Source organism: Nymphaea colorata, chromosome 6 (assembly GCF_008831285.2).
Source record: "Nymphaea colorata isolate Beijing-Zhang1983 chromosome 6, ASM883128v2, whole genome shotgun sequence".
Classification (NCBI taxonomy): Eukaryota; Viridiplantae; Streptophyta; class Magnoliopsida; order Nymphaeales; family Nymphaeaceae; genus Nymphaea; species Nymphaea colorata.
Window position 1 is genome coordinate 17,514,050 of NC_045143.1, and position 68,578 is coordinate 17,582,627.

At 37.4% G+C, this 68,578-nt stretch overlaps 2 protein-coding genes and 1 pseudogene across 2 annotated transcripts; 2 read left to right on the plus strand and 1 right to left on the minus strand.

Annotated features, from left to right (window-relative positions):
* Window positions 1-2,836: 2,836 nt before the first annotated feature.
* On the minus strand, window positions 2,837-3,994 carry LOC116256813 (polygalacturonase inhibitor-like). Its single transcript, XM_031633304.2, has one exon. It carries the CDS (start codon window positions 3,941-3,943, stop codon window positions 2,960-2,962), a length of 984 nt encoding a protein of 327 aa, XP_031489164.1. The 5' UTR covers window positions 3,944-3,994; the 3' UTR covers window positions 2,837-2,959.
* A 5,915-nt stretch (window positions 3,995-9,909) lies between these two features.
* On the plus strand, window positions 9,910-45,108 carry LOC116256603 (polygalacturonase inhibitor 1-like; annotated as a pseudogene).
* Window positions 45,109-52,550: 7,442 nt separating this feature from the next.
* On the plus strand, window positions 52,551-54,146 carry LOC116255380 (polygalacturonase inhibitor-like). Its single transcript, XM_031631171.2, has one exon. The coding sequence runs from the start codon at window positions 52,792-52,794 to the stop codon at window positions 53,842-53,844; it is 1,053 nt and encodes a 350-aa protein (XP_031487031.1). The 5' UTR covers window positions 52,551-52,791; the 3' UTR covers window positions 53,845-54,146.
* Window positions 54,147-68,578: the final 14,432 nt, after the last annotated feature.

Below are 68,578 nucleotides of genomic sequence, written 5' to 3' on the forward strand. Positions count from 1 at the left end.
CAAAGAAAGTGTACTTTAGATCTTCTAAAGGAGACAAAGCACCTGGGTGTCAAAACTGCAGAGCCACCACTTGAACAAAATTGCAAGTTAAGAAAGAATGAAGGAACAGAAGTTAAGAACATCCAAATCTTTCAGAAGCTTGTTGGTAAACTTATATATTCAACAGTGATAAGGCCATACATTACTCATGTTGTAAGTACTATAAGCTAGTATATGCAAAATCAAAGATCCATACATGTCGATGCTGCCAATAAAATACTAAGATACCTAAAGAGCTCCCCAGGAAAGGGTATTCTGATGAAACATGACCAGCCTATTAATGTGGTAGGTTATTCTGATGCTGATTGGGCTGACGACCCAAATGATAGAAGGTCTACTTCTGGTTTTTAAACGCTTGTTGGTGGGACTTTAGTTACATGAAAGGACAAAAAACAATTGGTTGTAGCCCGATCGAGTGCCGAAGTAGAGCATAGAGCTATGGCAGCATGTACTTGTCAATTGATATGGATGAAGGCCATTCTAAAAGACATGAATATTGAAGTAAAAGAGCCAATGAGACTTATGTGCGATGATATGACAGCTATATACATTGGAGAAAATCCTATCTATCATGAACACACAAAGCATATTGAAGTACACTGTCACTTCATTAGAGAGAAAATTCAAGATGGAACAATTCAGATGCCACACTTTAAGAGCGAATATCAATTGGCAGATATATTTACTAAGTCTCTTGGAAAGGAATGATATAGGTATATTGTTAACAAGTTGGGGTAGATTGATATTTGTGCACCAACTTGAGGGGGACATTGTTGGATCCTTCTAGAGAGAAGAGTATGCTGGATTTTTCTAGAGAGGAGGTTACGTTGGATCTTTCTAGAGAAGAGATTACGCTGGAATTTTCTAGAGAGAAGATTACGATAACTCTTCCTAATTTTTTGTGCTTTATCCCTAACTTTTCTCTTCTTCTATCTTGAGCCAATTGTAAACTGTAAATACCTCTTTTGTATCTCCAATTGATTCAAGTTCTCAATAAAAGAACTCCTCTCTTCTCTCATGGATGCAGGCTAATATGTCGAACCACGTAATCTTGGTGTAACAGTCACCAAAAACTCAACAGACTTCCACATCCTGGCAGAGGATTTCAACTGCCACTCCAATTCACCCTAACCCTTCCATGGCCACCTTTCCAGAGTTCATTAGTGCTCATGGTCTTTGCCCCCTTCCTTTATCAAGTGACCCTTTTTCTTGGTCCAACAACAGTTCTTTTCCATCCTTTCGTTTGTTGGACTGGGTTTGCATCATTACTGACGTCTTGGATGTATTCCCCTGTATTTCCACTTCCCTCTCCACCCGCACAATCTCAGACAATAGCCTCATTGTCATTTCGATCAAGTACAAGCCTTCTTATCCTCGGGCATTCACCTTTGAGTAGTGGTGGTTGCCCGACCAGGGCCTCCTTGGCATTCATCATTAGTAGCAAGGTACTTGCCAATAGACTCACCGTTTTTGCCTTCATCATTGGCCCCACCCAATTGGCCTTTACGCGAGGTCGCCAGCTTCAGCACGGATATATTCTGGTGAATGAGATAATTCATTCCTCCAAGGGGCAGCCACAGGTGACCTTTTTCCTCAAAGTTGACTTGACAAAGGCGTATGATTCTGGACGCTGGAGCTCTTTACTGCAGACCATGCTCTTAATCTCTTTAAAATCAAAACACAAATGATTCCCATTAGGTTTAGTATATGTGTGTGTTTGGATGATTCTCATCAACTTAGTTCGTCACGCTGTGTGGTATAATGGAAAACATTGATGGATCATATATATATATATATATATATATATATATATATATATATATATATATATATATATATATATATATATATATATATATATATATATATATAATATGTATATATTACATGCACACATGAATTACAAGGAACTACAGCCAGCCTGGCAAAAGGGCCAAACTGGCGAATAGGAGAAGAAGCTGACAAAAGCCGTATCCCAATTGCGCGAGGTCACTTCAACACATTTAAATATTAATTAATTTGTTTCTGCTTAACCAAGGAAAACGTTCTACGCAGTTTTAAGCGCTATCCAGATATCACTTTGTCGCTTCGTTCCGAGTGTAAACCAAATCAGATTTGAAGACTTCTTATCATTTTTGGTATTCCAGTCATTCTTTTTGGCCAAATATTCGGACATTTTTTTAGAACGAGGTAAGCCATCATATTTGAAAAGTCCAAAGTCATCAAACAATGACCACCCTTTGATTTCCACAACCACCGAAAAAAGACAAGCATTTTCAGTCACTTTGCTTATATAAACGTAGTACACTTTTGTATTGATGAAGTGCATTTGGTATGGCTAGTGATGAGCTTTCCTACATGATGAACTCAAAAGTCAATCGACCTTACTACTTTCACTAGCGCATAAGTAATAGCTTAGTCACCTCTGACGATGATGATGTTGGTGACTGACGAATACACACACATGGTAGTGCTTGCGTGCATGCTAAAGGGCGCATGTGTTTTCCTACTTATACTCTACTGCAGAACTTCTGGCGGTTTTTTTGTCTTCCCCAACAACTTGTTGGTGGTGTTTTTCGTAATGTTGAGTGGATTCTCTCTCTCCCTCTCTCTCTATCTCCTCTTGTTTTGCTCTGTTTCGTTTTGTACTTTTGTTCAGTTCGGCAATACCCTTCTGGTTTATGGATTTTGGTTGAGCTTTTTCTCTGTTTTTCTTCAATCTTGATACTGTAATTTTTGAGATTTTTTTTTTCTTTCTTTCCAAAATTCATGATCATTAATTGTTATGAATTATCTCTTGAAACTCCAATCTGAAATATTATTTATGACTTCCTTCTACGGCAAATACTAGAGCTGCATTTATTTATTTCTTGGGCAAACCTACAGGGTGAGATCGATTACAGATCTGCTGTTCAGATTTTCAGCATTTAGGGGAGAGTGGCGGTCCACAGAGGCAGCGGTTGTGCATATAGGACGAACTATCGAGCTTCTGCATGTTCCCACCTTGCGGGATTTCCCCGCACAGCCTGTTGTAGCTCACATTGAACTGCTGCAGGTTGGGCAGTGCCACAATCTCCGCGGGGATTCTTCCGTATATCATGTTGTGCGAGAAATCCAAGATCCACAAGCCGGGCGGGAAGACGACATCGGTCAGGTCGAAATCGAAGAGATTCCGGGAGAGAACGATGCTGTTCAGTGACTTGGATCGGTTGTTGAAGAGGGGAGACGGATCGCCGACTAGCTGATTCCTGTCTAGATCGATGCTAGCTAAATCTGCTTGGGCAAGAGACTTGGGTATGGCGCCGGAAAGGCTGTTGTGAGAGAGGAAAATCTGCAGGTTGGCAGCACGGAATTGGCCGAAGGACTCGGGTAGTGGGCCGGTCAGCATGTTGCGGTCCAAATGCAGCGATGTGAGCTTTCGAAGATCGGAAAGAGTTGGAGGGATGGAGCCACTGAGTTGGTTGAAGGACAGATCCAAGCTCTCCAGGTTGATCAGTCGATTCAACCAAGTCGGTATGGGCCCGGACACGTTGGTGCCGCTGATGCGCAGGTAGGTGAGCTTGGTGAGGCTAGCGAAGGATGGCGGGATTCCTCCATGAAGATTCGGCATCTTATGGATGATGAGAGACTGCAAGTTGGCGAACTTGGCTATGGCTGTCGGAATCGGGCCATTGAACTGGTCACGGCTGAGGGTGAAGCCCGTCACGCTGCTGGTGTTCGGGTTGCACTGGATCCTGTTGAACAGGTGGCAACAATCAGTGCCGGTGTAGGTCCAGTTGAGGGCTGCGAAGATCTCGGCCACAACTTGCGCGTCTTCGGCAGGGCATTGCCACCTGAAAGCAGAGGTGAGGATGAGGGAGAGGGAGAAGGTGAATGAAAGGAAGACGAAAATTAGGCGAGGCATTTGGAAAATCTGTTGGTGCGGACTGTTTAGCTCGTTCACGAATGATAGATGCGAGAGACTTTCCCCCTTTTATAATCTCACTTTCTCTCCCAGATTCTCTCATCTCTCTCTCGTGCTTAATTGATATTTCTACGCGGAAACCCATTGACTTACGAGCTCACGCGGTTCTCTGTTGAGTGCTTCCATTTATTTTTGCTTCAAATGTAACTCCTCAATGACGTGCGGAAAACAAAAGTGAGTTAAAATGGTAGAACTCTAAACTCTCTCCGTGCACATATTTGTGTTCATTGAGGTTGAGGTAAAACTGGGTAATGAGCTGCGCTGCCGCCGGGTAGCTAGTACCCGGCCTGCCTCGGGCCCAGGCCCGAGCCGGCCCAATAATTATCAGGCCAGTCTGGTCAGCACGATAAGCTTGAGTCGGCCCGACAGTGAGTTTTTAAATTTTTTTTATTAATTTTTATATATATTTATAATATTTTATTATGATTAATTATATTTATATAATTTTTTATTTAAAAATATATTTTTAAATTTAATCGGGCCGGGCCAGCACGCTTACTTGGAAGGCTTCAAATGTTAAAATTTCTTTTGCTTGAGAACTTTGACACTGTGTTATGACTGGCCCGCTGCCTAATCATGCATATTCATGGTTTTCCCCTTTCCAAGGGGCAAACAATATGGTTGAGAAATCTAATCAATCATTGGGCACCCTTCATCATAAGCACTAATTCATTTGAGTAAGTGCCAACAACAGTTGGTTAAGTCGAACTAATGGTCTTACTTCGCAAACCCATGATTGTGTCCATCACTGATAGAAGTTTTTTAGGTCAATTTGCAGGTTTTTGAGGTCTCTTAGATACTGTTTGGTGGTTGCAAGGACAACTGTTCTCAAGACACTTACCTTTACAACAAATGTCCTAAGAACAAAAAATTCTTGTTCATATGGTCAAACTTTAATTTTGTCTAGTGTTTGTTTATAAGGATAAATTTTTCAACTTGTCTTGTCTGCCGTTTGTATTAATGACTAGATAGACAAGTTTAACACATGTTTTATATTTTTCTATATTTATACATTTCTCACTCTCCAAAACACATGATAAAACGAACGAAAAATATATGAACTAATAAAAATATTATTTTCTTTCAATAAAAAATTCACATATTACAAAGGGAAATATTTCAAAAAGCATATTAAAAATACAAACAAAAAAATATTCACTCTCTTTTTCTTTTTCTCTCTCTATACATGAGAAACTTAAACTCAACATATAATGAAAAAGCTAATAAAATATCTAAAAAAAATCTAAGCTAACAAAAATTACTTTCTCTCACTCTTTCTATCCATACAAATACAAGCAACCTAAAATATATTAACCAACAAAATACTCTCTTTGCCTTTTCTCGTTCTAGTTTTCTCTCTTTTTTTATTCTCTCACTCTCTACAAATGTAAATGTCATAAAATCCATATATTATAAAAGAAAACATCAACCAATTATAGGGAATAAAAAGACATAACTGAAGAGTAAACTTTCAATTTGTTAGATACAAACCATAAAAATGTTTAGAAAGTTTCTAAAAACAACTAAATGTATATATCATGATAGTTGTCTAACCCAAAAAAAACTTTCAAAGGACATGACATGGCGATGACAATCCCATTTGATCAAGCGGCTACCAGCATCCATAAAATAATGCTCATTTATTGCATCTTCACCTTGGTCCTTACATTTCAACAACAATTTATGTGAATATTAGTGATAATACAGTGTACACTAATAAAGAAACAGTACACTTGATCTAGTCAATCATGTATAATAGGTAGAAATAAGAATGGTGTTAGCAAGCTTACCAAAACCAAAAAACAAATCTAAATAATTAAAGATAAAGCATTTCAATCAATGGGTTGCCAAAACCAAATTAAACGGTCTATTGTTGAGCTTCCCCATTGAACAAGGACCACACTGCAAAATGGTTGCTACTTTGTGAAATTTTGCAAACCAGGGGTATGTTGATTGAAAGTTTCTTAGTCAAAGTTTACACGGGTAAACTGCCCTTATGAAAGCAAGTCATCCTCTATTACCGATTATTGGTAACAATCTGTCAGCCCAATTACAAGGACCAGTTCACAACATTTAGTCAAGTAATTTATGCGTCACTTCCATTTCCTCCTAGCCATCCTCATTAGTAAGAGTAAAAGAACTGTCAAATGCATGGAATTGGATGGAAGCAACCTCTTTAAGTATATCGAACCTACCGTCGACCATGACTGTAAGTAGAAAATTCTTCAAGTACTTCATGAGCATTCAAAAGTAGTGCAAAAATGATGGGGCATTTAATTTTCTTATGGAACAGAGAATGAATATGGTATAACAGGCATATTGGAACTCTAAATCTGAAAAATGTAGAAGGTAAGCATTGAACTTACCAAGTTTGAAGTAAACTCTCCATCTATTTGCATATATTTATATGATTAAATTTATCAAAAGCAATTTAAAATGTGAAAGTTCATATAATAAAATGCATTCTCCAAAATTGACTAAATTTCCAAAGCCTCACTTGATTGAAAACTCTCAAACTACAAGAAAAGAAGATGAAAGTCGACGATGATAATCCTTAAATTTGACTTTTTTTCTTTGAAGGAAAGAAAATATTATCTCTCTCTTCTCTCTCTCTATATATATATATATGTGTGTGTGTGTGTGTATAGAGAGAGAGAGAGAGAGACTTACACATTGCTGTTCCGTTTCACATCTCAACCTTCTTGGTATTTTTTTTTTCTGTGGGGACATCAAAGTCATTGTTGATATGGTCCTTCACTAATCAAGTGACTCAAGACTTACAAGTGGGCAGTGTCTTCTCCAACATGGGGATAATATCGTGTATGTACTTACCTCCCTATGCTTATCTGTTTCCCTAATTCTGTCTACTGAACACATGAGGAATCCAATTGGGCACTCATGTATACCTCTGTATCCTACAATTGTGTTTAACATGCTTGTTGTATGTCAAGCATGCAGATGGGAGAATTTGTTTCTTATGTGTCACATGGGATAGATACATACAGCATTAGAGAGCCTCTTGGCATTTGTGCAGGGATTTGTATATTCAATTTTCCAGCCATAGAGGGCTGTTCTGATGTTAACTCTTGGTTTCTCTTTACAGATATTTCTAGTGGCTGTGACTTGTGGCAACACATATATTTTGAAGCCATTAGAGAAATATCGAGGTGATATTCTTTCTTTTTTTGGGTTCTTTGTGTTTGAGATTTAACTCTTTCTCATTCATTGAATTTATGCCATGTTATTTTAAAGCCTATGATGATAACAGAACCAACTAGCACACATACATGCCAGATAGAGCATTTTTATGTCTCCTTAATAGGGTTATGGAGAAACCTCTCCATGAATTTCTGCTGAACTTTTTTGCTTGTTGAGTTGGATGAAAATCTATGCATCCATTGGTTGTATGTTTGATGGTCTAGGTTTGGCAGCTGGACATAAATCACTGCTAGAAATGATGATAAAGCTCGATAGATTGTCTGTAATCTCCTTTTTCCTTTATGGTTTGACATATGGTTACCTGATCCTGGAATTTTCTGCATTAAGTGATCTTGTTTAGCTAAAGAGTGTAAATTTTTCATTAGCTTAAGAGTTAATTGTTAATGCTTTCAAACATCTTCAGATTATTTCTACTGGTTGAGCACAGAACATATAGTGGCAACGAGTATCTAAGTTTTTGTTGACTCAGCAATCTGAGGCATATTCTTAGGGTGTTTATTCTTATTTTTTAGAAAAAAAAATGTAGACTTGTCTATTTCGCTTTTTTGTTTGTTTTAAGATAAGGTAGTCTAGAATATAGTTTTCATTTCTGTTTAACAACTAAATGTTACTTGTCATGTTATGATAAATTTTGGTGGCCATACCTTTTTTTGTTAATATTGCAATAAGTCCTTGGCAGAGAATTAGAAATACAGAGGGCTCAAAAACCATGTTTTGAGTTTATTGTGTCTTGCAAACTGCTTGTCAAGAAAAGAACGGTGAAAAAAAGAAGAAATTCGAGGTTGTGGCTACATTTTGTTGTCGTGGTTTGAGGTGCACTTGAGACTTAGACATGAGATCAATGTAGATCCATGTATGTCATTGTACTTGCGACAATCTTTGTAGAGCATTAGCTCTCTATGTGGTTTTGTATATTTTGTGATGTGATCAGACACAATTTTTTTTATATTTTTAATAATAAAATTTTGGTTTAAGTAATTTTTTATATTCTATATATATATCAGGATGCAGGCTGGGATAATAAGTTAGGATTGACCGCTACCGTTGGCAACGGTAGTGGTAAGTCCCCAATGATACTATTGGCAACGGTTGAAGAGCCGTTGCTAATAAAGAAATTGGCAACGGTCCTTCTTCTTGCAGCAAGCCAATGCTACAAAGGCAACGGCTGGCCTAAGCTACTCACTAGGGTGGAGGGCGTTGCCAGTAACATCGTTGCGTATGGCTGGACCTCTTAGCCATCGCTAATAGTACATTTTGTTGTTGTGTTCTTTATAAATTGGCTGGCTTTTAAGTTGAATCGACTGATTAATTAACTCTTATGTATCGACCAAATCCATCCATTGGTGAAAATTTCATAAATTGTTACATGGCTTCCACTAGTTTTTTGAACTTTTAAACTTTTGTTTCGTTTTTTTTTTGTCTATTGAATTTGAAATACTTGTGTTTTACTTTTTATTACTTTTGAAATGCTTAAGGTTTTCTTGAGTTTGTGATCTAATTTTTATTTGAATATATATATCACTATATAGTTCCAATAAATCTGATTAATTAGTAGATGAATTTTTTTTTTCCGATTGAATTCAGCGAATTCATCTAATCATTTTGTCTTTCAATTTAAATAATGAAAATTCTGTTTTTGATAATGTTAGTGGGACCTAATCCTTGAAACTTTCAGGGGAACAAGAAGATCGAGGATTGTAAGGATGACCCACATGAGCAGTGTTTGTGGGTAAAGACCAGATGGAGTGCTAATGAAAGCATCCACCTTGCTGAATTTCCCCACTGAATTGACTGTCAGAAAGAATGTTGACATCTCTCTCTCTCTCTCTCTCGTATATACCTGTTTGGAAATAAAATGAGATGGGAGCTTACTTGGAAAGAACAGAATGGTTGCTGTCTGCATTCCCCTGTACTCTGGACTGAAGGACAATGATTTCACTTGATTGATTTGTACAAAGTAATGGATTCAACATTGTTTTCCTGATTCAGGTAAGATTTTAAATCATGTTTTTCTTTTAATAATAGATTGATCATTTTTTTACTCGAGACACGTGGATGTAAGATGATCATTCCATTTAATTTGTGTATGTAAGACAATCTTAGAGGTAAATGGCTAAGCTTAAGATAGTTCCACGGGTATTGGCATTTACTAAAATAATGAAATGGGCAGTTGATGAACAGTACTGACCAATGGTTGAGATTCCTCACCAGCCATTTTTGTCGTCCCTCTGAAAAGGAAAACCATGAATATGTTGGAAGTCAATGCTCAAAAGCAAAATAAAGCACAAACAAAACAAATCTCAACAGCTGTAGTCCTCTCACGAGTACAAATATGTGCGGTGAGAGAGGGAGAGCACACAGAGATACTATTCCGGCATGCCGTAAGTTCCAAAACCAAATGGAATTGACTGCTCAAAAACATAATGCAAGTCAGTGGGCTTCCACTGAGAAATATCTTTCGATCGATCGAACGAGAGAGAGAGAGAGAATATAAAAGGGAAGTGTCGTGTTCCCATCCACGAACTAGACAATCTTCAACGAGAGATCTTGCAAATGCCTCGCCTTTTCGTCTTCCTCTTACTCCCATCTCCCTCTCCCTTGGCCTTACTTCTGCTTACAGGTTTCAATGCCATCCCAAGGACGCAGAAGCAGTAGGTGAGATCTTCGCGGACCTCAATTGAACCTTGACCGGTGTTGATCATTTCTGCCACCTAACGAGCGTGATCAGGTGTAATCCAAACACCAGCAGTGTGAATAGCTTCATCCTTACCACTGATGATTTCAATGGTGAGATCCCGGCAGCCATCGGCAAGCTCACCAACTTAGTCTCTCTCATCCTCCATAAGATGCCAAACCTTCATGGATCAATACCACCATCCATCACAAACCTCACCAAGCTCGCAACTTAGTCATCTCCTGGACTAATGTGTCCGGGCCAGTACCAACTTGGTTGAATCGACTGAGCAACCTGTATTCCTTGGACCTATCCTTCAACCAGCTCAGTGGCTCCATTCCCCCAACCCTTGGCTATCTTCTGAAGCTCGTATGGCTGCATCTGGACCGCAACAAGCTGACTGGACCCATACCGGAGTCTTTTGGCCACTTAGCCAGCCTGAAGCAGTTGATCCTCTCCCACAATAGCCTTGCCGGTGCCATACCCAAGTCTCTTACCCATGTCGATTTATACGTAATCAATCTGGACAGGAGTAAGCTAGTGGGTGATTGTTGGAATATTACCGAAATTTAACGTGGTTCGGCCATTGGCCTACATCCACCAGAGAAGAAACTCTCACTCACTATTGTATTACTTTCATCAAATACACAAGCCTTATATAAAGATACATGGTAAGGTTCCATTGTGTAAAGATAAACATGTTAACAGCTAATTTCCAGATTGGATGACTCATCCATAACATGGCAAGAAAAACGAACAAGGAAACCTACATAAGGAAAATCTAGATAAAGCAAGATCGCCTTCAACAACTTGCTATAATTTTGGTAGACGTTGGTGAAGATATCCTTTCCTTTCAACACTCCCCCTCAAGTGGGATGTAAAGATTCCAGCAGCCCCACTTGATTTTGATTTCATTAAAATGCTTAATCATGAGTCCCTTGGTAAGGCCATCAGCCAATTGATTGCAGCTCTTGACATAGGGGGTACATATATCTTTCTTTTGCACTTTTTCCCTTACATAATGGCAATCGATTTCCAAATGCTTTGTTCGTTCATGAAATACCGAATTTGCAGCAATGTCGATAGCAGCCTGATTGTCACAAAGCATAGGAATAGGATAATCAACCTTGAAGCCAAGCTCTTGAATGAAATACTTTACCCAAATGAGTTTGCTGGCAGCAGTGGCCATAGATCAGTATTCAGCTTCTGCACTTGACCTTGAAACAGTGTTTTATTTCTTACTTTTTTGTGAAACTAAATTGCCTCCAAGAAATACACAATAGCCTGTGATGGATTTTCTATCCACTCCTCCTGCCGAGTCTGCATCAGAATAGCCCTTCATGTCAATGTTTCCATTTATTTTATACCACAATCCTTGACCGGCAGTTTTCTTTAGATATCTCAAAAATCGATCCACCATTTTAACGTGTCCAGGTTTCAGAGCATGCATATGTTGACTGATCAAACTTACAGCAAAAGAGATATCGGGTCTGGTCACTGTAAGATAAATAAGTTTTCCGACCAATCTTTGATACCTACTTATATCCTCAATGACTTTGCTTTCAGGATCCTCTAGCTTGTAGTAAGGATCTATAAGAGTGTCAATAGTCTCGGACTCGAGTTTTCCAGTCTTCTTAAACCGATCGAGGATATACTTGCATTGAGACAGGTAAATACCTTTCTTTGATCTAGAGATTTCTATGCCCAAGAAGTATTTGAGTCTTCCCAAATCTTTGAACTAAAAGGCTTTGTGGAGAAATTTTTTCGTCTTGAGCATGATATCTAGATCATTTCCAGAGATGATGATATTGTCAATGCATATGAGAACAATTACCACATTTTCTCCAGTTCTCCTGATGAAAACAGAATTGTCTGTATGGCAGCAGGAAAAATGTTTCATTTCAAGAGCTTCACTCAATTTTTGATGCCATGCTCTGGGTGACTGTTTCAGCCCATAGATAGATTTTCTTAGTTGATAGACCAACCGTGGGTTATTTTCTTGAGGATGACCTGGAGGGAGTTGCATGAACACTTCCTCATTCAGATCGCCTTGTAGGAAGACATTTTTTACGTCGAGCTGAAATAATGGCCAGCCAAAATTACACGCCATGGAAAGTAAGATTCGTATGGTATTCATTTTCGCTACTGGTGCGAAAGTTTCCTCATAGTCTAGCCCTTGAGTCTATGTGTATCCTTAGTGACTAGCCTTGCCTTGTGTCTCTCTATGGAACTGTCACTGTTATATTTAGTTTGTATATCCACTTACATCCAACAACCCTCTTGTTCTCAGATAAAATTGTAATATCCCAAGCGTGATTTTTCAATAGAGCATTCAGTTCTTCATTCATCGCTTCAATCCAAATAGATTACTGTTTTGCTTATTGATAAGAGCTGGGGTCATGGTGGCCAGCGATAGAGCTTAAGAACGCAGCATGTCTCTTGGAAAGATGTTGGTAATGAAGTTCCTTATTCATAGGGTACTCACCGGCAGCAAACATTACATAGTCATCAAGATACTTGGGGCGTTGCGTTGTTCTTTCAGATCTTCTACTTCTTGAACTTGACTTAGTTCAGGTTGTGAGATGTTTTCCTCAAGGTGTTCAATAGGTTGAAGCTACTGATCAGCCAAATGACGAGTAGAAATCACAACATCAAACTCCTTGTAGTCGTCTATGCAAGGTTGTGTGGGGCTTCCAACCCCTGCCCAACATAATCAATAGGGTGAAAGAAGGGAGTTTGTTCATGAAACAACACATCACGAGAAATGAACAGACGACTATTCTTAACATCATAGCACTTGTACCCCTTTTTTGAGGATGATGAACCTAGAAAAACACATTTAGTAGCTTTAGGACTTTATACTGTGCACCCAAAAACACACATGTGAGATATGTTTAATTTTCTTTGCACTAACACTTCAAGAGGTGCCCTACCATGTGGCCCTTTTGAGGGAGAGTGATTTATGATATAACATGCCGCAAGTACAGCATCACTCCAAAAACACTTGGGTAAATTCATTTGAAACAAGAGAGATCTTGTTACCTCTAGAGTGTGTCTATTTTTTCATTTGAAGACACCATTTTTCTGGGGCGTTTTAACACAGGAATACTGATGAATAATACCATGTTCCTTCTCAAAGATATCAAATTGGTGATTTTTAAATTCTGTCCCATTGTCAGACCGAAAAGCTTTAACATATGCTCCATACTAGGCTTCAACCAACATGTAGAATTCCTTGAACTTGGAAAACACCTCATCTTTGGACTTTAATAAATAAATCCAAGTGAAATGGAAAAAATCATCAATGGATAACACATAATACTTGAAATTGGAATAAGAATCCATAGGCGCAGGGCAGGGCCCACACATCAAAGTGAATCAGCTCAAAAGGAATATTAGACTTGCTTTCAGAGTGAGAAAAATGTAATCTTGTCATTTTTGCCAGTTTGCATATCCCACAAAGGTTGGAATCAAATTGCATACTAGGAAATAAAATTTTTAAAGGTCTACTTGAAATATGTCCGAGACGTTGGTGCCACACTGAACTATCGTCTTGCACCTTTGCCGAGAGAGCTTGCACTTTATCTTCTAAAATGCAAAGACCACGGTCCATGTGACCTTCACCAATCTTCTTCTTCCTCACTAGGTCCTGAAGTATAACATTAGAGGGTGAAAAAATAACTTCACAATTCAGGTCCCTAGTGATTTTGGAGACAAATAGTAAATTAGAAGACAGATCAGGCATGTATAATAGGACCTTGGAAGTGTAGGAGGAACCAAAGGACCGTAAATTTCCAATACCTTCAACATTTATGTGCGACCCATTGGCTATAGTAACAGTAGTGTACTTTTGTGGAGGAGTAATATCATGTACAACAGAGCTATTCATGGTCATATGTTCGCTGGCCCCTGAATCAACAATCCACTGGTTAGGGATGCGCATACCTTTGTTTTCTGCTGTAGAGTTTAACTTGGTTGAGGCAACAACAGCAGATTGAGTTCCTTTGACACTTTGAAGCAGTTCATTGATTTTTCCTATAATTATAGGGAGATCCAGCATGTTTGATTTTTCATTTGTTGTGGCGACTTTGGCACTTACCATAGCATCCTTAGGTTTGTCATCCCTCTTCCTATCATTAGGTCTCCCATAAATATCCCAGCAATGGTCACAAGTGTGACCATCCTTTTTGCAGTAAGTGCAAAATCATTTGGGTCTGGTTCTGCCTTTAAGATCTTGAGTACTGAAGTTGTTTGTGATGAAGGCAGTCCTTTCGGTTTGTCCTGCTTCACTAGTTCTAGAGGAGGAATTCATCACAAGTTTTCTAGATTCATCACTTAAGAGAAGGGAGCATACCGTAGATATGGGTAAAGGGGTAGGAGACATAAGAATCTGCTTCCTTGTAGATTCATACTTAGGTCCGAGACTGGCCAGAAGCTCAAAATTTTTTTGCTATTCACGGATCTTTTCTTTTGAGCTCAATCTTTCAGACATGGCCATAAGATAGTCCAACTCGTCCCATTTTCCCCATAGTTCCCCCAAATGCTCGCTAAGAGATTGATTTTCCTTTTTTGTGTTGCAGATGCTTTGGGACAGGTGGAGTTGGTTTTTTTCGCCATATGGATCCTTGGATTTCTTCCACATTTGAGACATAGTTTTAGCAAAATAGAATCCTTGGGCAATCTTGGGCTCCATGGAATTGAGGAGCCAAGCATGACAAGATGATTATTGGATCTCCATTCCTTGTAGGATGAGTCGTTCTCGCTGAGCTTGGGAAGATCATCGTTGACATAGTCCAGCTTCGATTTGCCACTGAGCTGGAACATAGCAAACTTGGACCAAGCCAAGTAATTTGAGCAATTTAGCAAAACGGAGGTGATTATGTAGCCAGGATTTGAGTGTTCCTGAACCACGATTTTCTTCATCATCTAGGCCATGGAGAAATGCCTATGACAGCCAGGATGAAGAAAGAACAAACTTGGCTCTCTGATACCATGTTGGAATATTAAGAAGAAAGGAAGACGAAAATTTAACGTGGTTTGGCCACTGGCCTACATCGACGAGAGAAGAAACTCTCACTAACTATTGTATTACTTTCATCAAATACACAAGCCTTATATAAAGATACAAGGTAAGGTTCCATCCTGTAAAGATAAACACGTTAACAGCTAATTTCCAGATTGGATGACTCATCCATAACAGGGCAAGAAAAATGAACAAGGAAATCTAGATAAGGAAATTCTAGATAAGGCAAGATTGCCTTCAACAATTTGCTATAATTTTGGTAGACGTTGGTGAAGATATCCTTTCCTCTCAACAGTGATCCATCTCACCTCTTCAATAACAGATCTAAGTCATTGAAGACCATAATCCTCTCCCACAATCTCTTCCATTTCAACCTGACTGGTGTCGTCTTCCCATCCGACTTGTGGAACTTGGATCTCTCACACAACATGATACACGAAAGCATTCCCATGGAACTTGCAGAACTACTCCATCTGCAGTAGTTTGACGTGAGCTACAATAGGCTCTGTGGGCGAATCCCCCAAGGTAGGAACGTGGTGATGTTTTTAGATAGTTCCTCGTATATGCACAACTGATGCCTCTGTGGACCGCCGCTCTCCACTAAATGCTAAAATCTGTTACCAGCTCTCGTGATCTCAATTGTGGGCTTGTTCATGAAATGAATGTGGCATGTAAGAGAACTAAAGTCTACATGAGGATCGAGCACCATGTGCAAGCAAAGCTGTTACACAAGGATACTGTGCTTGAGGAGGCAAGATCATGCGATGTGTAACCAAAAATGCTTCTGATTTGCACTTTATATTAATGAAGTTTTTTACTTCTTTTCCTAATTTTGATTCTGAGGGCATCAAATCAAGCCTTGAGGTACACTCTCAAGATGAACATATTTGGATTCACAAATGCAACTTCAAAAGATTGGAAATTCAATGCTATCATTTTTTAAAATTGATTCATAAAATCTTATGTCAGTGTAAATCAACTCGATCAACGTGTGGATTTGTAAAATTTGAAGCATTCAAATTGTCACAATATGATCAAATTTTGACAAGAGACTGAACATCGTCATTTAGTCTGTAATAGCTAGTGTAATCTTCATTTCACCTTAATCATATTTAAGCTCGTAGACTAGTTTCTAGTATTAATGAGGACACATGAAGTGAAGTATAGTTGTCTTGATCATACATGATTTAGGCAATCTTCACTTAACTCCATAGATATTCATTATTGCTTCTATAGCTTCTCTTTATCAATTTTTCTCCTTTTACAATAAGGAGACTGCACTTTAAGAATTTCGTGGCACATGAAATCCAGTATGCTATTAAAGAAGCCTTTCTCTGGTGTATTGGACAGGAAGTTAGCAAGTAATTGTGGAATTTGGCTAATAGACACCATGGCTTTTGAGGATGCCAGTGCATATTATGCACTATTGAAGAGGAAGCGTTCCAACAATGGACAACTACTTATTCAAATTTCGGGAAAAGTTCTATCACAAAGCTAATTACTTGCACAATTATTTGAGCTATAAGAGAGGATGTAGAGACTATGCCAAAGAGAAACATAGCTCCGCTCTTGCTCATGTGCATTGATGATGCATATGAGGCACCATCTTTTATTATATTTTCATGCATTCATCCATAAAAAATTAATGTTTCAATATCATGTTTTTGCATTGTTTTAATGTTAAGTTTTGATGTAATTTCAGGGGTAAATGGAAAAAATATCATGATTTTGGTGTTTTAGAGTGAATTCACTGCATAAACGAATCTAGATCCAAATCCAAAAGCCAAAACAAAACAAATCATGGACCCATAGTTGAAGCCAGATCCTCACACACCTCCGCTGAAAATTTTTTAGTTTTATTATAGGTCAAAATGATGCCCTATGTAATATATAAGTATATATAGCTTTTTTGTAGCTGGGTTTTGAACAATTTCTATGAATTTTATGTGGCAGTTTAGAATATGAGGAATTCAATTCCGCATTTTCCTTCTCTTATAGAGATGATTATCCATGGTAAAACCCTACATATCCTTGGTTCCATGCTCTAGAATCCTCCATCTTCTTCACATCTAAGCCACTACAATGGTGATTCTCACGTAATCGTTGTTCAATCCCCCGATGCAGCTGAGGATTCTTGTGGCCGAGAAATGTTTTTCTATCTTCCTCATCTCTCCATCATTGTATTCTTGTGCTTTTCAATACTTACTTTGCTTGTTAGATGTTTGCATTCAGGAATGGGAAGATTCTCAGGTCCATGGAGATTTTTGTGGCCTCTCAACCCTTCATGTGACCGGGGATTCTTGCAGCCAAGGCCATGTTTGGCCCTTTGATTTCCTTCCTCTTCTTGGGACAAGGTTTGCATTTCAAGGGCCCTGTGCAGCAAGGTGTTGCATTGGAGAACCTTTTCTTGGAGCCTCGAATCATAGAGTTTATGTCTTCCTCATCTCTTTCATCGGAGCATCAATCAGTAAAATAAATTGGGTTTGGTACTCTTGAGGCATATATTGAGGTATATTATTAAAACTCGGGCTCGAACTTAGCTTAGGAATCTCTTGTTGCTTTATTTCATTTAATGTATATTGAATTGGCTGTTCATTGTGGATGACAGAAATATTTAATGTTGAACACTTATTTGTGATTAATGAAGTTACATTAGTAAGTATACATGTTTATTCAATCTCTCCATTCCCTGTGGGTTGACTCCTGCAAACTGTATTTGAGGCGAAGGAATTTTTTTTTATTGGTGTGTGTTCTCAAAGGTTCATAACCATAAAATCTATTTTAGAAATGTTTTTCACTCCTAAATCACATCAATAAAATGAAGTTGTTTCTGCGAAATGGTGTGTGGCATGTAGACTTATATACTTAAAATCTAAATTCATTAATGTTTTTATTTTTTATGTTAGAAAGTTGGTTACATGCAGGTGTTCACTTATTATTTTTCTTGCTTCACATTTATTTAATTGAATTATATCTATTGTGATTATGTTCATGGAAGGAGCAATTAGGCAGGTCAGGCCTAAAAAACACAAAAAAAGATGGTTTCTGTTTGGTGTGTTTTTAGTGTACTTTTTTATATTGTTATTATTTATTGACAACATGCTAGTTAATAAAGTGTGATTTCAGTTGAGTCTATCAGATTGTTTTTTATTTTCAGCTTACTGGAGATTAGTTTGCATATTCATCATGAGTTTTATTGCATTTTAGTTGCATGTGAATTAAGTCAGAAAAGATCAAATTTTCAACCTACTGAACTCTATTTTTCAGCAGAATTTAGCCTGTTTTGAAAATTCATTTAAAAATATTGTTCTGGAGTTTTACAATTATATCTAAAACAATCCCTAAAAATGTCAGAATTTTTGAAGCTGTGTTTGCATTGATAAGAAATTTTGAATCCATCCTTGCTTCTAGCTAACAGAAACAGAGTTCTGAAATTTCAAATTTCTGAACCAAATTCCAAGAATTTGCATTTTTCATTCAAAATTGATCTTCATGAGCTTCATCTTCCTTAATTTACATTGTGGTGTTTAGTTTGCATGTCATATTTTTATGTAAGTTTAGAGTTCTTTATCTTCATTGTTTTGATAATGTTTTAAACCTGCTTGATGACTGGATTTTAGGAATTCCAAAACCAAGAGATAGAAAATGCTAACCAATGCACGTGGATTTAGACAACATTGTCACTTTTATTTTGCATACATGGTTAGTAGGATAGCCTGCTAACGTTGTTTGTTTTTGTTGATTTGTGGGTCGTTGGTGACCCATATATCAATTGTGGGACATACACTAGGTCTAACCTAGTGTATGCAAGGTTCGTGATCATTAGAACATCTTTCACCCGTTTCAACCAGAGCTGAAAAGGATCTTGAGAGCTAAGACAAAATGGAGGAGATGTTGAGAACGATGGAATATTAATGGAGTTGAGACCCCTACATAGGCCCAACCCCAAATCTGACTGCTGAAACTTCATGCCCACCCAGTATAACCAAGGCCCAGGAATTAGGAGACCCTAGATCCAAGCACCCACCTTTGAGATCAAGCCTTACTTGATCCAAATGCTACCATTCTTTTATGGCTTGTCTTACGGGGACCCAGATCAGCATCTCGATGATTTCCTCAAGATACGTTCTACAAATAGATGAAGCAATTTTGGAAAGAAAGCTCTTAGGATGATCTTAGTTCCTTAATTGTTTATTTAAGGATAAGGCAAAATATTGGCTGCACTCATTAGATCTAGGGCGCAACGAGATGTGGGAGCAGTTACAAGAGTTTTTAAGTAAGTACTTTCCCAATAGAAAAACAGATCAGTACAAGAAGGTCTTCACTAAATTCTCTACATTGGATGGCAAACAATTTCATAAAACATGGGAAATAATGAAGGAAGCACTTTGAAGATATCCTCATCATCAGCACCTTAGATGGCAATTGTTAAAAGTTTTCATGAAGAGTTGCCTAATAAATTTAGACAGATGATAGATTCGTCATGTGGGGCACCTTCATGTTAAAAAATGAGGAGGTGGCTTGGCAGGTCTTTGATATTTTCGCAGAAAATTTGTTGCCTTGTGATTCTTAGTGTATGTTGTATCTGTTAAGAAGAGCACACTTGGAGCTTTAGAGAAGGGAGGCATATTAGAGGTGAATCCAGCAGATTTGACTAACTCAAAGCTATACCACTTGTCACGAAAATTAGATCAATTCCTAGTTGTTTCTCCATATAAATCTAGTTAGGTGTGTTCTATCTATGCTAGTCCAGCACACCCTGCTCCCAATTGTCCTTTAGCATCCTAGTTTCCTAAGCTTGTAGCTGAGGAGGTTCAGGCTGCTTAGGATTTCTCGAAGCCACATGACCCCGATAGTTAGACATATAACCGAGGTAAGTATTTTGCTTGGGCAGTCAGAGCAATGCTCCAAGGGCAAAGGCATAAGCATTGTGAAATTTGATGATGTATAAAATGTACCATATTTTATTAGATTTTTCATGCATTCATCCATGAAATTAATGCTTAAATATTATGTTTTGCGTTGTTTTAATGCTAAGAGTTGAGGCCTTGAATTGTATACACTTTGGGGTTAAATTGGAGAAATTATCATGTTTTTGGTGTTGTAGATTTACTGTAGAGATGGATCCAGATCCAAATACAAATCCAAAACAAATCAAATCATGGATCAAGCCTTTTTGTAGGATTTTGAGCAATTTTGTGAATTTTATGAGGTGTTTTAAAATAAGAGGAATTCAATTCCAAATTTTCATTCTCATATAGAGATACACCCTATCCATGGTTCCATGCCTTCAAAGGCTCCATCTTCTTCACCTCCAAGCCGCTACAATGGGGATTCTCAGGTAGTTGAGGTTCAACCCTTCGGTGCAGTTGAAGATCCTTGCAGCTAGGTAAGATTGTTCAATCTTTATCATCTCTCCAACTTCATATTATTGTGCTTTTCACTACTTGCTTTGATGGGTTTTTGCAAATTTGCATCAAGAAATGAGAAGATTCTCAGTGCCATGGGGATTCATGCCCCCTCTCAACCCTTGGTGTGATGGGGGATTCTTGCACTCAAGACCACATTTCACCCATCTATTTTCTTCAGCTTTCCGGGACAAGGTTTTCGTCTTCAAGGGCTGGTGCAGCAAGGTATGACATTAGAAAACTTTCTCTTGAAGCCACAGATCATAGAGTTCATGTCTTCCTCATCTCTTCATCAAAGCGCTGATCAGGTTCATGGCTTTACCCATGATCAGTGTTTCAAATATAGCAAAAATCATAAGTTAAATACTAGAGTGGAGTCCCCAACAGTAGTTTTAGGATTTTAATCATTTGTAGTCTAGGATTTACTTTCTTTGATCGGTTGATTATTCCTTGTGTGATATTGGTGATTATTTGTATATGAACATTTATTCAGTCAATTAATAAAGTTGAATTCTTAGTTGAAAATCAAATTTTGAAACCTTGTTCTTCAATGGAGTCACTCGTGCTCACTACTATAGTTGAGTTCGGCAATTCATTATTGGTGCATGTTTTCAACTATCTCACAACAAATTGACATTTATAAAAGGGGTTTTAATGTAAAAACCATTAATTTTATGCATTGTTGCTAGGATTTTTATCTAAGTACTTTCCTACATACAAAACCAATCAGTTTAGACCTGCTATTACAAAGACAAATGGTGAACATTTCCATCAAGCATGGGAACACATAAAGAACATGCTTTGGAAGTGTCCACATCACTTTGTACCCAACTGGCATATAGTCCATAACTTTATCAAGGTCTTTTAGATTATAGTCCATAACTTTATCAAGGTCTAGTGGTGGGGCCTTCATGTTGAATAGCGAGAAAGAGGCATGGCATTTGCTAGATGCCCTTGTATAAAATTCTCTTCATCGAGCATCTTCTTGTGATCATGGGGCTACATAGAGTTCCCTTTGTCCATTAGCAGATGATGTGTGCTTTGTGCACTAGCAAAGCGCATTCTTTTGCTAAGTGCCACTTGTTGTCTTAGTATCCTGAGTATGTTTCTGAGCAAGACTCGGACTACTCAGAGTCTCTCTAGTCTGTCGTTTGGCCCATGTTCTCATATTTATAATCCTAGCTGGAAAAACCATCCTACTTTTCTGCATTTTAATTCACATCCATATACCTGCACATTCCTACCACAGCCTAGACACCCTCAGTTTGATTAGAGATATTCTATATCATTAGACACTTTGTCTTTGTGTCCTCATCATCAGCACTAATGGTACATGGTGAGATATTTAAGGAAAAGAGACTTCTACAAGCAATTGAGGAGATTAAAGTGCCTAACACTTCAAAGTGGCAATAGTATGATCAGGTGCTTAGTTCTAATGCTTGGTCTATCATGAAGCTTGAGACAATTTTGGAACATTTAACAGAGGCACTGGGTAGGAGGGGAAAGGGAGGTTTGCCTATTTAGTCAGTGGATAATTTCAATGGCGTAGAGTTGATTTTGGGTAGTGCAATGGAGTTTGAGGAACAATCATCACAGTCAAACCTAGTCATGACATTGAGGAGTGGTAGACATTTTCATCATCCAAAGTTGACCACAGTTTCAGTTGAGTTGCAGTATAGGGAAAATATATTCCATCATTGGCTCTACCTATAAATTCAACATCATCATTATCTTCACCAATTTGTGTAAAGGGCAGGTGAATCATCTCATCAGGAGAGTGAGCTAGCTAAGTCTAATCCTAAAACCAGACTTCACTAAGGCCTTAGAGAGCTACATCATTGTCTAGGCAAGATTTGAAAATGCAAGACATGCTTGACTTTTTTAAGAATATTCAATCAACTGGCCTCTTCTTGATGCCATCAAAAAAATCTATCTGCATGCTAAGTTTTTAAAGGAATTATCTACAAAAAATGGGTATTCTAGAACTCCCAGTAAGGTTCTTTTGAGCGAGCAAGTGAGTCAGGTGCTTCAATGTCAAACTCCATCTAAATTCAAGAATCATAAGACCACTATCGTTCACTGCGTTATCAGCAACATAGTAATTGAGCATGCACTATTAGATCTTGGAGCAAATGCTAGGATAATTTTATGATACGTTTGATTCTTGAGGACGTGTTAGTGAAGGTCTAGGATTTTTACTCTGGTCGATTTCATTGCCTAAATATGGAAGGGGTGGATGCACATAGACAATGTCCTATTATCCTAGGTAGGCCATTCTTAGCTATTGCCAATAGGTGTATCAATTGCTGAACATGAGTCATGAACATTTTTTTTTGGCAGCAAGAAGGCATGCTTGAACATTTTCAAGACAGCGATGGGTCTAGTTAGTGGTGCAGGATTTCAAGTGAATAATATTGAAGATCTTCTAGAAGAAGCACAAGATGTGTTTATTTCATCCTAGTGCATTGAAGTTTGTAGTGAAGATGATAGCATAAGTTCAAATTTTGAATTTGATTTTTCAAATAGGGTATAGTCATTTTTTGTTGTTTCACGAGTGTTCTAGTGCAACAGTTCCTTTAAGCTTCTCCAACATTTGGCTGAGGAACTTGCACCTATACCTTTGGAGTCTCCTTTAGAACAAGAGCTTAAGCATCTGCCCTACATGCTTAAGTTTTTGGGAGAGGATGAGAAGCTTTCTGTTATCATTTCTTCGCAGCTTTCTGAAGACTAAAAGAACAAGTTTTTATGATTGGTGCGAGAACAAAAAAAGGCAATAGGGTGGATAAGGGCAGATTGTAGAAGGATTAATCCTTCATTTTGTATAAATTGTAATCATACTGAAGAGGGATGCAAGCCTGTGCAGAATATGTAGTGGAGATTGAATCCTAATATAAAGGAAGTGTGAAGAATGAGGTAGTCAAATGGTTGGATGTTGGGATTGTAGACCCTATTTTTTACAGTGTGTGTGTGAGTCCAGTGTAGGTAGCACCAAAGAAGTTAGAGACTCACCGTGGTTAAGAATGAAGTCGAGACTCACCATGGTTAAGAATGAATATGGGGAATAGGTTTTGATGCGTTACAAGGTGGTAGTTCTATATTGATTATAGGAAGCTCAATCAAGCAACAACAAAAGATGATTTTCCACTTCATTTTATTGATCAGATTTTGGAGAAATTGGCTGGTTAGAGCTATTATTGTTTCCTCGATGGATCTCTGGCTATAATCAGGTAGCAATCCACACAGATTACCAGAGAAGACTACTTTTACATGCCTATTCAGCACCTTCTTGTCTTGGCTTACGTTTTTTAGGTTGTGTAATGCAGCCTCTACATTTCAAATGTTCATGTCATCGATCTTCTCATATTTATTGGAGGATATTATGGAGATCTTCATGGATGATTTTTTAGTATATGGCTCATCATTTGAGGATTGCCTTCGTAAGCTTGAGCAATTTTTACAAAGATGCAAGAAGACAAATCTAGTGCTTTCATGGGCGAAGAATCATTTTATGGTGAGGGAAGCTACTATGCTTGGACATATTGTTTGTCTAGAAGTTGATCGAGCTAAGGTGGAGTCAGCCTATCCTTTGAACCCACCTTTGTCTATGAAAGAGGTCCAATCATTTTTGGGACATGTAGAATTTTACTAGATGTTTATTAAGAATTTCAGTGAAATTTCTCAACCTCTTTGTGCATTATTGTGAAGAAGTAGCCCTTTATGTTTGATGAAGATTGTTTGAGAGCTTTTCAGACTCTTAATAGTGCTCTCACTCTAGCCCTTATTCTTCATTTCCCAGATTGGTTGCAACCCTTCGAGATAATTTATGATGCTTCCAACTATGCAATCGGAGCAATTTTAGAACAGGAAGTGGGTAAGAAACTAGTATTCATACACTATATGCAAGCGATTCTCTAACTGATGTTCAATTGAACTACACCACTATATAGGAGTTACTTGCAGTAGCCTTTTTCCTGAAAACGTTTTGTTCGTATCTATCTAGTGGGTTGTAAAGTTATCATGTACTCTGACCATGCAACATTAATGAAGTGTCTTTTAGGGAGGAAAGGCACAAGCCTAGGTTTATTAGATAATGTTTTTACAAGAATTTGATTTAGAAAACAGGGATAAGAAAGGTAATGAGAACATAGTTGCAGACCATCATTCGAGGTTCATTGTCGAGATGACAGGTGATTAATTGCCAATTCAATATTCATTCCCAAATTAATATATCATGGAGGTCAGACGTTTACAGTTGGCTTGGTATGCACACATTGTTAACTATTTGTTGACCAGTCAAGTGCCTGAACATGGGAATAGACAAGAGAGACAGATACTCGTCATAAGTTCTACTACTAGGACGACCCACAACTTTACAAGTATTGTGTAGAACAGGTAATCAGGAGGCACGTGCTAGAACAGAAGTTCGAGTCCATCCTTTCTTTTTGTCATTCTCATGCTTGTGAAGGTCACTAGAGCGGAAAGAAGACTGCAATGAAAGTCATGCAATGTGGTTTTTATTCACCATCTCTTCACAAGGATTCTTATGAGTTTTGTAAGCATTGTTTGAGGTACCAACAGATTGGGAGTATTTCAGAATGAGATTCTATGCTGATGCTACCTCTTTTGATCATGGAGATTTTTCACATCTGGAGCATCGATTTTATAGACACTTCCCACCATCATTTGTAAACATATGTAGTCTTGTTGTAGTTGACTATGTCTTCAAGTGACTTTAGGTGGTGGCAACGAAAACCAATGATGATCATAACGTGGTTTTAATGGCTATTAAGCACAATAATTTTTTTGTCAATTTGATGTACCATAAGCAATGATCAGTGGTGGTGTCAAGCATTTCAAGAATGTTTAGGTGGCTTCCGTTCTCAAGAAGTACTCTTTGATCATAAGTTTTTTAGTACGTATCATCTGCAACAAGTCAAAGTGCCTGACAAGGAGATTAAGCACATCCTAGAGAAAACAATCCACCTCGATAGGAAAGATCGATCTAAGTGGTTAGACGATGCACTATGGTTCTATGGACTGCATTTAAGACCCCTCTTGGTATGTCTTCATACCGCATTGTCTTTGGACAAGCATGTTTCTTGCCAGTTGAACTGGAGAAAAAGACTGCTTTGGGCTATAAAGAAGTTGAATTATGATTTTCTCTAAGTTGGGAATAGAGATGCTTACAGTTGATTTAGTTTGAAGAGATTTAGAATGAGATTCAATATAATTCCAGAATTTATAAGGCGAAAATGAAGGTTTTTCTTGATAACCATATTAATAGGAAGTCAATAAGCTAGTTAGAAGGTTCGGCTCTACAATTCTGGTCTGCATCTATTCCTTGGGAAAGTACATTCACATTGGATGGAAGGCACACAGTGAAGGAAGCTTATCCATGGGGTGTTATGAAGATCAGAAGTATAGAAGACCCCAAGAGTCACTTCATGGTACCAGGTAGCATTTGAAGCCCTACATTGAAAGAGTATCGTAGGTAGTAGATCTTGAAGAAATCAATTTCATTGAAAATGTGGCATAAGCATGATGATATCTGAACAAAGCAGATGTATATTAGACTAGTTTATTTAGTAGCAATTTGCTTTTCCTTTTGTTTGCTTTCATTTGTTGTTGTATACTTCAGCCATGCATTGATCTTTGTGCTTTAGTGGTGAGCCATTTTGTTGGACACATCGAAGTTTATGATGTCTTGTTTGGGGCAAGTAATCGTGATCTGAGTAATCACAATGGTGGTATCATGATGATGCAAAAAACTATGTTTTTGAATAGACATATTGGTGGTGTATCATGATGATGCAAAAAATTATGTTTTTGAATGCATATATTGGTGGTGCAGCGTGTTAAATGAAGATGTAAAGAAAACTTCTCTATATTGGTCAGGCTGTATCATTCCATTCCCCTTATTTTATTTTTGTTTTCAGCATGCATTTTCATCCATGCATAACATATATTCATATAGCGTAAAGGTTAAAGCACGGAGAAGGGGGTTGCTGAGGACAAAAACATTCTAAAAATAGGGAAGGGGTGGTATCCACCAATTTTTTTTGTAAATGTGCTATTTTGCTTTAAAAAACATGTAAAATTAAGGCGTAAAGATTCAATTCTAGTATAGGATGAATTGTTATGGAAGTCTATATTGTTTAGGAAATTTTAAGCCCAACGTGAATTTTTTAATAAAATGCTTTGGAATGAGTGGTTGTTTACATGGATTTGAAAGAGATGAAGACCTAATTGTATTCGATTCTCATTGGGAAATCACCTCTTGTATTCCCCACATAGTTTTTTTTAAAACTAGTGTAAAAGAAAATATATGGTTAAAGATATAAGTTTGGGGTGAGTAATGTTGTTCCGTTGTCCGAATCGGACATGAACATTTGTCTAAGTTGTGTTGTATCTCAAAGCCTTCTAGGTTTGACCAAGTAAACCCGAGGGATGTACTACACCTAGCATCCTAAAGCCAACTAGTTTGGGAGCTGCTGACCTCAAGCTTGTACATGGACCTAGTAGAAAGCTTGGCACACACAACATTGCCCATGAGAGTACTACACACAATCACCAAAGTGCTGGAGCCTTGTAGTAGCAAAACAAGGTTTTTAAGGTTAAGACATTTTGTTCGACGTAAAGGGTGAGTCATATCTTTGACTTGGACAGAAAAAGAGAAAAAACAAGCTTGAAAGAAAACAAATACTGCTGAAAAAAAAAAGCAAAAAAGATTATCTGATGTCCAACTGGCATAAGACACAGAACACAAATAGTGTTTGACTTTCTAAGAATGAAGTGTAAAAAGTGCGGGTTCTAATAGTTGATTTTGAAAAGTTTTTGATGTGGTGATGTGGGTATCTTTCTTTAGTAACTCATGAAAAGATTATATATATATAGTCACATGGCCAAAGATGTTTGTGGGTAGCATCACTAGATGCCCTCACGAGACCTCACTCATCTACTAAGGTGAAGCCTAGTGTTTAAATGGCTTATTGAATAGCTAAATGCAATTGTGGTTCCTAAGAAAGTTACGCTAGCTAGGTTGTTGTACATTAGGTTGTTTGCATTTAGCTTGATTCCTATAATTAGTTTGCTTTAATTCTTTATTTTTATTTTCATTGTTTAATCTTTTTTGTTCTTCCTTCTTGCTCGAGGACAAGTAATGTTTAAGCATGGGGAAGTTTGATGATGCATAGAAGACACTATCTTTTATTATATGTTTCATGTATTCTTCCATGAAATTAATGTTTGAATCTCATGTTTTGCATTGTTTTAAGAATTCATCCCTTAAATTATATATACTTCATAGTTAAATTGGAGAAATATCGTAATTTTAGTATTTTAGAGTAAATTCACTACTGAATGGATCCAAATCCAAAAGCCAAAACAAGTCAAATCATAGATTCGTAGTTTAACCAAGATCCGAACACACATCCATTGAAGTTTATAGTTTTATTGTAATTCAAAATGATGCCCAATGTAATATATAAGAATATAGAGCCTTTTGTGTGGTTTTTAGCAATTCTATGAAATTTATGAGGTGCTTTAAATTTTCTCTCTCATATAGAGATGATTCTCCATGGGAAAATCATATCCTTGGTTCCATGTCCTAGAAGGTTCCATCTTCTTCACATCCAAGCCACTACTACGGGGATTCTCATGTAGTTTCTGTTCAATCCCCTAGTGGAGCTGGTGACTCTTGTGCTGGGTGAAGTTGTTCCATATTTGTCATCTCTCCGTCTTCATATGTTTTGTGTTCTTACTACTTGATTTGCTAGTTTTTTGTAGGTTCATATTAAGGAACAAGAAGATTATTAGGGCCATTGGGATTCTCAACCTTGGTGTATTGAAGATTCTTGCAACCAAGGCAACGTCCCCCTCCCCCCACCTGTTTTCTTCCTCTTCCTAGGACAAGGTTTGCATCTTCAAGAGCTAGTGCAGCAAAGTATGATGTTGAAGAAACTTCTATTGGAGCCTCAAATAGCAAAGTTTTGTCTTCCTCATCTCTTTCATCGGAGCACTGATCCGTAAATAAGTTGAATCCAATGCTCTTGGGGCATAGATTAAGGCATATTAGTGAAACTCAGGCTTGAGCTTAGTTTAGGAATCTCTTGTTGCTTTATTTCCTTTTATGCATATTGAATTGATTGTTCATGTTGATGATCAAAACATTTAACCTTGAACACTTACTTGCGATTAATAAGGTTATATTTTTAAGTATATGTGTTTATTCACATTCTCCATTCCATGTGGGATCGAGCCTTGCTTACCGCATTTGGGAGTGAGGAAATGCATTTGTTGGTGCACGCTCTCAAATGTTCTAAATTATAAAATCTATTTTAGAAATGATTTTCGCTCCAAAATTGCATCATGCATCAATGGGTGTTGGATTTCCTTCATCAGTCTCTCACAATGTGTCGTGTTTTGAAGCTTCATAAGTTAAAAGATTGTGATACATAAGACACCACAATTATCCCTATTCTAACACAAATTGGGCATGTTTCCATGCCTTAATAATGTAACTAATGGTAGAAATATGCATCGACAACAGAGTTGTATTCATTGAAACATATCTCTGACCTTGGTCATGTGCATCAATGGATGTTGGATCTCCACCATCAATCTATCACAGTGTGTTGGGTATTGGAGTTTTAGAATCTAAACATTATGACACATAAGACACCAAGATTATCCCTATCTATAAGGAAAATTGGGCACATTTCCATTCCTTAATCACATAACTAATTGTAGAGAAACGCATCAACAACAAGTTTTCATGAGCATCATATATTTTTATTGGGCAAATAGTGCATTAATTGATAAACTTACTTTATGACAACATATTTTTTTTATTTTGACTTCCCCACATATATGATTCAATACAACCTGAATTTTCTTTGCAGACTTTCATTGGAATACACCCCGAATTTTCCACCCCAGTTCCTTAATCAACTCTTTGCTATCCTCCATCTTATTGGGAAACATTTCCAACATTTCAAAATATTATTTTGAAATATTTTTCTGATAAACTTCTTGAATATTTCGAATTGCAAAGGTTCTCTTGCATAATGGTGCTAGCCAATTTCACCATAAACAGAAATAATTATGCAACAAAAAAATTTAAACACCACTTATTACCATCTAGAAAATTTAAACACCACTTATTACCATAGAAAAAACGACCCAAAACAGAGGTTTGCAAGCAAGAAAACAAGAAATCCTTACAACATATGGTTGGACAGCATGAAAAGCGCCTATTCTATGATATATTCACACAAAAATCTTGAAAACCTAGTTAAAACAGGTTTAGATATCCATGAATCCAGGATTTAAAGCTGCTCACAACTGTTGCAATCTTCAATGGGGCAAGTTTTCCTCATCCACTGAACTGGGCTTGGGGTTTAGAGCTTGAGGTGTGGAAGGAAGAGGGCCTCACGGTGGAAGACGCTTCTACACCAAGGAGCATCACCTAGCAGTGAGAGGAGCTTCTTCTTCCTCAAGAATCACCAAGAGAGACAGTAAAAAATGAGAGAGAAGGGGCTGCTAGGGTTTGGGGTTTCTAATTTTTTCTTTTTTTCAAAAACAATTCTTCATTAATGTTGGATTTTCAATTTGCAACCTTATATCAGTTCTTTCTGCTTAATTCATCTAGTTTCTACTTAAACCTAAATTTACCAAAACAAAATGCTTAATCTAAATTTAAGCAAATGAGAGATATGATTTAAAGGCCAAAATTCAACTAAAAATATGTGTTTTTAAGGTAGAAAATATGATTTTGCTCCTGAGAGCTGAATTTCATTGTTTTACACATAATTTCATTCGTTTTAGCTCCAATTTTGATCAAATTGAAACTATGACTCATTGAGCCCTACACAAACACAAACATTAATATTTAAGAAATTAAATCACATTCAAATTGTATAAAAATAATATTAAAAATTAATATGTTTCATGCATTATCAAAATCTCCCATGCTTAAATGTTGCTAGTCTTCGTACAACATTAACACTAACATCTAATTCTAATTCTAATTCTATTTCGCTTTTGTAGGAAGCGTGATTGCATTTAGCTTATGTAACAAGCCTTTTGACCCTTCAAGTTTCACCCTAGAAGACAAGTGTATTCTCGTTAAGGTTTCTAGTGATGATACCCACGAACATCGTGCCTGGTATGCAAATGTATATTTGAAATATATCATTAGGTTTTTAGCATACAAATCTATCTTCTACTTCATGCAACCAAATTTTATTAGAGTCAATCAAGTAAATTCCATGCCTTCACAATAAAAATAACTTTTCGAAACTTTTTCTTAATTTTGTAACAACTTTCATGCATTCTTCTTTGAAATTCATGTGTGTTTAGATCATCCTTTTGCAATCAGTGCTCATATAATGATGTGTGATGACATGCTTTCTTTTTATTTCTTATTCAATGATTTCTCTTGTAGCGCATGGTATAAATGAGCCACCCTTCACTTAGCAAAGTACTCATCAACTTGAAGCATAGGCAAAAGTTACTACGTGGTTCCACTGCTTTGGTGGTTATATATAGTTCTATCGTGTCATGTCTTCAAGCTTTCTACTGATTTTTCTTTTTTTTTTCTTGTTTTTTTTTGTACACCTTAAACATAACTAGATACAAGTTTATATATTCTTTCTTATATTTTGAGGGTAGTAGACAGATCAGATTAACCTCATTCCCCTCCTCAAGGAATTAGACAGTAGAACCTACACCCTTCCTGAAATCATTCCACCACTTATGTATTTATTGATTATTAATTAATTTCAGCTTTCACACAAAGTTATATAACTGATTCAATCCAATTCAAACCATCACATACAATTGGTTCATCAAATTGTACACAAAAGCATCACTCATCAAAGATTGGATTTGAAGAATTTTCTAAATGGGGATTAAAATTTTCTTAAAATCCTCTAATTCATACAGTTGCAATCGATAAGAAGTTAAAAATGGAACCTTTTTATGCTTAATGCAGAGAGTTTTTACAAAACCGGGCACCAAAAAAATTTTTGAGGTATGCATCCCTTCCCCCTTGCTTAAACAATGCTGCCTCCACAGTAACCCCATGCTTATATGAATTACATGGATGCATGCTGCCAAAATAATATAAGAAAATGAATGCAATGAAAGATACAAACTGATAGTGTAGTCTCCAAGTGATTCTAGGTCGTCTTGATATGATGGTGCTCACAAAATCTGCTGCTTCAATGATCCCCTAAAGTAGTCTCACATACCTAAAACTCATATCATCTTGATAAACAAATATTATGCGTACACGTTTTATTTATATACATATTTACCAAGTTTATAAACAAATAAATACAGAAATTATAAAGTTTCCTAAATCAACTCTAGGATGCAACACTGAATCCTAGGCAAGAGTGAATAGAAGCTATTCAAATGCATATACTACTCGATTCACTTGAATTTGTCGTTGTCCCCAGTAATGGTGCCAAAAACTTTGTAAGGTTTTGGATATAGATATAATTTTACAACACAATTCAAATGTCTATTCACATATATAAAACTAAATAACCTATTGCAATACAGACTCTAGGGACAACAATTGAATATCAAGATATATATAATCAAGACTTGATGAATTTAAGTAGAATCAAGATAGAACAAGCACAACATTACTTAATTGAAGTACTTCTAAGAAACGAAATTAAAAGTCCATAAGATAGTTCACTAATGCCCAATGGTGTTGCAGTGACTCTATCTAACGACTACATGAATGTCTTTAAAATACAATGAAATTCTAATAGAAGAAAAAATTAAAATCATAATTCTGAAAATGGTAGCCCTCTTGAAGATGCTAGATGTCTCATCAATCTAAATTTAATAGCACCTCCAATCTCTAACATGGACAGTTCTTCATCCTTCTTGAAGTGTTTTGCTTCCCTCTTGAGCTGGTTGCAAGATGCATGAAAAAATTTAAGCTTCAGAACAAGTTGACGCACAAAATAACAGTGATAGAAGGCTATCAAAAATACAAAGATAAGATATCTTATGCATATACGTGTAATTGTGTGCTAGTCGGTTGTTAAAGAAAAATACAACTGGCGTCTAATCCCCATGGTTGATAAAAGTTGGATTAGTAAATACAGGTATGTTAGATTATAGTAATTATAAATTTTTTTATGTTTCTAGCACTATTTGTATACCATAAAGTGTCTTTGTGAAATTCTTCTACTTTCTAGCTAGGTAAAGCCCATAATGTTTGAATGAGGTTAACAAATTTATCAAATTTGCTAAGATAAATAATTTTGTGGTAAATTAGAAGATTAGATATCCATGTGTAAAGTGCAATAATTGTCAGTTTAAAATCTTTATAATAAAGATGACATGATTGGTCACAGGTTTTGTGAAAATTACACGGAGTGGATCTTTCATTGGAAGCATATGTCATCAACATATTTTGTATGAAGAAGTTCACACAACATCAAAATGATGCTGATTTGCAAGAAATGTTAGCCAATACATTTGTCAATTATGCTAGTGAATATAACCATGGGATAGAAAATGGAGGGCACTTTAATGAAACTACTAAGAAAACATAGACATTTTTTAAGCTTTTAAAAGATGTTGAACAAAAGCTATATTTGTGTTGGAGTTTTAAAATTGTCATCCATTTGTTCGCCTATATCAGATAAAGTATTTAAATGGGTGGAGTAATAAAAGTTTTACTATGCTTGTGGAGTTTTTGAAAGAACTCTTGCCCGATAGAAATTTGTTGCCACCATCTTACTATTAAATGGATAAGATAATTAGTGATTTAGGTTTTGATTACAATATGATCCATGTTTGCCTGAATTATTGCATGTTGCTTTGAAATATAATGCAAACAAAGAAGTATGAACAACATGTGTTGTTTCATAATGAAAAGCATTCAACACTCAAGTACAAAATGATAATATAAAAGTGTTGGATGAGAGGAGAAAAATACCTACGAATCTGACACTTTCCTCTAATTCCAAGGCTTTAAGAACTTTTATGGGTTCTAAAATAGCTTATTACATGCCATGGCATCACAAAGGCTAGATCAGTGATGGCATTTTATGACAACCAATAGATTCTATAACTTGGACATCACTTGATTTGACTAACATTGAATTTGCTTCTGACCCTCATAATGTGAGACTTGGTTTAGCATCTAATGGCTTTACCCGTTCAAAACAATGACTTTAAGTCTTAGTATATGGGCAAGTGGTTATTATTCCATACAATTTGCTTCCATGGATAGTTACTAAACCACCAAAATATGATATTGCCTTTATTGATTTCCGGTCCATCTAGTACTAGAAATGACATAGTTATATTTTTGCAACCTGTCATTGATGAGTTGCAAGAACTATGGGTAGGAGTTAACACTTATGATGCCTCTAAGAATGAAACATTTAAGATATGTGCTACCTTATTATGGACCATTAATGGGTTTCGTGCATGTGCTAATTTATCAGTATAGAGTATGAAAAGTATATTCGCTTGCTCTCATTGTCAATCTGAAACCAATTCTACTTGGTTGAATAATAGAAAGAATTTTCTTGTATGGGTCATCGTGAATTTTTGTCGATTGTTCATGTGTGTCAGCTTAATAAATAGTCATTGATGAAAAACTAGAACTATGAGATGCCCCTACAACTGCTTTTGGTAGTGACAATTACTTAGAGCTGGAAGACATCACAAATGTGTTTGGAAAAAAAATTGAATTGGGCTCAACTACCAAGATTGCCATTCAATTGGAAGAATAGAGGTATATTCTTTGAATTGCCATATTGGTAGTACAATATATTCAGACAGACTTAGATGTCTTTCATATTGAAAAGAACGTTCTTGATAATATTTTGAATACATTGTTAAACATCAAAGGGAAAACCAAAGACTTACAATTCTTGATTAGGTCTACAAGACATGAATATTAGACATGCACTTCAACTAAACATTATACCAAGTTGCAACACAACTCATTTGCCACCAGGTTGCTTTTCAATGAAGAGGGATGAAAAAAAAAATAGTTTGCTTAGTGTAGAAAAAGCTAAAGACTATGGATGGCTTTTCATCAAATATTTCAAGGCGTGTGCATTTGAGGGATGCAAAAATAACAGGTCTCAAAGTTCATGGCTCACATATTTTATTGCACCTCATTCTTCTATTGGCTGTTAAAAGATCCTTGGGGAAGGTTGATTTTGTGGTATTGGCTGAGTTGTGTATGCTTTCCAAGAGATTATGCTCAAAGGTAGTTCACAAGATAACTTAAAGCAGTTAGATGTGGACATTTGCTATTATACTTTGTACGCTTGAAACCATTTTTCCACCTACCTTTTTTTGATATCATGATGCATCTGATAGTGCACTTGGCTAAACAAGCAATTCTATGGGGACCTATTCAATATTGTTAGTTGTACCCCATTAAGAAGAAAATATCAGTTATACTTTCCATTACATATTCTATAATAATTTTTATTATTTGTAGATTTACTATTTTTTTGTGTACAAAAATCTATTGATACTCAAGACATATGTGGAATAGAAATCATCTAGAAGGTTCAATTGCATAAAGTTATTTGACAGAAGAATGTCTAATTGTTTTAAGTATCTATATGGTGTTGAAAGTTGATTAAATTAGTTTAAATGAAATTGGTGATTATGATAATAATCAATAATCATCTACATAATTGAGAAAAAGCCGTCTTTTAGGAAAAGAAAAATAGTTCTAATCGATGATGTGGCATTGAAGGAGGCATATTTATATATGCTATTTTATCATGACCTAGTGAAACAATATGTTGAGTAAGTCTTAAATTTAGTTTCTTCATAAATGATGTTGATTAATTGATCAATTTTAATTTCATAGAAATTTCTGACCAATAAAGAACATTGTACGTAGTAGCAAAGACACATAAAAGATCAGATAATGTAGATATAGCTCACAAAAAGGAATTTCCAAGATGGATTAGAGAACGCATATGTTATCTTTCATTCTCAATTTTAGGTATCATGTACATATTAACAATGCTTAATTTCTCATGTTTTTTAGGTTTATAGTGAATGTAGTTCAGACAAAGAAATTCTAAATGTAATTCTGACAAAGAAGTTCCTACAGAAATTAGGTGGTTATCTCAAGGACCAATGGCAATGGCAAAAGGAACGGCAGGTTCTTTGTCAATGGATTTAGGTTCCACACCAAAGAAAATGAGAGGAATAAGAAAATACAAAACAATGGAGTTAGCATTCGTGCATGGGGATACAACTATGCATATATACAAGATAAAAATCCTAACAAGGAAAATCATTGCATTGTGACAATCTTGAGGATATTATTGAGATACAATTTTGGAATGCATTAGGTATATCATTTTCAAATGCAAAAGGTTTGATGTACTCGGATTATCTAGCCATGGCAAGAAGAATGATCAAGTTGGATTTACATTGGTAAATTATAGGTACATATTTGTAAAAGATGAACCATTTATATTAGCTAATCAAGTGAGCCAAGTTTCCTATGTTCAAGATCCATTCGACTATGACTAGCATATTGTTCTAGATAAGATTCCTAAAGACTTGTATGACATGCCACCTAATTTGCAAGAAAATTGTGAGGATGGGTTGACCTTGGCAATTGATTTATCACTACATAGTTCTCACCATGATTGGGTTAGAGCAGGCATGGGAAGAGATGACATTTACATACATGAGCAAGAAAATGCTGATGTTGAGTCATTTTATGAGGGTGGACCTGGTATGACACATTACCTTCTTGATGACATTTATCTATAATTTGATAAGGTATTATTAATGCAATGAGGGAATTATGCATTGCCTTTTTGTTTTTCATCTTCAACATACTCATGTTTATTTTTTATTTCATTATATTTCATAATGGCAGAAAAGGATGAAGAGTTGGGTCCACTACAAAAGTCTTTGACACAGAGGAACAAGATGATCAACTTTCAAAAGAGATCATCTCTAACATTGACGAACAAAATCATTTATTATCAAAAGTTGTACCTAACATTGAAGGGGAGGACAATCAAATGTTTTAAACAGTACCAAATTTTAAAAAAGATGATTATGCACCATTAAGGAAATTATTTATGATAGTTGAGAAAAACTTTAGTGTTTGAATTGAAGAGACTAGTCAAACAATCAAAGACTTTTTATGAATTTACAATCCATCATATGTTGATTAGTTTTCTTATACTAAGACTTTGCCTTGTGTAATTAAAAGACTCACTATTTGATTAATTCACTAATTTGTTATAGAACATTCGGATGTGATAGCTAACTAATTAAGCAATGATATCTCCTGCATGACCGCAAGCACAATCAATATTACAACACTAAGATGTTAGACAATTTTTAACACCAAAATGAAGCCCGTGTGCAGCTCATGCAGAAGCAAGCTGCAATTCTGAATCCAATGCAAAATAGACTTGGAGTAGCATCATGTACATGGTTGGAACCCAAATACAGCCGACATTCAAAGAAAAAGAAAAGATAAATTAACAGATGATCAACTTTGCCAAGCACAATACAATTTCAAAAAGAAACAAAAAGAACAAAATAACTTCAGCAAAGTAACTCCCAAGTCAGTATATTGATTGATGGATATGGTGCGAAGGATGACAATTAAGAAACTAAACAATAGAAGTATATTCCCATGCTTCTGTTAATATTTGAACCTGCAACATAAAACAAAATCTCTAAGCAGACATTCTTGATATATGAAATTATTTCAAGTACACATTAAACTTTGCTCTACTTGCAGATAATAACCTATTACCTGGAACCTAGAATGAATGCAGGGTAACAATGCTATTGTTTAAAAGATCTCTTCAAGATGAGATCATGACATGAGCTATGATACCATTATGAGTGTGGACTATACCTTTAGGTTTTTTTGTCATGCCACTTGTGTATAAAATGAAGGCGGGATTATCTCTTGCAAAACTATAAAGCTACAAAAAAGTTTCCATTACCATGGGAAATAGAATTCATTTATTTGCCAATTATTTTCTGTTGTATTTGTGTTTTCATTTTCGCCCCCATGGGTTACTAGTTGGCTGACATTTCCTGGTATAGATTCTATAGGCAAAACTTTATCGCATGAATTACTTGGCCTAGGTGGAATTCAGTACTTGAGGGGGACAAAAAATCTAATAGGGCTCCTTTCTCTACTGTCTCCCCTAGATTTTGCTAGATTTGTCTTGGACAATAAAATGCTTGAAATCTATGACCTGCGTTACAAGTTTTCATGATCGAACAACCGCCTAGTTGAGGAGAACGTGATGACTCGAATAGATAGATGCTTCAACAACAGGGCAAGATTGATTGAAGGATTTCAGCACACTGTCAACCTGTCTTTCTTTCTAGAACCACGATCACTGCTTTCTCTACTTTCAATCCAAAGAGGGGTCCTTTGGCTACCCTGGCCACCATTTATTCCGCTTCTGTTACTGCTGGCTCTACAATGCTCAGTGCTATGAGCTCGTGTCTAATGCTTGGGCCAAGAGAGGCTTTGATTGCCCAATGATTCAGGTTACAGATGGAATGGATGATATCAAACATAGTGTGCAATCTAAAAGGGATTTCAGCTTTAGGCATTCGTCCCAACAGATCAAAAATGCCCACAAAAACCTCAGCTCGTGCCAAATAGCAATTGAGGGAGGAGACAAGAGCGGCCTACTCAATGAGATTATGTGCTTCTTCATTATTCTACTTAGAATGTTCCTCTGTGGGCAAGTCAACCCAAAGTTTTACTTTTCCTATAATGTCTCATTAACTTGTTGCTTGGGCTTATTGCATGCCACTGTATTTAGGTTCCAATCATGTACACAAAGTTATTGTAAGGCTATGTTGCAATGGATTCAGAATTGCAGCTTGCTTCTGCATGGGCTACACAGTAGCTTCATTTTGCTTAAAAATTGTTTTGACATTTTATTGTTGCACAATATTGATTGTGCTTGCTGTCATGTAGGAGATATCATTGGTTAATTAGTCAGCAATCACATCCAAATATCGTGTACTATTATGGCAAATGTTTAGAAAAATTCTCAATTTCTTCAAATTTCTCCTTGTGCTTAACCCATTGTCACAAATATTGCTATTTTCCTCATAAAAATATGATGAAAATGAGAAAGTAAAGAAAACCATACAAAATGCAAAATTGCAATTTTTAAGAGAACACACTGAAATGAAAATATCACTCTTTTTTTTTTTTTGCTGACAAATCGGAAGGTGAATGAGAAGATGAAGCAGCAACATATTAAAAAATGAAGCAACAACAGAAGATGCCCAAAGTAGTTGTGTATCTGTTGTACCAAATCCTTTTACATGTAATTGCAAAATCGTTGTACCTGATATACAATTTTTTTATGCATTATATAGTTGCCAATTATGTAAATTTCTATCAAATGAAATAATAAACAAGTCATTGTCATTCAAAATGGTTCGTTTCTCTATATACTCTCTCTCGTTCTCTCTTTTATATATATATATATCATCAACAGTTTTAACCATCAAAAATTAAGTCCAACTAGCGACGGTTCAGGCTGTCGATATATAGCAACAATGTCGACATTTAGAGTCGTCGAGATGTAATATAAATCTCAACGGTTTAGTCTTTTGGGATAAACATTGAACCCAACATTCCAAACCGTTGGAGAAAACGCTTATTCATTCCAACGGTTAGAAGCGTTGGGAATACTACAGCGATCTCATGATGGTTTTCAAGGTCTCGACAATAATTTTTCCCGACGGAACATAAGCAATCGGCAAACACTTCGCCAACGGTTCAATCGCTGTTTTGCCAATGCAATGGCCATGGACAAGTACTAGAAATGTTGTAGCGGTAGTGTACCGACTAAGAGGATGGTTTATGGCAATAGCCTATGTGTAAATCAAACAACAGAAAAAAAGATATCAAACATAACCTGAAATTGGAACGGAAAGAAAGATACTCTTCCACCCTTTATCAAAACTTTAATAAAACATACACATGATTTTTTCTGTGTGGGCATCACATGCATGATGCCCCATTAGTGAATTGCCAGAGTGCCACTTTTTGCAAGATAACAATCAACCTTTTACGACTCCGTGACATTTTGTAGCGTAGTAATTACATTTCTGAAAAAAAAAAAAAAGTAAAATACTTAGTTTGCTGGTGCCTAGCTAAGTTAATGAATTTTTGGGCCCTATGTTTATGCCAGTGGTCTCGTCCTCAAGAAAAGTTGAAACCATCTCTATCGGAAAAAGAAAAAGCAACTGGTTTAAGGACAGTGGGAAACAAAAAACCATTGCATGAGGATTTACAATTCTTTTGAGGTCCCAACAAATCTTTATCAAACCTCTTGAGCATTAGCTTGCCGTCAATAGGCCAATGTGGTAGTGGATAACAATAACAGCCCACTAGGGAAGAAAATGGGCCTACACTGATTTGTCTTGCTCAGGCTTCAATGTCCAATCCGACCTAACTGGACCTGATTTAGTAAAATTTAGAGTGGAACTTGGATTCGGATCTGATTTTTGATGAGAAATCATGTCTGGCTGGCTTTCACTAGCTTAAAACCTAACGTGACGTGTAATATTCCTGTGATGTCCTTGTCTAATTTCAGACTTAAAATACGGGCTCAGACACATCCAGAACTTCAAAATGTATCTGTATATTCAAATAAATTACTAGTATTTTATATTATATATGCAACTGGACTTGGCTATACTGGTTTCGACTTGGGTCAGCGCTACTGGATATCAAAGTTACCCGTTTACAATGTTGGAACCGTAGTTATGGATTGAATAGCTTCAATTTGTTGGGGAATCATGTTTTGCAAAAGCATGGATCAGCAATTGGAAGCATGGATCTTGGAGAAATTACTCATTAATGGCGAGTCCTCATCAGATGCAGAACCAAAAAAACACTTCCCTGATTAGCTTATTTTTGCTCCATCGTAGTGTCTCATTTTTCTCCCACAGTTTGAACTTTTCCTTGAACGATGCATTGCATTTTCCTTTGATATTAATATTGCATGTGGTATTCATATACTGTAATTGGTTTTGGGGTACTTACTATATATACTTTTGGTTCTTATTTTTTTTGCTTGTACATATAATTATTTTTATAAACGCTCCATATATATTATTTTGAGGTCTGTATTCCTGCATCATAAATTTGCTGGCTTTAAGTTGATCGGTCGGCTGATTAACTCTTGCTTGATGTAAATTTCGTAAATTATTACATGGCTTCCAATGGATTTTTGAAGCTTGAAACTTCTGTTTCCTTCTATTTTTTAATCCATTGAAGTGGAAATGCTTGTTTATTTTGTTCTTATTTGATTTTTTGGAATAAAATGGAAGGGAGCCTGACTAACCAGCACATTTGCATTGGAAGTGAAAATGATTGCGATTTTCTTGAGTTTTCGATCTAATTTTTATTTGGAAACATATGTATAATATATAGTTCCAATAAATGATTATTTGGTAGATGAATTTTTTTATTCGGATTTAAAAATTCACCCAATTCACCTAATCTTTTTGCTTTTCTATACAAATAATGAAAATTCTGCTTTTGATAATATTGGTGACAACTATTTCCTTGGGTTTTGATGGTTTGGAATTTTGATTCAAGAATGAAAAAAATTCCAGACTCATATTTCCTCCTCAAACTAGAATGGAATCAAAATTCCAGTTTTACTTTCCTAATTTCAGAAACAAGATACCCTTTTTGTTTAATAATTTTTTTTTTTTTTTAATGAGCAGTTTGATTCTAAAATTTGATGATTCTCGGTATAGCAAACGCTCTCTAAAATTGATTGCGAATTGTGTGGATGGAGCACTGTTTGGGGGTGAAAACCAGATGGGCTGCTAGTGAAAGCATCCACCTTGGTGAATTTCCCCACTAAAAAAGTTCAAGTGTAGAAAGAATGTTGACATCTCTCTCTCTCTCTCTCTCTCTCTCCCGCGTACATATCTGTTTGGAAATAAAATGACATTGAAGCTTACCTGGAAAGATAAGGATAGCTGCCGTCTTCTCATGCTTGCACAGGGATTCCTCTCGTCGTTTTTTATTACTGCATCGAGCGTTCGCAACGCCTGTCGTTTACCAAGATTGCCGAAACATGCTACCATTTTTTTTTTTTCAGACAAGGAAGAATCTCGAATATGAGCTCCAAATAATGTCCTTCTATTAGAGAGGCGTTTTATTTTGAAATTTGTCTCCCGCAAAATTAGGTAGAACAAGTGGCGGAGGCACATGTCGTCTGGCATTCAGTAATAATGGTACGATTGCTTATTCACGTATTTTACTTATTTATACATTAGCTAGCTCTTAGAAGTTTTAGTTGGAATATTAGTCATGTCCGTAAGTCAAAAATGTCTGGCTCGGCCACTGGGTAGAGTTGAAATATCGTCCTGCAGTGCCTTCATTCTTTTTGTTTATTGTCCTTATCCTGGGACTAATTATACCAAAATTTGGAAAGAATTGCTTGGAAAAGATTTTCTAAGTTGGCCCCATGTTTATGCAACAAAGTGTTCTTTCCTGTTTGCTTGGTTGATTAAATCGACAAAACGGTCCTGAAATTCTACTTGGAACGGGTTAATTTCAGTGGCGAGGATACATTGGCACTGGTCCATCAAAAATTTCATTGGAAAAATAAAAAAACAACATTGTGAAGACTTAAAGATTACGTGGAGCGCCCACATCATACCTGTGCTTGGTGACTTCAATGCCCATTAGCCAAAATATTGTGGCTCCACCATTGGTTAGTTTGATGCCCAGACGTGAGATGGTCAGAAAACACCGTCCCCATTTCAGAAATATTTAGGAAATGTTGGTGTCTAAAATAAATATTGTAAAGCTGCAATAGTAAATCAAATTAAATTAAATTGTGCCTTCTTCTGCTGTAGTGAATAGTATCCAATTAGGAGCCATCATTTAAGGGCCATTTGGGAATAATAGTGTTACGCTACTCTCCAATACACCTATCCCAAGAATTAAATAGGTTCATTAGACAGTTAAGTTTTATAAATCAGCCCAATGATACAGATTCATGAGATGTTACTGATGCCCAAAAACCCTTAGTGTTCGATCGGCACATCTGACGTACATTGAGAATGTGAGAAGATCAGATGATCTGTTGTATCTTATAATTTAAATTAAAAAGCTAATTTGAAGGTTGGGCTTGTTAATGAACCAAGCACCTCATTTTTTGGCTATTTGGCTCATGAGAAGCTCCTCTTTTATGTTCTCGGTCCGTTTTAAGAAAATTAATGATGAACAACAAACTTGTCCATGTTAGAGGGTGAATGTTTGAGCACCGAACGGAATGAAAGTGCTTGGCTCCCGTAAATGATATATTGCTCCCCACACAAGACATCTCAGTAGCTCCTAACCGACTTTAATTTTCAGGTCCACATCAGCTGCAAAGCTCAGACATCCCAAGTCCTGGTTAACTAGGACTGGAAAAATCGATAATGGTCGGAATTTGATGCACATATCAAATTTGTTGAAACTTTTACAATCAATAGACGATCTTAATCTGTTTGAAGATTGGGGTTCATAAAAACTAACGAACTTGAAACTTCAAGATTTTTGTTTTTCATATGTGAAATCAAATGTAAAAATTAAAGTAGGATATATATATATATATATATATAGGTAATCTGAATGATGATTGTGTAGACGTATTGTGCTTGTTCAAAATGTAACAAATTAAATAATGTCAAGGTCGTCGTTTTGATATGTGAAGTGAGTTTGAAAGTCAAAAACAAATTAAAGATTCCTATTTATTTTTTAGAATCTTTCGAAATTCAATCTAAAGATTTATAAAAACACATTGTTTTCTGTAAATTAATAAACTTCGATACGAAAATCACATCCATAGGTAAGGTAGACCGTTTAAAACCATATAAGTGGAAAAAAATTAAAAAAGGAAGCACGGAACTGATCAATCCTAAAATGGGTTGGGTGAGTGCATTCCCCTGTATTATATAGACTGAAGGGCAATGATTTCACTTGATTGATCCGTACAACTTAATGGATTCGATATAGTTAGGCTGCCGCGCACGATCATTTGCGACCGGGACGGTTTCAAATCAGATTTCAAATCATGCTGTTCTAAAAAAAACATTGCTCATTTTTTGGTTCATAATGTATGAGTTGTTAGCCGTTCATTTTTATGCTTTTGATCTTCGTTTTCATACCTTCAACACGTATACTTTCATAATAGATTATCACACGAGACAAATTGCTTTGGATCATTTGTTGGTTGGCTTTAAAAAAGAGCCGCATGGAAAGAATAAAAAAATGCATGTATATATTATTGATCAGCGGTTAAGAAACAAATGCTGCTTCAAGGATCTGAGCTGGATCATTTCAACTGCTGCACTTAATGCATGAATTAAACGAACCACGACCGAACATGGCCTGCTCGGTCCGGCCGGAGTTCATATAGTTGCTTCTCAGTAGCCAGAAAAATTTTAAGGTTGCCGTGGAATCTAACGAAACGAAAGGCGATCTTCTCAAGAATTAATTTTCTCCTTTTTCTAAACAAAATGGAAGTTGACCAGCCTTTCTAAGTTTATGCTAGTCAAAGTCCGGCTGATTTTATGGGCTTAAGGAATTTCTTGCTCATGTCTTTAATATTATTAATCCAGCTGCCATCTCAAAACAAGCGGCTGGAGTTGCCTGGTGGACCAAACCAGGTGGCCTCTCCGCCTCCTATAAATCTTTCAACTCACTCTCAGCTTTCATCCACATCCTCTGCAGAAAGCAGGCAAAGGGAAAAATATCACATATCAGCTCATCATGCCAGCTCGCTTCTTCTTCCTTCTCTTCTTTTCCTTCACAGTCTCTTTCTCCCTCTCCTCAGCCACCCGCGACCGCTGCCGTCCGGAAGATGCGCAAATCCTCAGTGAGGTCTTCAACAGGCCTATAATCGACTGCTGCGCATTGTCCGATACCAGATGCAATGCGAACACCAGCTGGATCGACTACCTCACCATCAAGAACAATGTCATTTCCGGTCGCCTGTCCCCGGCCATCGGCAGGATGACGCGCCTTCAGGAGCTCATCCTCGTGAGGTTGCCCAACGTCTACGGCGAAATCCCGAGCGAGATGGCCAAGCTCACCGGGCTCACCAACCTAGTGATCAGCCACACCAACCTCACCGGACCTATACCAACTTGGCTCGGCCAGCTCAAGAACCTAAGGACACTTTCCCTATCCAACAGCCGGTTCACGGGTTCCGTACCATCGTCCCTTGGTAACCTGCCGAAGCTGACTTATTTGACCATGGAGTGGAACCAGCTGACCGGTCCGATACCGGAGTCCCTGGGTCGGCTGCCTCTCCAGGGGCTAAATCTCGGCCACAACCAACTCTCCGGTCCCGTGCCTTTGTCCCTTGGGCGCGTCAATTTCGATTACATTGATCTTAACAGGAACCGGCTTGTGGGCGACCCGTCTCATCTCTTCAGCAACCGGTACAAGTCTCTGAGACGGATAGACTTGTCTCGGAATCTGTTTGATTTTGATCTCTCCAAAGTGGTCTTCCCGGTGAACCTGTCGAGCATGGACCTCTCGCATAACATGATACGTGGCAGCATCTCATTGGACATAGTCCGCGTACCAGAGCTCTACTACTTCAACGTGAGCTACAACGGGCTGTGTGGGAGGATACCGCAGGGTGGGGCCCTGCAAGGCCTTCCCAGCGAGTCTTTTGCCCACAATAACTGCCTCTGTGGGCCACCGCTTTCTACCGCGTGCTAAGCATCTGTGGGTCCCACTCGGGCATTTCTGCTGCTGCGGTCGTGCTTTCAGTTGTGTGTTGGCAAGCCCTAATACAGTGTTTTTTTTTTTTTTTTTCAATAAATAAGTGGATAAGCATTCCACGTCGCTTAAGTTGTAATCTTTTTTTGTTTTCTTTTTCAATAAAAGAAAAAAAAAAATCAGGTCTTCTTGACTCCCCTAGAGATTTAGAAACTAAATTTTAAATATTAGAATGAAGAAATCACGTGCGCAATTAATACATTTCTTAAAAGAGTGACTGTGCTGACTTTCTGCGATAGTTTTTACTTCAGTGCCACCTTTTCGAAAGTTAAATACTTCTCGAATCACTTCCTGTGTGCGTGAGATGTTCCCAAAGGAACGCGCATGAGTTGTTTTATTTACAAATTACTGCCTCGATTTAATTTAATTTATTACATATTGGTGCTCTTTAATTTACGATTTCTTTTATGAGCATCCCTTAGCTACAAATTTTTCTCGTGTTTTCTCTAATTTTCAAAATCTATCTTTTTTTTTCTTTCCCAATGTTTGGACACGACCATCTTTCCTTCACATGCATGCACCGGAGCACCAGTACCATCCATTAAGTTATTATTCATAAACTATAAACTTAAGAGGAGATACACCAAAAAGGCGAAAGCTCATTCTCCTTCCAGGATCGAAGAAATGACGACAATCCGAAAATCACGTCTTCAAGGTACGAATGAGCTACGTTCTTCATATCTGCAATGTTTTTACTTGAAACTTGCTAAAAAGAAAGTTATCTACATGGAAAACGTCCTTACTTTTCCGGCCTAGGAATTGAATAACTGGAAGTTTTTGCACTTTTGACTTTTGAATTTTCATAATAATTTGTTGATTTCTCACCTTTTCCATTAACACCGCTATTAATTTTAACCGTACGTACATGTCACTAGATTTGTGAAAAATAATTTAGATGTTTTTTAAAGTTAATTGTCAAAATCGTCCCTATTTTTTAATTGATGCACATATAAAAAAGTTCTTTGTACAGAATGGTTAAATTATTATCTTTATACCTTCTTGGCCTTTTGGCTAAGACTGTCTGTTTTGGAAAATTTAACTGCTGTTAACCTTTTCCATGCATGGTCTAGCGGGTGGATTTGCCTAACTGGTTAAGGAGATGAGAAGGATGGACTTGGAGATTCTGAAGGGACAAATGAATTTCGGGAATAACAAATTAATTAGCTTGGTGGATGTGGGACGCTGAAGAATATGAATATGAAATATTACTTTCTCATATACTGCACCAATATTTCTCTTCAAATTTTTTCGTTCGGTTGTCAAACATTCACTGGCAAGCTAACCCTTCTTAAAAATTAAATTAGAAAAATACTGCATACAGGAAAAAATGTCTTTTCCATATAAATAAATGATATTCCTTGAATTTCTTAGGGCGTCAGAGTCTATTTTGTGAAAGATACATAATTCCATTATATTTCAAAAAATAATTTGCCCCAAGTGATCGATGACGCTGCTGTTACGTTGTATGTATCTCCCTTGCTTTTCTTTTCCCTTTGGGAGGGACTCGTTTTCCGTTTTTTTCTTAAATGTTGGTGACGGGTAGGGAAATGACCACTGATGGTTTTGTACTGTCCCACTGCACGTTGCTCTTTTCAATATGTTCCCAACTAAAACAATGAACAAGCAGAGCAGCAGGGATCCACATATATAATTGGCAATGAATAGTGACTTTTGCCAAGAAGAATAATAGCATTGCCAAAGTCACAATTCATTGACTGCATGGTGCCCCTCAACGTCCCCCAATCTTGAAACAACGTCACTATGGGTAATTTTAAGTGTTTTTTTAATTCATGTATTAATTCTTCTTCTTGTCTTCAACATGTTAGAACAGAACATCTTGCTCATTAGAATATGGCATTCTTAAAACACTCTTTATGCAGTAGCACTCAAGCATAAATTGAGGTTATCGTCTTCAATCAAGTTTATGTCAGTCAAGAGTAAAAATTAAGGCGTGAAAGAAAGATTTAATGCCATAATCCCAAAACAAATCCAAAAGACCCCAACCAAATGCAAGATAATCAATAATGTCGAATGAAAACAATAAAAAACCAAATAGAGGAAGGGAATAGAGAGATAAAAAGAGATACATACATTGTTCCTGATTCGCTGCCTCATAGACCGGTGATGGTGAACCCTAATCTATCAAAACACCATCCAGGCGAGTCCAGAAAAATAGAAAAATGTAAATGAGACAAAAGGAAAGATGGGGAACAAAAGAATGAGAGAATGTTGAGCGACATACGTCACAGCCAGTGGCTGGGTGGGAAGCGGTGAAGATCTATTATCGATGGGTAGAGAGGATCGAGGGTCTCAGAAGCTTCCAAGACAAAAAAGATGCGGGGGTTTCGCCATGGAAAACGAACGTTGGGCAAAATGGAGACCGCAACGTTCGTCATGTTGAAAAGGAGGAATGTTCCTTGTCTAATCAATCTTTGTCTTTAGTAATGCAGATTAAGGAGCTGTCAAGAGCTCATCTTATCACCAGTGTGAGGGATAAACAGGTAGTGAACACTAACTGTTGTTCGAGAGAAAATCTTTATATTCGTTTATGGTCCCTCCGTCTTGAGGTTCTCTAAGTGGAACTCATATTACTTGGTGAAATGGCAAGAACTGAAATGTCATGTCCGTCTACTTATAAATTTGACTTGGATCCTACTTCTAGCTTGTCTATATCTGACCAATGAAAACTGTTTACTTGGCTTATAGCCAGTTGAGTTTATCTCTGTGAAGTTTAAGAAGATAGTAGTAGTAGTGGTAGATGACTTGTAAATTATGATGCGGTTGAATTTTGGTATCTGATGAAATTATGATGCTCTGGCTGTCGGTTCTCTTTCTCTTTGTGAGCTCATTATATGGGCTGATGCTACCAGCCCATTACCACGAAAAGGTATACTTTTGTAAAATGAAGAAGACCGGCATGATAGTAAAAGACTAGGAACTTAAAATACAGTTTTACTGACTTAATAAAGCCAAAGGCAAAGTGATCAATTATGTGATTTAACCTGGTGATTTGCCCTTTACGAACAATGAGCCATGAATGTGGACTTGTAGTTCAGATGGCATGGTCATATGGTCCAAAAAATTAAATCTTGCCCGTGATTTGATATTTTAAAACAAGGATGCTGTAGATTATCTTCATATCTATATTTTCTTGGTAGATGTTATTTTGTTTGCATCGTGGCTACCTTCATTTCAACGTTTCCTAGGAGAAAAATTTTTCACTGAAGTTGTGAACAAATCCAAATTTTTATGTAACTGCCGTAGTGAATGTGTTTTTATGGGTTTGCTGATGTATTTAAAGTAAGATTGTTGAACGTGTTTGCAGATGATGGCAAGCAAAACAAAGATATATATCATCCTTGAACTTGTTGATGGCGGAGAGCTGTTTAATAAAATTGTACAGTTCATCAGTTATTACGCTATTAATTACAAAATAAATTGATGCATGCTACCATCATGCTCCTCGAAAACAGGGCAACAAAAATATGCTTAGATTCAGGTCACATACAGAGAGAGATGCTTTAAGCTTTAGTGATTTATCAAGATTGCTCGTGAGTTGATCGTTTGTATGCTAAACGTGGGAGACTTAAGGAGGATGAAACAAGGAGGTACTTCTAGAAGCCCACATTGCTCTTGATTATTGTCATAAAATAGGTGCATTCCACAGGGATTTGAAGTTAAATTTAAATCATATTTTGGTTGTGGAAATGAAAACTTGAAAAAAGTCTCATGTTTGGACCTATTCAAGAGTCTAGATTGTTGTGTTTGACATGTATGTTGCATGCGATTTAAAAGGTCATTTCTCTTTAACTTTATTTAAAATTATATGCTCCAAAAGGATATATATATATATATATATATATATATATATATATATATATATATATATATACACACACGAAAAGCTTGGGTGTTAATTGAATAAGCGAGCTTGACATTTCTGAAATGCCACCGAAAATGCACTTACATTGCCATGGCCTTCTCCCCTAGTAAAATGCTTTTCCTAATGCTACCAAGGGCAAGGGTAGCCTTAGTTATCCGCTATGGCAAAATCCGTTGCCAATAATTACATCTGCTACGGCGATAAGACTATTGGCAACAGCTTTCTTGTTGTGAATATTGCTTGCATTTTTGTGCCCCATAGCTTTTCTTGTGGTAGATTTGGCACCGAGTGTAGCATTGTTGGGCAACATGTCTTATATTTCTTCATGCATAAGAGGTCACAACAGAATTTTTGTGACCCGATTGTTGCTGGTCGGCCTAAGGTTAGCTTTTTAACTTCATTTCTTTCTGATCATTGAAGGAAAATCAACGACATCCTCCTTGCTTGAAATAGATATTTGCTGCTAGAGAAGACCCTCAATAGAAGTAGTTTTAGTTAGTCTCAGCTCCTTTTTTTAGCTTTGTTAGTTGAGATTTGATTTGTTGGATTCTCACCCCAGACCTTGCAGCATATATTCAGCAAATTACCATCCAAGCATGGTCGGAAAAGATCATCCCAACAATCTGGCTGTACATAACATCAGTTAAAGAGAACACAATCCGACCAAGTACCAACGCCTCTTTTCTATGCCTTTCTATGTATGCACGGTTTATTTGATCATGTTTCTCAATTAAAAAATTTTCTAGGCAAGTATAAGAGCCATCAATGAAGCCCATAAAAATATATGTTTTCAATAGTGGAGTGAAATAAGACTCTTATAAAAGAAAGTTGTTTGTGGGCAATCTGATAGAAAGAAGATACTGTAAATTAGAGAGTGTAGAGAGTGCATGAAGTATAGAAGAAAAGACTGAAGAACCTGCAACACCAATGACATGAGACTGAGGATGCTTATGCATTACTTCCCAATTGTTTTGTTGACATGATCGAGCTGTCTCTTGAGAATGCGCTTGTAACGAACCATGTTTTGACACAATTTTTTTATGAGGAAAAAAATATAGATATAATGCAGAATGAACATCAAGTTTTAAAAGAAAACAAATCTTGGGTAATGACCAAAGCAGAAACAGTTCCAACAAGAAGAACAATGTGGCAAGGAGCCATATAGAGCAAAAAAAAAAAAAAGAATATAATGACTCAGTACAAATAAACTTACAAAAATCTCAGACTCTACTCAAAGCCTAGATTGCCAATACTAGTTTGTTGCAAAATTGAGGGAGTCCGTCCAAAAAGCCAATAGACATCAGTTTCAAGGGACACTTTGACGACAAGGAGACAAAGGGTTGAGGGTGTGTTGAGGCGACAACAGACGACCCATTGATTGATGGAATGGAGGAAGAGAGCAACAAAGATAGAAGTGGGTGAGGAGGAGACTCAGAAGAGAGATGGGGGAAAGACGGAGGAGGAGGAGAGAAGCTCGGAGGGCAACTCGGGGGTAGGAGAGGTGTTCTGTACCATGTTGTTCCGAGGGTTAGCTCGAAAGAAAAACATGAGGTAATTTATACCCCTGTTTAATTGTCTATGCTGTCTGCCTTGTACTGCAGTTGATGTTTCATAAAAAAAATCGATTAAATAAGACACATGTGTTTCCGTGTGTCCTATGACCATCACCGACCTCTTCGGCTCACCTTTTTGTTATGCTTAAAGTTTTCGTGAGAATTCAGACATATCGTCATCCTTTATAGATTTTAACTGCAAGATTTACAATGATTGGTCATATGGGGAAGGAAAGAGAACTTCTTAACTGTGGTATTTCCAATTGTCTCAAGCTTATTTAATTTTTTTTTAATGATGGAACTTGCAAAGTTGCTAAATAATTTCTTCTATTATTTCTGTAATTAGTTTTACTACTGCTGCTTGCGTTTGGAATTTTAAATTGTTAGGTGAAGTTGTGGGTTTGCGCTAGAAGCTAGGTTGCAACAGTATCCTAATTCCAGAATTTTAATTCCCTTTAAATCCACAGGCTGTTCAGTTCTGGAAACACAATTCCACGTTACCAAACATATGCTGAAATTGGAATTGAATGGATTTGGAAGGAAAATGCCGGTTCCACTTTGTCCTCCATTCCACACTAATCATCAATGAGTGAGGGAGGTTCTCTTCACTATTTGCAAGGAGGCAAACACCATATTTGTTGGACTTTCCCCATTTTTACTTTTGTCCAATTTATTTAAAAGCGCCACTATTGCTAAGTGCCGCTGCCCACGTTAATGAATCAATAATCACTGACGGCTGAGCTCCGGCGTCAGTGGTAGTCAAATTAATATTGTCAGTATTTATATTCGTTAGTAAATATCTAGTATTTACTGACATCTCTTCATGGTTCGTCCGTAAACATGAACGATTTTTTGATGACTTTTTCTAACCATTAGTAAAAACTTTCTTTAATGTCACCATCGTGATTTTGCCGGTGTAATTGAATTTTTACTAATAGATTACTTTTGGCCCATCGGTAGGAAGATTTTTTTTTTTTTGTAATGTGATATGGCGTTTTTAGATCTATATATATCCAACCGTTTAACTCTTCACATTGATTTTATCCATTCTATCCAACTTCATTTCCTTCAACATAAGTTATCTATTGAAACCCTTGGGTGATGGTCAAAGTTAGCTTTGTTTAGGTTAGTTGCCCACGATAAAAACTCACTCAAAGCAATTTAGGGGTGGGCGTAAGACCCGGAAACTGGGAAAGGGGAAGAAGGAGAGGGTCAGAGGGGGGAGGAGGTGGGCAGAAGGGGAAAGAAGAGGAGGGAGGACGAGGAGGGACGGGGTCACGGGAGGGGGAACCGGGGAAGGGGAAGTGGGGACGGGAGGGGGGAAGGGGGAAGAGGTGGAGGCCGAAGGGGGGAAGAGGGAAGAGGAGGAGCAGGTGGACTCTGGTGGAGGCGGAAGGGGGAAGAGGGAAGAGGAGGAGGAGGTGGACTTTGGTTGAGGCGGAAGGAGGAGGAGGAGGAGGAGGTGGACTTTGGTTGAGGCGGAAGGGGGACAGAAGGAGGAGGAGGGACAGGAAGAGGAACGTGAGGAGGAGGAGCGACTGGAGGAGGAGGAGAGGGGACTGGCGGCCCGGCCCGGCCCGGCCCGGGACCCAATTTTCTCGGCCCGGGTCGGGTACCTGGCCGGCCGCCCGGCCCAACGCTCAGCTTACAAAGCATCTCTAATTCTCAATCCATTAAGCATACATATTTGAGTGATGATAGGAAAACAAATATTGACAACTCGCAACACTTAGCATTATCATATTAATTATGCCTACCGACCACAGGATGACGTATTAACAATATGGTGAAAACATAATTTGGTACAACATAATTTCAACATTGGATGAGATCTTTGAATTTACAATCCCCATCTATATAGCGTGCTTTAAAGGACTAGCGGCATCATTTTCACGTGACAAAACTCTCAATGGTCCGCCGACGCGCTTGCCTGTGGCCATTGTAAGTGGATATGGGTCTTTCTTTTGCTTAGAAGAATAACAGCGTTGCCGAAGTCACTATTCATTGACCGCTTTGTTCCCCTCAAATCTCAATGCCGTAGCACCATAAATTGCTGGAGGGCGAAGGCTGAATGCAGATAATCTGGAGGGAAGGAAAACCCGGATCGGATATCCAATTCAAATTCGTTCAGTTGACATTCCTACCCTCAATGCCGTAGCACCATAAATTGCTGGAGGGCGAGGCTGAATGCAGATAATGTGGAGGGAAGGAAAACCCACAAGAGAATCGATGGCTTCCCGTCGTCTTCTTCTCTCTTATTTTTCTGTTCTCTTTGTTGTTCTCTTCTTCTTCCCCGTCCTGACATCCGCCGCCCGCTGCCACCCTGAAGACAAGGCCGCCCTCCTCGACATCAAGAAGGCGATGGGCGACCCTTACATCATCATCTCCTGGGACCCCAAGGTCGACTGCTGCAGCTGGCTCGCCCTCAAATGCGATCCCAAGACCAATCGCGTGTACGATCTCGACATTTCCGGCGACAACGTCTCCGGCACCATCTCCCCATCAGTCAGCAAGCTCAAGTCCCTCACCCAGCTCACCATGCGCAAACTCACCGGCCTCACCGGCCCGATTCCGACGGCCATATGTGACATGACCACCCTCACCTTCCTCTGGCTCGACTGGAACGAGCTATCCGGCACCATCCCAGCCTGCCTCTCTAAACTCCGAAGCCTCACCTACATCAACCTCTCCTTCAATCAGCTAACAGGCGAAATCCCCGCCAGCCTCGCCCTGCTCGAGAAGCTCGACGCCATCTTCCTTGACCACAACCGCCTCACCGGGCGGATCCCCGAGTCCTTCGGCCACTTCCGGGGATCGACGCCGTACCTCCGCCTTTCCCACAACAACCTCATCGGCGAGATACCGCCGTCGCTTGGTGCCATGAACTTCGTGAACATCGACCTGTCGAGGAACATGCTCGAGGGCGACGCCTCGTTTCTGTTTGGTTCGACGAAGCCCACCCAAGTTCTTGACATCTCGAGGAACCACAACCTCAGCTTCGATCTCTCGACTGTGAGCTTTTCCAAGACGCTCATCACTCTCAACATCCACCACAACAAGATCTACGGCGCCATCCCCAAGAGCATCCTGAAGATCAGCAACCTTCAGCAGCTCAACGTCAGCTACAACCGCCTGTGCGGCAAGATCCCGCAGGGAGCCAACCTGAAGCGGTTCGACGAGTACTCCTTTTGGCATAACAAATGCCTCTGCGGCCCGCCCTTAACTCCATCATGTTCCTAAAAATATGGTGAACGAGAGAGAAACTAACGGAGCATGCAGATCAGAGCAGCAGCTGAAAGAGATGGAAAATGAACAGCCGAGTTCAGTAAATAAAGCCGGGATGCACTTTCTAAATGGCAGTTCGAGAGCGACGTCAGCAGAAAGAGAGTGCAATTTGCAATAAATAAAGGGACGCGTATGTCTGTTCATGTCATCGGAGTACACTTAATTTGTTTCCACTGTTCGAGTCGTGCAAGCTCTTTTGTATTTCTTTCGTTCTTCGTTCATCATCTATTAAAGTTTAAAGACCTTCTACTTGTTAATTTCGTACTTTGGATGTTTACTATAGTGCCAAAATATAGCAACCAAACCTGTGGTTTCTATTCCAAGAGAAATATACAATATGTCTAGCTTATGCCACCAGATTAACATAAAAATTTTCTTCTTCATATTTTCTTAATGGAACGTGGATAGCTAGATAGTTATGGGTACGAGAGATTGATCTATCAGATAATCGACACTTCTTAATCGAATTCCAAGCAGAGGTAGAGCCGTATGCGCCTCAAATTGGTTGTGTACTCTCAGATCATGAGGCAGTCCATTGATCAGGCAGCTTATTGTTCTGCGGGGCTATGGTGGACAATCGAAGAAGAGCGACACGAAAAGCAACCGCAACGTGTTCTTCTTTTACACAAAAGAAACGAGCATTGTGTTCTTCTTTTACACAAAAGAAACGAGCATTGTGTCGTTTCTTCTTTTACACAAAAGAAACGAGCATTGTGTCGTTTCTTCTTTTACACAAAAGAAACGAGCATTGTGTCGTTTCTTCTTTATTCCTTTTTTTTCGGTGGGTCCCGCATCAATTGTGCTCTTTAGCCCTTTCGCGGCGAGAAGAGGGGAGGTGGAAGGCGCCGGCCGACGCTGGATCAATTTGATTTTCAAAATGGAATTGTTGTTACTCAATCATACAGCAGAAACGCTTTTCTTGCCAGCTTGCATTGTTCAGCAGTAAAAGAATTTTCAGTCCTTTTCTGTCATTTTACGCCGAAAAGAAGGAAGGGTAAGTTCATATATGATGAGGAGGACTCGTTGGCAGTGTCGTTTAGTACAATAAAAATTACTGCCGTTCAAAGAGTGTGGGAGCTCTAGTGGATGTCAATATATTGGATGTCAAAGTAGCTCTAGTGGATGTCAATATATGTAGTGGATGTCAACGTATGTAGCGGATGTCAATGTAGCTCTACTGGATGCCAATATATGTAGTGGATGTCAATGTATGTTTCCTCAAAAAATTAGATATAAAAAAAAACAAATAATATCGATTAAAAAAACAGATCAGATTCATATTTAAGAAATCACATTTGATTGGATTTGGAATGGAATTACTTTTTAAAATATCCTATACTTAGATTTGGATATGAATGTAAAAATCAACTAGATTTAGTTAAAAATTCTGATTGCGATAGGAATGCAAAAATCAGATTTAAGGTTCAAATTCATATATGTTTTTTCTTTGTTTGTAATTGAATCCAAATTCGAACCAAATATGTGAATATCTCAAAAGACAGAGACGAGTAAAGATATATCCGATTCAAATAGGATCCATTGACATCCCTATCGTTGCCTCACCAGTCTGACCCTTAATTGTCTGAACTTTGTTTAAAAATAAATGAAAAAGCGAGATAAGCCATGATAAACGAAATTAACATATGCCTGCTCGTGAGAGTGGAAATATTCTTTCCTTCCCAGTGCTGCGGAAAGAACATGTTGTTAGTCTCCAACCATTTATTTGTTCATTCATTTTATTATTGTATTTGAAGAGTTTTAATTTTTTTTGAATTAGTTCTCTTCAGCCAAAAATTCTCAGGCTTGCCCCTGCCTAAATGTCGCAGGATGAACTTTTTGGACAAATCTCAAATAAATAGATGTCATATCTGACAACCCATTTCAAGTAGTACCCGCTTTAAATTTTATAACAAATCAGTCCTATTTTTTCTCCCAACATATTTTCTGTAGCTGACGCGGCCGAAAAAGTGTATCCATTTTTTTATAAAGTTATCAGCCACTCTTACTACAACTGGCATATGAAATACTCAGGATTTACATATAGATAAAAAGCATACTTTCTCTGTGCAGTTAATTGAGGAAAAGTTTACCGCACTTTGGCTTTAGGCTTCAGTCAGACCCTTGTTTCGATTCTTGGCTCTTCCAGTGGTTCCAAGTCTGGACCAGCCAATTTTAAGGAATGGAGATGAGCCACCGAAAGTTGATGGTCAAAATTTCCGTTCTCTACAGGTAGACGTCGAACCAAGCAACTTATTTTCCTGTTTGATTTAGCTTTTCGAGCTTTGAGCTGGTCTGTCCCAGACCTAATTTGTTTCAAAGTCTTCAACTTTCACGGTTCACATTTCACTGTTATTACTTGAAACACATCTATCTCTCTCGCTATCCACTTGAACTGGTGATCAGCAATACGAGAAGTCTCCCAGCATTGCTCGGGATTTGCAGAGACCGGGTGCCAATTTTTTGGGACGCTTGCGGGGCATGAAATGGATCCGATACAATTAGGTCCAGTCCAAGATCAATCTCCACTTGGATCCGCGAAAGAACCTTTTTCCGAAATACCGACAGTTGAACAAAGTTACTCGCAGGACGTGCTTGTGAAAACTCTTGCTTTTCTTTTTCAACTCTTTTCGCTTTTCACACTCCCCGATGAGCCAAAGAAGGTCTTGTTTTGAATGAGCAAGGGGTTATAGAATAGTTGGTTGGACCTGCGGGGCATATAAGACACATCGTCTGCAGTTTGATTTCCATGGATGTTATTCTCTTTAAGTTGTAACTGATGAGTGTATGGTAGGTCCCCAACATAGCTCAAGAGCTTATCAAGGATTCCTTGAGTGATAAGTTGTTAACCTTCTACTCTCAACCGCACAAGGTACAATGAAGGTTCACTTTTCAAGTTGCGTTACCACTAACTGTTTTGACGTCGGAACTTACTGTGGGTCACCAGACCGTTCACTGAAGCTCATCCTTATTCTCAGACAAGCCAAAGTTAGTGATAACTGTTCATCTCAGCTGGTTGGATCCGCACCTTGGCTTTGAGCTTCTAGCAGCCCCTGTTTAGATTCCCGGCTTTTTCAATGCTTCCATGTATATTGGCGACGGGGCGGAGGGAAACCCGGGCCCGCCTGGGCCATGGCCCGGGTGAGCTTGAGAAAAAAAAAATCATATTAAAAAAATTAGTTTTTTTACTCTGGCCCAACCCGCAGATGGACTTGGCCCGACCCGAGATGGTCTTGGCCCGACCCGTCTTTCATCCCTTTCTCTCTCGCTCACTCCGTCTGTGCCCTACCCTGTCCTTTCGCCCCTCTCTCCCCGTTCGGATGGTCCCCTCCTCTCCTCTCTGGCCCCTCTTTCTCCCGCTTGCTCGGATGGTCCCCTCCTCTCTGGCCCACAACTGTAGAAGATAGCAGGGCCCTTTCTCTCACAGTCTCACGCCCTCTCTCTCGCTGGCTCCTCTTTCCCTGCCCTGGCCCACAATCACACATGCTCGCTCCTTTTTCTCTGCCCTGGCCCACAATCACACATCTCGCTAGATGCTAGCTCCTCCTTCCTGGCTCACTGGCTGCCCTGGCCCACACCACAAATCCACAATCACAGCTCTCGCTAGTCGTTGCCCGCTGGCTCCCTCTCTCCTTGCCCTAGCCTGGCCGACTGGCCCACAATCTGTTGCTTAATTTTGGAGACTGATGAAGCAGGGTTTGGGAATTTCCTCTTGGTTGTTTTGATCCAAATAGCACATTTGAGGAGAGAAATCAGATAAGGCAGCGCAGGAGGTACTCTAGTTTTCTGTAGCTAAATAGTATTTTCCCTATGTTTCTTATCTACATTACAGCAATTTCTTGAAGAAGTTTAGAGGATATTTCTTCAAGTGAAGCGTTGCAAACATTAGACAAGTAGAATTCTTCGTGTGGAATGTCATTTTGGCATTCTGACTCTATGAGGTTACCATCAGAATGCCAAGAAAGGGTGCTCCACATTTGGTTCTGTTTGATGCAAGTGCAGCCCCTCTTGGGGCTTTGCTCATTGTTCCCATCATGTTTCTGCCATTCCAGGAACAGAAAATCAAATGTTCTTCATAGTTCAATTCTTTTGTCCTGAAGGTTTGACTACCTAGAGATTAGTAAGAGATTCAAAACTGCCTCTGCATTACTTTTTTCCTTAAGCTACGCTGCTACAGTACCGGCTCATGGGAAAGATGGCTCCCAAAAAGTATCCTCCACAAGGTCATGGTTAATGAAGATTGCAAATGGCTGGAACTGGTATATGGATTTTGCCATTTTGGCGGTACCAAATTTAGCTTCATTAAACCATATTCTAATTTACCTGTCCAATTAAGATCCAACCATGAACCATGGGCAACCGGCATCTGTTTATGACATTTACAGGCGATGAAATCCACGCCTTAGTGCAGTCCGCTAGAGGCAGATGTCAATCTTACCTATTTCCTTAGTTCCATTGGTTTAAACACGTCGGCTTTTGTAGAAGTGCAGTTCCTCTTTTATCAGACTTTGTCCATTAATGACCAAGTCACAGAGCTATCATCTTCTTACGAACAATGGATGCTTTCAAGTTTCAGAGGATCATAAATACTAGAAGTCAACAAATTTACTGCATAATTTTAGCACTTGAGGAAATTTACAAACGCTCTCTTCTCTTGACGTAGTTTGTGATGTGTGGAACGTGTAGTATGCAACCCAATTTGATTTCCTAATTATTACTTTCTTCTAGTGCTTGGCCTGCTCTCGTTGTGTATAAAGGTGTGGGAGCCCAAACCAGAGAGGTGGACAAGCAGTAGTTCATCTGCACAATGGTAATTTGTTCATTAACTTGCATTGTTCAATGCATAAAGATGGGGATTATTTGCAATAGCTATCTTGCGATAAACCCTCTGGTAATGCAAACCTTGCCACCACCATCACAATGAAATGATCTATCTGCAGGTCCATAAGAGTGGAAATTAACATCTACAAGAAATTGGCAGGGTCTGACACAGTGGAGATCAAATCACCAGCTACTACTTAACAAAGTGACATGAGGGTATGACCATTCATTACTTGCAAGTTGAAAGTGTACAATTAACAATTAATTGACCAGGCCGATAGGCTAAAATGTCCGGTTCATACTGCTGAATCTAAGAGTTCACGGCTAGAAATTTTCAAATCAGAAGTTAGGAGCATTCTGTACCGCAACCTTTTGATTTTTGAAGAGAGTAGATGCACGGCATAGACTTCATGACAAGCCAACAAGGGAAAGGTAGTTTCCATTTTCAGTTTTCTTCTCCTTTCTATTTTTCTAATTTTCTACTGCATTGACTTTTTTCTTTTACTTCTCAAAGCTGTGCACTGTGCAGGTGAAGCAAGCCACATCATTAAATAGAAGCACAAGCATCCCTCAACTGGATGAAAGAGATTCAATTTTAGAACAAATTCGAGCCAAATTTGAGCCAAGGTCCTTAAAGCTGTGTATTGATTTATAATGTTTGTACAGTTATAAACTTATAATATTAGATATATAACAGTTATATTATACTTAACATCCGATATTTGTTTATAATTAGGACGGATGCCATACATAAATTAGTAATGCTTGCATCTTAAATTCGTAATGCTTACATCATAGATTCGTAGTGCTTGCATCTTAAATGTTGTCAATAAAGTCGGAACCCCTTTGAGATCCTTGTACTTGAGGCATTTTGAGGATCTTAAATCCATACTTTTGAAATCTATACATGTTCGGTTCCCTTGGATCCTTATTGGAGATGGAGGCTTTTCAAAAATGAAATACCATGTTTGAGAAGCCCCGGCTAGACTAATCCTTATTAGGTTTGCATTAATATGTTCTTCAATTTTGTATGTTCACATTTTTTTTTATTGTTTGGCATCATGAGATCTTCATATGTTGTTTGCATTGTGTTATGTTTATTGGGTTTGTATATATCTAAAATGTTTAAATGTTATTGTATATTTTAAATTTCAGGTTTTTCATGCTAGTTTATTGAGAAGAAGGCGAAAAATATTCAAGATTATTTCAAGAAAAAACAAGTTATTGATCAAGAGAGAGAAAACCAAGAGGAAATAAACCAAAGGGAAGAAAACCAAGGGGGAGAAAACAAAGAGGGAGAAAACCAAAATGTTGGTTGTTCTAGTCCGAAACCTCTTGATCTTGTTCTTTGTGACTCAGATTCTCCACCTTTTAAGTATTCAAGAATTGAAACTGCAGAAAGCATCGTGCGTGATCCAGGGTTGCAGCATCCTATATGGGAGATATCAGTAAATGAAAGAGATGAAGTTAGGCGAGCATATATTAATTATGGGCCATATCAACACAAACTTCATAGATATCCAGTGTCAGGTCCTTCAAGTCATCTCGTAAATTTCAAGCTTCATGGTTTCAAAAATTTCCATGGTTAGAATACTCTCTCAAGACAGACAGTGCATATTGTTTGCCGTGTTATCTCTTCAGTACTCCATATTCAAATGACAGTCCATTTATTACTGAAGGATTCAGAGTTTGGAAGAGGGTGAGTGGTAGTGAGAAACAATGTGCATTTCGTATTCATGAAGGGACAAGTCAAAATTCACCTCATAATATGAATGTGAGTGCATTTAATGACTTAAGTCGTCAAAGCAAACACATAGATAGAATGATTGGAAAGCAAAGTTCAGAGCTTGTTTATAACAACCGCTTGAGATTGAAGGCATCTGTAGACGCAATTCGTTGGTTAGCATTTCAAGCTTGTGCATTTAGAGGCCATGATGAAAGTTCAAGTTCAATGAATCAAGGTAACTTTATTGAGTTCATTAAAACTTTAGCTAGTTATAATGACAAAGTTGCACAAGTTGTCTTGGATAATGCTCCAAAGAATGCTAAATATACATCACCAACAGTTCAGAAAGAAATTTTACATGTTTTTGCAAGTAAAGTGAGAGCTAAAATTATAGAAGAAATTGGTGATGCTAAATATTGTATTATTATTGATGAAGCTCGAGATGAGTCCAAGAGAGAGCAGATGGCTGTTGTTCATAGATTTGTTAACAAGCAAGGTCAAGTTCAAGAGCGATTTTTAAGTGTTGTGCATGTAAGGGATACTACAACAATTACTTTGAAGAATGCAATTTCTACTTTGTTGTCTCAACATAATCTTAGCATTCAAGATATACGGGGTCAAAGATATGATGGTGCTAGTAATATGCGAGGTGAATTGAATAGATTGCAAGCATTAATTTTGAATGAATGTCCTTATGCATATTATGTTCATTGTTTTGCTCATAGATTACAACTTGCACTTGTTGCAGCTTCAAAAGAAGTTGGTCATGTTCATAAATTTTTTGAACAGTTAACATATGTAATTAATGTTGTTAGTGCAAGCAGTAAACATAATGATGAATTGCATGAAGCTCAAGCAAATGAATTTGCATTCAGAATTGCTATAGATAAACTTGAAACTGGAAGAGGACTTAATCAAATTGGATCACTACAGCGGCCTGGTGATACTAGATGGGGATCTCATTTTGTGTCTGTGTGCAGTTTATTAAAAATGTTCAATGCAACATGTGTAGTATTGGAAAATTTAAGAGATAATGGATCAACATCTCAAATACGAGGTGAAGGTCTTTCAGCCTATGACATGATCACATCCTTTGACTTTGTATTTATTTTACACTTGGTACAACAAATTTTGGGACAGAGTGATACTCTTTGTCAGTCATTGCAAAGGCAAAGACAAGTCATTTTAAATGCAATGACTATGGTTGATAATTCAAAAAAGTTCCTACAAGAACTCAGGGAGAATGGTTGGGATTCATTTATAGAGACTGTGGGAGCATTTTGTGTGACACATGATATCCCTATTCCAGATATGGATGCTCAATATTTTGTCAGAGGATCACGTTCTCGTCGTGAATGCAATTTTATTACAGTGAGACATCATTATCATGTCGATATTTTTATTGCTGCTATTGATTCTCAACTGGTAGAGTTGAATAGTAGATTTAATGAAAATTCTATGGAAATACTATGTTTGATGTCGACATTCGACCCTAGAGATCAATATGAGTCATTTAATGCACAAGATGCATACACTCTTGCAGAGAAGTTTTATCCTAAGATTTTCTAGACTCAGATCTTATGAGTTTAAATTATCAGTTGATGCATTGTAAGAATGATATTTGTCATCATCCAAGTTTTCAAAATTTGGGTACACTATCAGATGTATGTCAAGCAATGATACATAGTAGAAAAAGTGAAGGATATCCTTATGTATACAGGTTACTTAGTCTCATTCTAACGCTTCCTGTCTCCACAGCAACCACAGAAAGGGCATTCTCTGCTATGAAGCTTATTAAAACAAGGTTGCGTAACAAAATGGAGGATGAATTCTTTGCTGATTGTTTGCTTTTGTGTATTGAGAAAGAAATTGCCCAAATGTTTGATTCCAATGATATTATTGATGCTTTTTACAAGATGAAAAGCCGTAGAGCACAATTGCAATAGGTAAAGTATTTTGTTGCATCATTTTTATGTTAATGTTTATTTGAGTTATTATTTAGTTTCAATAATAAATGATGTAGTTTTTGTTTATATTTTATTGTGCAGGTGAATGAATGATGATATGTAACTATTTTCAATAAAAACAGAAGAAAAAACTGATTGTGTTACATAGAAAGAATACAAAACGGCTTATTTTATGTAAGTAACATGTTTTGATTTTGGGGTTTATAGATGTATTTGTTTGCTTATTTTGAGTTGTGATATTTGTATGTCCACCTTATGCTCACTGTTTACACTTACGCCACTGTAATAGAAATAGAGCACCTTATCTGTTGAGGACAGATCGCGCTTTGTGTTAATGACACAAGCAATTATTAAATGTGCCATAGGACAGGTCGCGCTTCACGTTCATGACGTGGGCAATTATATACGACATATATTCAGTTTTACTATCCTATCGTTTGCAAATATTATCTAAAGTGTATAAATATATATAATAATAATAATAATGATAATGATAATATAATATATTATATTATATTATATTATAGTTCATTGGACTGTTTGGCCAACCCTTGAGAAAAATCCTGCCTCCGCCCCTTGGCGTGTAGCCTTAGGACCTCTCTTGAGAACTCTGGAAGAGACGTCTAATTTGGAAAGATCAATGGAAAAAGAAAATAGAAGAGAGAAGAAGGATGAACTAGAACAGAGACTAAGCTATGGAAGATCGGACATCCCCCCTTCCTGCGCCTCTATTTGTAGGATTGAATAAGGGCTGTACCAAAAAATTGGGTTCAGTAGGCCTATCCATGTTTATTTTTGTGAGCCAAGTGGGTTCAAGAACAAGGTTTAGGCATGTCAGAACCAGGCTGGTTCGGGTGTCTAGCCTGATATGGGCCATGGTCGACTCAACAACAGGACCCACAGGCTGCCATTGGGCCCCATGTGGGTTCAATAAGAAATTGTAGGTCAATGGGGTGCCAAACTCAGGAAAATGATAAAATATAAGGGTTAAGAAGACCAAATTCCAAATTGTCTGGGACGAACTAAGTGAAATGGCAATTTTGCCTTGTTGGAAGAATCTGAAATTGATCGAACCTAGCTAGGGCCTATATCTAGTTCCCAACCTGGTTCAAATAGAATCTAGAAATTCCTCCCAATTCTTCAAGAAAATCAATTTTGTAGAAACTTTGACTGTAAGCAAAGAGGGAAATGGAAAAAAGATGGACAAACTGGGAAAATTTGCCAGCGCGGTAGGTTCTGGGTGGAGTTTTGACAAAATTGAGCTGGAGGGACTCAAATATGAATGAAATTCTAGCTGAAATAAGTTCCTAGGACATATTTGAGAGGGAAGTGACTCGAGTACATGGAGCGAATAAGGTAAGTGAATTTGTGCTATTAAAATTTAGCTTCACCAATGATGTTTGAACTGAAATTAAGCTGAGCGCAGGCAAATATAAGTGTGATGAACTTGTTCCCAACCTGGCAGTGCTGTCCCTACATGACTGAGCTAGAATGAGCTTGGTCATGTGAAATGGAATGAAGTGAGCTAGCGAATTGAACTGAGCTAGGGTTAGGCTATTCTAAACATGATGGATTTTCTTTAACCTCGTTCTAAGTTATTTCTACTCTGTTGAACTAGAAATGAACTAAACCTACCAAAATGAGAGCACAAGTTATCTAATGATTGGGCCCACGTTCACTGGATCTAAAGTCAGACAATTATACATCATGACTACTGAACTTAAGGTAATTTAAGTACCAGAAAACCTGTTGAAAGCTTGCCTCAAAGATAGATGTGAGGAATTGAGCTAAAATTATATCATTTTTGGAGAAACATTCCTTGCTAGACTCAATTATGCTATTTTGAGCTACAATGAGCTGTTTGAAGCACATGTAAGCAAGAAATGATGTCTCTACTACCCAAATGGAAGTTAAATGTACCTGGATAAGTTTAAACTTTCTCTAGACAACTGATTTTAAATATTGTCCTAAAAATCAAGGACAAAATGTTAAATTGTCTTAGAGGCTGATCTAGCAAGGTAAGATTTTATATATATATATATTTGAGGTAGTGAAGGTGTAAAGGTTGATAAATGAGATGATTTAATATTGTTCCTAGGCCAAGGACCACATAGGTTTAAATGGATTGAAAACCAGCCCAGAAAAATGGTGATAAAATAGGCAAGTTAAAGGTAACATGGGAAGATTGATAAGTTAAAAATTTTGGGATGTTCACACCAGGACCTTAGAATATGAAAAACAAATTCGTGAGGCATATTCACCTTATCCATCACATCTAATTATCTTGACATATCGAATAAGTTGTTTCAACTTTACTTTAATATTATTTAAAATAAAGAAATCATGAAGTATAACTTGACCCTATACATTTCGACTCTTTAAAGTTTCACAAATATTTTTAGATGTCATTTCCACCAAGTTAAAGGCACAAATTAACTCTAGAAAAGGTTTGCTTGCTATCCTTCCATGGATAGAAATTCAAATTTGTTAGAATAAGTTTCATCAATCTATGGTATAATTCTTTGTTAATGCTTATGTGGTTTAATAATTTATGCTAAACATTTACATTCAAAGCATAGTTGATTGAAATAAAGATATTTTTAGTGCTCCTGGAGTGAGTTCATTCATTTATATAGATCCTTTAGTGGTATCTGAAGTGTCTAGGGTAGCATCTATATCAAACCATAAGTCAGGTAACCTTCATTCGCAAACATGCATTTCGCAATCACATATACCACATCATTGTTGTATCTTCCCAGGTGAACCTCTTACCATTATTATTGTTTCTATGATTGTTTATATCAGTGGGAAATTTGGACCTACAATTCTTTTTGATGTACTTAACTTGTAGCATTTCACATGACAATTGTTGCTATTAGCCTTAGGCTTCCATGATCCTTTTATGCTTCTTGTTAAATTTACCATTGTTAATTTTCTTCTTGATGTGCCTGGCCTTGAAAGGAACATGACTGCTTAATGGCTGATCTTGAACCTTCATCAATAGACTTCTTTTCTTTGACCATGTGCTCTTGTTCAATGGTGCTAATTGTGAGGGGAAATATATTAGGATCAAATTCTTGGAGTATAATCTCAAGACTGTTGTTACCATCTCCAAAAAGTAGGCAAACTGTTCAAGATAGTTGAAATCTGCATTCTGTCAGGTGTAATAGTTCCAACGATGGCTATTTTCACTACAACAAAGTTGCCGCCATGGGATAGGTAGTTTCAAGTTCCTATATAAACAAACTCCCATCTAGATCAATTAGGTTGTGTTTGATAGCCTCGGATTTCAGAACAGAGACTGGATTTCATGACAAATCCATGGAGTCAGCAAACCTCAAAATCAAAAATTTCAAATCCTCGACAGTGAACAGATCCATGGTTTTGAGATCGGACCCCCCACTTAGATCTCTCACACAGATCACAAATCCATGCTGCCTCCCACTCCCGTGGAGAGCAAGAGATGTGGATGGCTGTTGAGGGTTTTGGAACCTCAGCCAGCCTTGAAAAATAGGCAGAGAAACCCTTGACAGTTGGCAGTGGACCGTCGAGGCCAGAGAGAGATAGAGAAAAATGTAAAAATTGAAGCCAAAGACAGGCCAGCCTTTTCTTTCGATCTATGCTTGTGATCTTCCTTTGCAAAAATCTTTAGATTGGTTCTTGGCTAACTTTCCAGCTTTCATTTGGTTGAATGGATTGCTAATATGTATAGTGTCCATGCCTACAATTTGCTATCTCTCCAATGTTTCTTGAAATGTGCATCTATGGCCTAGAAATTTACCTCCATGTTGATCAGCGAAAAAAGACGTGAAAGTTATGGGTTCAACGGCCAATGGACACTCCTAGCTCAACCCATTCAAATTGACCACGTAAATCTTGCGAAAAGTTTGTTATGAAAAAGATGATCAGGAAGGGATACAGCTTAATGAAGAATCAAGTGAATGAGACATCATTTTGCAAACAAGCAGTGTTTTATCATATTTTAGAATTTAATTGCAACATTATCGCACATCATGTGCAGAGGCTTGGAGAGGATATAGATAATGAAATTGAACTTCACAGGCACAAGAGAACCAACCAAGAATGTTCATTAGTGAGCAACTATAAATTAAAATTGTTAATGTATTTTTTGTTATGTAAACATTGTTTTAAAATAAAAATTATCATCGGTGTTAACTCTCTCTCTCTCGCTCTTTCTCTCTCTCTCTCCACACACACACACACACACACACACACACACACACACACACATATATATATATATATATATATATATATATATAGATATATATATATATCATGAAGTCTTGTCGTTCTTCTCTATTTAATGAATAGAGGAACCCATTTTGAAATCATCAGCCCTGCACCCACCCCAAGAATATCCTTCAACAAGAATCACACAAGGTAGATGACGATAAAAACTTTTAGTAAAATGCCCGCTTGTAACCTAGCAGATAACATATATTACATAGTCAATTTTAGGTTACGGATTGACAACTTACCATTGTAACCTAGCAGATAACATATATTACATAGTCAATTTTAGGTTTGGGATTGACAACTTAAAGTGGGTGCTATTGTGTCAGGTGAATTATATATGTTAGCATTCTAAGCTTCCTTTTCCTTTTAGGGAGGGCCTACCCAGCTACCCGGAAGAGAATCCAGTGCCTTTTGGTCGTGGTGAATAGTTTGAACCGGCCTCTGTTGTTTGCTTCAGAACAAAGCATTTAGTATTAGGCTCAGTCAATTAGAATGTGTATTATCCATAAAACAGATATTCTAATTGAGAGGTCTATATATATATATATATATATATATATATATATATATAAAACAGCTGCATCCTTCTAGTTTTGTTTGGCCACTTTATAAGCAACTAAGCAACTGCGGTTGTTGCAAATAATAGCCATAGTCAAAATTGCGGCTAATGATCAGGCTGAGCCATGGCTGATGGTTGTAATAGCGATAGCCTAAATCATGGAAAAAAAGCAATAGCCACAATTGCTGTTTCCACAGCCATTGCAGTTAATTGCCACAATCTTCCTTTCATCCACAGGTTTTGGGCCTATTTTGTTTTGCTTTTTTAGCCATGACTGATATCTTATTCACACAATCGACCACATTTTTAATTTTTTTTATTTTGTAAGAATTGTATTGTTTGAAAAACAAATAGATATTAAGGGTGTAGCATCCAATATTTCTTTTGTTGCCATGTAGTCTTCAAATACTCAAATTAAATCATTGTCCATCTAAGCTAACATGTTGATTCTAGCCATTGTCGTCTCTTTTGCCTTCTTTTTTTTTTCTTTCTTCTCATGGATCAATTTCTGATGAAGCAATACTCCTTTTATAAATGTTGAAATTAATGCCGTTCAATTTGTCAGTTTTTGTCAGTTTGGAGGCATTATAATCTTCACTCTTTGAACAGTCAGATATATTAAATGCAAAAAAAATATCTATTTTACCTTATTTCAGAAAATTATACAGAAATTTGGCGCCATAATTGTAATATTTCAGAATAAAATCCTTTTTCACCAACAGTTTGACTAACGAGGTCTTAATTTGGAACTTTATTGAAACACAATCACCAACGATGAAGTAAAGCTAAAAAGGAACTTGTCCATAAATAATTTTTCTGCTGGGGTCTTAATCTGGAATTTTGTAATAAGAGCTTTTACGAAGCTTTTTTAGAAGGAGCATTCGGTGCTATACAAATCCACCGTGGCAGGAGGAATGGTTAGCAACTAACGTGCTCCGTATAGATACCCCATTCTTTTCTATCTCATTTTTTCTCATTTGGTTCCCCTCTCCTTTTTTTCTTCTTTCCTCTGTGTGTTTTCTTCTTTCCTCCCTCGTCATTTTCTCTTGTGATTCTTGTTTTCTGTTGCCAACCTGCGGCATAACAGCAGCAGGATTCCTTTAAAAACCCTCCTTTGTTTTACTAAATTATATTTTGTGTTATAATAATAAGCTTGTTATTTGTTATTCATTATTTTGTTTTGCAGGTGCTAACTTAATTTCATTAATCTCATGACATATAGAAACACCACTTCAACATGATATATCTGTAGGTGATTATGGACAGTGGGAGGAGAAAGTTATGGCCAATCTATACCAGTGATTGTTATTAAGAGGTATATACTATTTATTTACTTTATAACGGTGGTTGTTTTGCATG

Coding starts and splice junctions, on each gene's coding strand:
- LOC116256813 (XM_031633304.2), bottom strand. CDS start 3,943: ATGCCTCGCCTAATTTTCGTCTTCCTTTCATTCACCTTCTCCCTCTCC.
- LOC116255380 (XM_031631171.2), top strand. CDS start 52,792: ATGCAGATAATGTGGAGGGAAGGAAAACCCACAAGAGAATCGATGGCT.